General features: G+C 37.6%; 3 protein-coding genes, 2 long non-coding RNA genes and 1 pseudogene across 7 annotated transcripts; 5 read left to right on the forward strand and 1 right to left on the reverse strand.

Moving 5' to 3' along the window:
• Nucleotides 1-8,135: 8,135 nt before the first annotated feature.
• LOC136281209 (uncharacterized) lies at nt 8,136-12,176 on the reverse strand. 2 transcript variants are annotated; one of them, XR_010717600.1, is made up of 4 exons: nt 12,158-12,176; nt 10,986-11,040; nt 9,196-9,324; nt 8,136-8,615 (listed from the first exon to the last, which is right to left on the reverse strand). It is a non-coding gene; the product is annotated as an uncharacterized lncRNA (long non-coding RNA). The 2 variants fall into 2 exon arrangements; XR_010717599.1 differs by lacking the exon at nt 12,158-12,176 and adding an exon at nt 11,213-11,270.
• A 5,476-nt stretch (nt 12,177-17,652) lies between these two features.
• On the forward strand, nt 17,653-21,911 carry LOC131796268 (uncharacterized). The gene is made up of 4 exons (XR_009341113.2): nt 17,653-17,708; nt 19,179-19,316; nt 20,588-20,739; nt 21,680-21,911. It is a non-coding gene; the product is annotated as an uncharacterized lncRNA (long non-coding RNA).
• A 1,014-nt stretch (nt 21,912-22,925) lies between these two features.
• LOC131796274 (uncharacterized) lies at nt 22,926-32,880 on the forward strand. The gene is given in 14 exon segments (XM_066166352.1): nt 22,926-22,998; nt 25,693-26,048; nt 26,301-26,465; nt 27,032-27,142; nt 27,452-27,577; nt 28,005-28,101; nt 28,706-28,924; nt 29,604-29,980; nt 30,543-30,710; nt 31,201-31,311; nt 31,535-31,651; nt 31,882-31,972; nt 32,449-32,569; nt 32,571-32,880. Coding segments are annotated over 14 exon segments (2,442 nt in total).
• A 99-nt stretch (nt 32,881-32,979) lies between these two features.
• LOC131788960 (uncharacterized) lies at nt 32,980-35,114 on the forward strand. The gene is made up of 3 exons (XM_066166353.1): nt 32,980-33,016; nt 33,543-33,665; nt 34,074-35,114. The coding sequence occupies exons 1-3, from the start codon at nt 32,980-32,982 to the stop codon at nt 34,970-34,972; spliced, it is 1,059 nt and encodes a 352-aa protein (XP_066022450.1). The 3' UTR covers nt 34,973-35,114.
• Nucleotides 35,115-40,234: 5,120 nt separating this feature from the next.
• On the forward strand, nt 40,235-41,626 carry LOC136280700 (uncharacterized; annotated as a pseudogene).
• Nucleotides 41,627-45,917: 4,291 nt separating this feature from the next.
• LOC131788974 (pancreatic secretory granule membrane major glycoprotein GP2) lies at nt 45,918-57,636 on the forward strand. Of its 2 annotated transcripts, XM_059106062.2 has the most exons (4): nt 45,918-46,056; nt 55,810-55,911; nt 56,555-56,907; nt 57,136-57,636. In XM_059106062.2, the coding sequence occupies exons 3-4, from the start codon at nt 56,571-56,573 to the stop codon at nt 57,498-57,500; spliced, it is 702 nt and encodes a 233-aa protein (XP_058962045.2). In that variant the 5' UTR covers nt 45,918-46,056; nt 55,810-55,911; nt 56,555-56,570; the 3' UTR covers nt 57,501-57,636. The 2 variants fall into 2 exon arrangements, with proteins under 2 accessions (XP_058962045.2, XP_058962046.2); XM_059106063.2 differs by lacking the exon at nt 55,810-55,911.
• The last annotated feature ends 8,728 nt before the right edge of the window (nt 57,637-66,364 follow it).

The following is a 66,364-nucleotide window of genomic DNA, read 5'->3' on the forward strand; positions in this document are numbered from 1 at the left end:
GTGATTACGAACCACCTGGTAGTTCATAACAAATATCTAAAGTTATCTGAAAAGGTGTGGGTTATTAGATCTTGAAAAATTTGAATTCAACTCAAATGTAAATATTTGAGATAGACTAATAAGATATGTATTTTATTTGGGAATAGGAAGTACAAAACAGTTTATAATCTTATGTCTTATTTACACCAGCAAAACATATTTCGATAAACTGGGTTTAACTGAATAAAAATCGGAAACAGAGGACTAAAATTCTGAACTGAACTTGTATTTTCAACGTGCTTAATAAGAAGTCGACAAACATCGGTTTAAGCAGCTTCTATGAAGAAACCTAATTCAAACCGCGTTCAGCAAAGCAGCGTAACAGATAAAACATGTTGTAAGCTTTGATATGAATGGTACATTACTTGGAAAAGATTATTTATTCGAGACTTTTCTAATTGATTGAGGAGTAGAGCATCGCAAAGACTAACATTAAGAAACGAATATCCAAACAAATGCTTCCCTGGGTACCCTGTAAATCCCTTAAATATACAAAAAAAATGGGAATTTTCATATTCACAGATTATCCACTTTATGATTCGAGTTCAGGTTCTGTGCCGCAGATCTAGTATAATAGATGCACTAAGGACGCAAGGGATTTCTTTGCTATGAGCATGTAGTGTACTAGTGTATGAATGCAGTCTGCTTAATGGAATGTTAGGGATTTGAAAACAAATTAGCTGTAAATAAGGGGTTCAGTGCAACGTATGCATGTTATATCTAAAAGTATTTGAAGATAAAATAACTTTGATTTCAAAGGAAGTAATTCAATTCCACACTGTAGGCTCTTTGTATCAATTGTTATAGAGTTTAACTTAATTTGAATAAACTATGGCAGCCTTCTCTTGTTAGCAGTTATTCCAACATACACGACTACTTCGATGTTATCTTTTTAAAAGAAAATTCATCTCCTTCCTCTCATCATTTCTCATTTCATAATCTTTATCCTTTCTTCAGGAAAAGGGTGATGCGGGCAAACAAACATGACAAGTAAAGGAAATACATTTTATATGACACTATATTTCCGCAATAGTTCAGAAAAATAACTGGAGCAGCTAGTTTGGACAAAATAAATCATTAGAACTTGCGAGTTAACCTTTAACTTCCGTAAGTGACCAAGACAGAATTTCTCCCCACAATATCGATACAATATCAAGCAGAAAAGTGATGAGAATGAAGAAAAATATCAATTATGGGATTACTAATTGATCCAGTACAAATTCTCCAAAGTAAAGTTATGAGAATCGTTTGGCAAACAGTAAGGAGAATTACTAATGAGATCTTGGGAGTGAAAGGGTTAAAAGAACTGGCAAAGGTTGAACTGAATGTACTTCTCCACAGCGACTCTGGTCGTCTAGGATAACAAACACGTGACCTTACCAAGAATATCATAACCGTAATTATGACAACACAAAGTCTACCCACGATAGCCATTTCTTACTTGACGTTTTTTATAGAGGTGGACGAGTCACTCGAGAACAGAACCCATCTTTTCTTGTGCCCTGCTTGGTTAATAGTAATTTCAGTTGCTCTTAACAAAGTTCGGTCTAAATTATGTAATTACATGATAAAGGACAAAGGTGTCGCCGATACAGTGTTCTTCAACAATATTTTCAAGGTTGATGGAACGTAGAATCCTCGCTTAAACTTCACAAGTAACAGAGGATTCATTCTTCTTGCAGACAGTTTAACGAAGAAAAATGCTCTCTCCACAACAACGAGTGATTTGATTCCATCTTTTTACAGAGCAATGACATTTATTTATTGAGCAAAGTTCACCGACGTTGCACTTTATAAGGATGGCCGACAAATAAAGAATGAGGTCTTTTCATTCTGAAGCTCTTCCTTTCATTAATTCGTTTGGTTTTTGAATTGTATCATATCAAAAGTTAATCCTTGCAAATTTCAATCCTCTACTAAGTTATGGTGGAAAGGTCACCTAATTTTTACATTGAATGTTGCGATATGAAACGAACTAAGAAGGAAGAGCAGGTCCTTGCGACAAAAATTTTTAAGGAAATTTGCAGCAGCTATTTTGCGAATATGAAGCATCAGAACTTGTGAAATTTGTCAACTTTTACTCCTCACTGCTAATTAATGTTTTTTGGCCATATTACGTCTATCGGTTAAACCCATTGAGAATCTCAATAATATCAGCGTAATAATGATAAGTTACTAAAGCTATTTAGGCCCAATATCAGAAATTAAGGCAATTCAGTTGAACTTTGCCTGTGCTGATGACTCACTGCAGGTCAGTCTTTTTATTTTTTTTACTGCGTGCGTTTATCTTCCATTAAAATTGCACAGGATTTTTGCAGGGATTAGCAAACGGCTTTTGTTCGAAAAGATCACGTCATTCGGAAGTCTATGATTAAAGCAGAAACACGATAGAGGACAATCATGATGTCAAGGATACAATGTTCCTCAGGAATTTTTACCAAGTCCTTAGGGTATTTGATTCAAGATTGCTAAAACTTCAAAAACTACAAAGCATCTATTATCTGCGTAGACTATTGGATTTAAACAGATTACTTCTCTCACTGGGAGCACAAGTGAGTGTATTGAGCTCATTTACTGAGAGGGCTAAGACTGTTACATTACTTTATGGGACAAAATTCACGAACACCCCACTTTGACGTGGCTGATAGATAAACAACTACTGTTTACTCTTCAATACTTTTAGACATTCAGAATACGATGACGTCATATTTTTCAAAGCCCTTTAATTAATTTTTTTATTTATTTGTTAAGCTATGCAGATTTCAGCATAATATCGGCATTTTCTAAGAATGTTTTATCTATCCAAGTGTCAATTCAGTGCTCAGTTATGGGGCTGAACAATTAAGTTATGGAACCATTTTTGGCTCAATATCAGAAATTGAGTCAATTTTGGTCTGTCAGTTCGTTTCGGTTTTTTAGAGGGTCTGTCTGATACAAGAGGAATGCGAATTGAAGCCATTTGTTTATAATGAAGTCTGGAAAGCCAATCCGTTCTTCAAACTTCCATTGTTCCTATCCATTAAGAAATTTATTTAATGGCATTGAGTAAATCTCTTAAGTCACTGACCGAACAAAACATTCTATAAGCCAGTGCCAAAGGCAATAAGTCATTTGAACTTTGCCTGTGCTGACGACTCCCTGCAGGTAAGAATTTTTCTAAAAGTGACATTTTGAGCGTAGGCCTTCGCCCTGACGAAGGGTAAACGCTCGAAACATCACCTTTAAAAACTCCTTACGGTTGGCAATTTAAATGATCAACTCAAAAGATAAAAATGAATAATTTCAGGGCAACAGCTTTGTTTTAGAATAGAATAGGTTTTATAAGGAAATCTTCCCATGATGAAGCCATTTTGGCCAGATATCAGTTATTAACGCAATTTTGGTTTCAGGCTTCTCTCTGTGACAACAATTTTCTGTCGCAATACAAGAATGCAATTTCTATTTTTGTACAACGTTCATTCGTGATGAAATCATGCTATGGAATCTGTTCTCTTGACCTGAATTGTTCTTATTGTTATTTAAATATCTTAATAATTAACCGAGCTGAGCCATTTATCTCCTAACACCCAAAGTTATCAGTCATTTCAACTTTGCTTGAGCTGACGAATTCCTGCAGGTAAGACTCTATTTTCCACTACGTGATTTCATCGTACAAAAATCATCTCTGATTTCTGCAGATATTAACAAACGGCTTATTTAAAGGTGCACAAAAAAGCATATTGTTAGGATACACAAAGAGCATGAAGATCTTGCATAAGATGGGATTTCATCGGAATTCTTAAATAAATTGAATAACAGGCCCATAAGGATTTAAAATCATCCATTTACGGCGGAATGAACAAAACGAATCAACCAGTCTAAAAACATGCAGGTTCATTGTCGGACGGCTGAAAAACGATAGTGTTTGGATGGCGAAGAGTTAGTCATGTCCTGAAATTTATGAGCAAACCAACAGTAGACCTCTTTAGCCTGTATATTTTGCTTTCATATTGAGGATCCCAAGAGAATTCCATTGTTCATCTTTTGTTAATGATAAGTACATATACATGTGAAAAAGAGGAAATCAAAATAAACAGCCCTCTAGATTATTTTCACATAATCTAACTAAGTAAAATAAAACATAAAAGCTCAAGACTCTATTACTATTATTTCGGAGCTATGAGCATGAATTTTTTCAATGCAAACTCGATTGAGGCAAATTAGAACAATCTCGTGAGTGCTTATTGATCTGAAATCATGATTTCTTAAAAGTTCCTTGAACTCAGCTTTTAAACTCTTCACGGTGGCCAATTTACGTTATCAACTGAGTTGATAAAACTAAATATCCCTGTTATACTCTCCTACCGACGCAGCACCACAGTTTACTCAGAAACTTACCCCCTTTATCGAACTGCAAAATAGTTAAGACGTTGAGACCAATAGAAAGTAATCTTCTCATAGCCAGTCGCCTTCCAAATTAAAATGACTTGTTCAAAAAGATACCTGTCCTCTCTTTCTCTTCAATTAACTTTTGTTAGTGGTGGCTTCGAATATTCCAGCTTGCGTCCCTAGCAACGATTCTAAAAGGAGGGGCAAGTTTATCAATTACAGAATTAATCTAAGACCTGTTGCAAGTAGTCTGTTGTGTTTGTTTTGAATGCAATGAAGTTATTTGTTTTCATTCCTCTTAGACTTCTCACCGAATCTCACCTACGGTACCACTGATATCATGAAGACCCTTTATGTTGTCATACTCGCAGCTTTGGTGGTTGTGGTGATGTCACGCGCTCGTCATCCGAAAATACCCTTATCGCCGCTAATAGGTATCATGCAGTAATAACTGCTGTGACTGACATTCTCCATAAGCAGGATTACAGTGATAATCTAAATTACAATATGAAAACTTAAACTACCTTTTTTGAATTTCCTTGAGGGCGGACATTTCTCCGCAGTGGCGGTTTAGTTAGTTATAATGCTTTGGTCGAATTTTTTTTGCTAGAATTAGCAATTCCCCACATGCGAGGTTCATAATTTTACTTGCTTCCGCTTTAGATATCTTCGCACTGATTTTAAAATCTTTCCTCTAAATCAATTTTTTTCCTGAAGTTTCATTCCCTGGTTCAGCCCATATAGCGTAGTCCTTATACGAATCAGAATCCTTGTTTGCGTATTGACTGTGTTGTAAGCATATTACAACAAAAAATATTCCTTGCAATTTCAAAAACAGTTTCTTGATTTTCATAGTTTTTCTCGCGATTAAAGAATATTTTATGAAGACCAGTATTTTTCATGGTGGAAAAATCTTTGAGAACAATCGATATAAAAAATGTAAAACTTGGGATTTGCAAAATATCTTGTGATTGTCCCTTATCAGTTTCCATACTACTAGGTCCTGTTCTTATTCACAAGTACGTTTAAATGATGATGCTTCGTTCCTCAGATTTTATCCTAGTTATGACTAATTGGTATTTAATGGGTCTTCTTATTTTGTCCATCATTCGACGTGCGGCTACAGATCAACTCGGTTCTTACATTGTTTTCTTACTGTTGACAATTGGAGCGCAGATTTTTAGGAAGAGCTAACGTAAAACACGTAGCTGTAAAATCAAAGAAAAAAGAAACCAACTAATCTATGAGTTAGCTTGAGACACGACCTTTATATCAAGCCCCATTTTCGTAGGATTAAGCTAATCATTATTACAACCTCCTTAACTATAGAAGGCTCTTTCAAGGGCTCATTTATTACAATCCCAATTTGAGTCAACTCTGTTCTGTGACAGTTCTATTAATATATTTTTACTTTACGTGATTGCCGTAAAAAATTGTCCTTAAAATCCCTCGATCGCCAAATTCATTTTATACGTAACTTCCCTTGCTTCCTTTTACAGAAAAGCTGGCCGATCTTGGGATAGAAATGAAAGGCAAAGAGATAAGGGATTTTAAGAGAGACCCCGCTTGCAACGACGTGTGTTATGACAATTGTGAGGAAGAAGTGGAAGCTGGTGAGGCGACAGACTGCAACCATTGCTGTGAATAATATGTACCCAAATATTTTAGGTAATGCTTACTTTTCACTTAATAGTCCATTTTACAGTTGTGTGCTTGGTTGCCAAGCCCTTAAATAGGCCCAAACGCAGATTACTTTGTTATCATGCTAAGTAGATACTGGTCTCTGTCACAACAAGATCACCTTCAGCCTCACTCCAAATTAAAAGCTTTGAAACTTAATTCACACCTGTAAAATGGCCTTTTCCAATTGAGGTAGCTGTCAATATCTATCACATTAGGGGATGGTGGGGAGGAAATGAGAAGGATGAATAGTTTTTAGGGGGAGACATGGAGGATCCTTGGGGGGGTAAGGGGATAACATGGTATTTAGGGAAAAGGAGGGAGGACCAATCATCGCCAACAGAGTTTAAAGGTGAAAGGTGAAAGGTGAACCATAGAACCTGACAGCAAATGAGGGAGATCATGATAATATTACAGAGCCTTATAGGGTGATCATCGCGAAACAGCCACAATCCTCAAAGAGCTAACGCTCGAAACGTCAACTTTTTAACTCTTTAAGATGACCAATTTCCGGTATCAATTTAGTTGACTATACCAAATTACCCCAGTATGTATGTATTCACTCTGAATTCCCCCAGGGGTCATGTGATATTTTCCCCCACGCTAATCGGGCATCCGGCGTAATTGCATTGGCTTGCGAACAATAATGGCGCTCTACAAGGCACTCTAGCTACAATGTAATTCTAGAATAAAAACTGTGAGGACTACTATAGATGCACTATATTCTAAAATTCACCGCTCGCAAGACGATAATTACTCTTAGCCATTGCTAATCATCAGTTTTTGGTATCTTTTCGAGGATTATATTCAATGTAAAACACCTCCCCCTCCCCCTTTCCGCACCCTGAGGTAAAGTGTCAAATGTCCCCAAAAACTATTTTAAGAATTAGACGTAGGCATTCTGTAATCTTATCGGCCAAAGTTTGATAATTTAAGTCTTTTTTAATTGATTGAGAAATACCGGGTACAATAAGAACTACCTTCAGGAAAGTAATCGTGACAAATTCTGAGCAGGTGGCATCGTTAATCACGAGAATGCAAGAAAACATTAAAGTTAATTAGCACATTATTATTCCAAGCTTTGCCGATCTACGCCATCGTCACTGAGTGTAAAGAAAACGTTTTACTATGTGTGATATAAAAGCGACGTAAGTGATACGATTAATTAGAATATATGAGTTGGCCAATTGTGGCGATGTTAACTCAAAACCTGTAAGGAGTGGAATCTATAAGAATAAAATATATTCAAATTGTTCGTGTCAACTACACTGCTTTTATTTCATGCATGGTGAAATATTTTCTTTACATTCCCCAATGATGCCGTGGATCGGCGAAAGCTTCGGAAAAAAAAGAAATACAGCAACTCAAGGCCTCAATTGAATCGTCCATCCAATCAACATGCTACTGAAGGACAACTTCAATCATTTAAAGATGTTTTTTTAGCACTATGGGGAGAGCTTTCCCATGGGCACGCTTAAGGATGCATTAAAATGTTCCTGCATTTTCCCCTTGAGAGTCCCGGTTTCGTTTGGTCACGTGGTCGGAGAAACGAGTAAAACACCCTTAACGGAATTGATAACGAAAAGGTCCGTGGAAGAAAATGGCGTTTCTGCCGCGAGCTGCTGGTGCTTTTTCTTACGCAGATATTCTGTGGTGAAAATCACGTTTCCATCTGAATCTTTCTGTGTGTTGGACAATTTTGACTTAATCGAATGCGCGGGGAGAATGCAATTGCAAGCGTGAATACTTGCTCGAGGACGGTACACATGCCCCGTACAATGGGGCGCCTGATCATTTTCGAACATGAGCAAGTATTCATTTAAATAATATGAAAAGCAGTTGGGGATGAGTGCTCTAAATTCCTTGGCCTCACAACAGAGACGATTCACGTACTGTCGTAAATATATCAATGTATATGGGTCAGCATGCGATTTTACGGCGAAACTATAACAGAGTTTAAGTAAACTTCAAATGGCAAGCAAATGCTCGAGAGTGTGTGGTAACAAAAACTAAACTGCAAAAGAAGCTTGGATTTCGATGAGTCGCAATTACTGGTGGAGTGAAGATTTATTTAAGCAGAAATGCAGAAAACAAATTGCAATGGAACTAAAACTTACATCTGTGACCTTATACCTTAACAGTCCCCTTACACACCTTAAAAATTGTATCAACATCCATGAAGCCATGAATAGTACTAATTAAACTATAAAAATCGTGCAAATTCTAAACGATTCTTCCAAGCTGAGCGAAAAATTAACGTAGTCATCCGCCGGGTCCCAGCGCTAAAGCCAGATCCCGCAAAAACTCGCACAATAGAGTAACGCAATATAGTCATGCACAGCTTCATTAGATCCAGAGTCGGGGTTCATGCTAATTACAGCAATGGCTACAGCTTGATCGCAACTCTTCTCTTTCGTTTTCAGCTTCGCAGTTTTGCCAACATGCATTACGACATCCAGGTTCTCTCTTCAAAAGAAAATTCCTTGCCTCACTCCCTTCCATTCTTATTTTATAATTGGTCATCTGTTCTGTAAATATGAAGTAAGGGAAGAGATACATTTAGAAAAATTATCTTCACGATTTTGAGGTGATATCCAAAAAAGCACTTAAAACCAGGATGAAGACATTGCGACATTTTTTTATACTTTGAGAATAAAATATAGGCGCATGTCAATATGGAATTTGTCTTCATGTGTTTAACTCGACGTCTCACGAGTGAGCTTAGCAAATGAGTGAGATATCGAGTTGAACGCAAGATGAAAGAATTTTATATTTACAAGCAAACATGTGTTATTTTGTTTATCATATGTATACCAAGGGCCTGCCTTAACGGACATGAAAATTTCGATAAAGGACCTCGGATGAAGAATGGTGAACATTCATCAACCCATTTGATTAGAGCGGAAGGCGAGTGACGTGTCAGCAGCTGATTGGCGATATCAAACACACGTGAAAAATTATCGTGATTTTACACATGTGCAGTTGCAGCATTTCTCAGAGCTGGAAATCCTTGCAAAATACTGCAGTTAATATGATAAAATTATTTACGAAGAAATTTGCAGTAGCCAGGCGGGGGTAATTAAAAATCAATGGTTTCACTCCTTATACCTTTCCTCAGTGACTCTGGTAGTTTAGGATAACGAACACGTGACGCCACCACGAAAATCATAGATGCAAGGACGACAACACAAAGGGTCCGCATGATTGCCAACGTATCTCGAAAAGCCGGGATAAGGTCTGAAAGGAAAAATGAGACAATGAATTGCTGCATTGGAATAAATGACCCACAATCTGGTAAGGTGATTCTGCTAATGTAGAAAGAGTTCGGTCTTCTTCATCCAAAGTTACTTGAACGATTTTCTGGAATTGTGCAATTCCAATTTCCCAACGTCTCATAAAAGTTTAAACCTTTGTAGCACCGTATTTAAAATTCTGAACCAAAAGCTCTGCAAAGGAGACAAAGACATGTTGTGTGATGTTTTGTTTTTTAAGCTTGATGCATTTATAAGTGTCTGTGAATATTCTTCGTTGGTTCACTAAATCAATGGATATAATCTTGTTGGCGACGCTTGAGGGCAGAGTATTATTATTCTGTTTAGGGATTGTTTATGGATGATTGAGGCAAAATGCAATAGATGAATTTCTTTCTCTTCGTTTAAGATTAGTTCTTGTTCCTTTAGAAAAAAAAAGCTAGAGTTGGGAAGACTTGTGCAACGATCTGTGTTCATCACTTTATGTATCGAATATTCAAATGTGTGAGCATTTTAGACAGTCATAGCATTGAGTTTTGAAGGAGAATTCAACTTGTGATCACTTTTAAGAGTAAAATGGTCTAAAACAGCGTGCCTTGCTCTTATGATGAGACTGGATGAAGGTGTTATAACAGTAATTTGGGAGTTTAAGAGGACATTACGGCGAATGCCTGAGAAAATGTCCCGCCCTTAAAAAGGAAGTCTCAACTGTTCCGCCATAGAATTTTGCGAATAGCTCAACGGAATTACTACTTCCACCGGCGCCAGGTCTCTCCTTCGGCATAACATGGGAATAGAGCATTGGGTTAAAAGTGGAAACGTGAATATTTTTGGGTTTGGGTTGCCACTATCAAGTTGTACAAAATTTGCTGTTCCAACAGTGCCAGAAAACGTACTGAGCAATTTTTATGTTACAACCTTTTGCTTCTCTTCGTTCTCGTCGCTGACCCTAAGCAATGGAAAGAAGCCTTTTGGCGACAGTTGGACCATAAATTACCTTCCTCCGTTGTAGACTGTTGTGCTTGATTGCTTTGGTTCAATAAATTTTTATAAACTTCTAGAAAATTCGTTGAGAGGTCAGAATTCTAATGCGAATAGTGACAATAAAACTTTTGTCAATTTCGCAAGTCATGTTGCATAACCGTCCTTAAAATAAAAAGATATGACGGAAGAAAAATATGGAGCATCTTATCTTTATCACTGCATTTGGTTTATTTACCACCGACCGCTTCCAACTTGACTGAGGAACATTTCAGAGCTAACTTTTCAAACACAGCCAACTGATCATCATAATTATTGAAACGATACTTTGTGTTGACGAGTTAAGCAACCTGCATATACACAGAAGCAAATACAGATAAAATCTTACGTTCTTCGTTTGAAATAGAAATTTCCATTAAAAGTTAGCTTTGCGGAGAGGCTCATACTTGACTGATAGAATATTAAATCGAATATGAACGACATTTGCTAAGCTACGGATGTGTATAAGCGAGTAAAATTACCAATGATGTCGGTAGTTCTGGGCACGTTAAATACCTAATTTGAAGGGATTTGTCAACCGAAAAGATCCATTTCCGCTGTCTAAGATAAAGAAAGTTGAGGGAGCCAATATTTTGTAAATACCCAATAAACATTGCAAAGACGTACCTCAAGCTTAAATGAACCGGATGGAGAGGTGCTGCGAATAACGCAAGAGGTTGATCTATCAAATACAAAGTTGCATTAATTACTATGATCTTTGAACCATTTGCTGCCGTTTCAAGGCCACTGATTTGATGTTAAGATAACACTAATTAATGGGAATTCTCAAGGGATGCATTGACTTGTTTTCCGACAAAAACACCAACAACAGTTCTTTTCAGAACTACACTCACCCGGACGATCACGCTATACGAACTACTGATATTCCTGGGTTCAAACCATTTATTTTACATTGTTTTTTGGAGAGAGGTTCACCAACGCCCAACCGTTGACATCATGGTATGGCCAATAAAAAACTAAAATGTGCCCTTAGTTACTTTAAACAGACAGAACATGTTGTCTTTATATTTTAGACCCACTTCTTTCATTCATTAGTCTACTGCGAAGATTTTGGCATTTGCATCCTATAGAAAGTTAAATCTCTTCAAATGTCGATTCACCGCTCAGTTATGGTCGAAAAAACACGTAATTTATTTCACTTGCTACTTGAAAGCAAGTAACAGACGGGGGCGAACAACCAAATTATGGAGGCGTTTTGGTCAAACAGAAATTAAGTCAATTTTGGTGTCTGGCTTCTCCTCGTTTCTTTTTTCAGTGGCTTTCTTTCATAACGCAAGAAGAATGCGGTTTTTTTGGCGCCATTTAGTCGGAGTGAAATTGTGATAGCCAATATATTCTCTAAACTCGCATTGTTCCTATTATTACGTAAATTTCTTAGTCATCCACCCAACCAAACAGTTTATAGTTAAAGCGCCAACACCCGACACGAAAGACTCGTTCGTTTAGAAAGGTTTCGATTCATGGTCCAATTAATCATATCTTTAGGAAAACACCAAGAGCGGGAGTATTTAGCAAAAGTCAGGTTTCTTTCGGAGTTTGGAATTTCGGAAGTTGCTCTCTTTACCAACTGAAGTTTTATCAAATAGACGACTGGCAAGTGTCTCAAACTGTTGCACTGTCAAATATTGCAGTGATCACACTTTTAAATTTAAGCAAGCGTATTACTGAGCTTTGAGTGTGTACCAGCAATTAGCTTCTAAGTGCGAATGTGTTAGTTAATTGGTACTTATCTTGCCAACTTGGCTTGCAATTTACCCTGCATGTGTTTAAATACTTACATCCACAAACTTCTTGGCTTCGCTAGACACTGTGGTTGAAGTCAGCAGGACACAGTCAGCCAGAATTTGTTTCAGTTTAAGCCATATTAAGTTTGGATTGGGCATGAATAAGTAAAAATAAACAAGGCTTGTAAACATTGCCAGAAAGAATATGTAGTTCTCAAGCATATTGGAAATTTTGTTCCCCATTCGCAAAATAGATTTGTTTAAATAAGGAAAAAGGAAACAGAACTACCATTAACCTTGCTATTCTCCAGTGTCTTGCTTTACAACTAACAAATCAAATCATTCACGAGCAAAGTCATACATAGAACAAAAATCGTGGACATACTGCAAGCATTAAATGGTATGTCGCTCACAATACGCATCATTGAATCTCCCCTTGGATAAACAATTCATTGCGTAAATTTTGGCATTTGCATCATAACAAAATTAATGGCAATCTCTTCAAATGTCAATTAACTGCTTAATAATGGTCGAATGGAAACATAATTTATTTTTACGTCAAAGTTTGCAACATAGAAACATGCAATAGAAACGGGCGATTGGCAAATTGATGGAGCCAATTTTGTCAGATATTAGAGATTATGTTATTTTTGGAGCTAGACTTTTCTTTGTAATTTTAAAAAGTTTTCTGTCATAAAACAAGACGAAAGCAATTTCTATTTTTGGTCGGCCAGTTAATCGTAACGAACCCTTCATAACCAATACACTTTCTAAATTTGCATTGTTCTTATCGTTAAGTAAACCTCTTGGTCACCCACTGAACCAAGCAATCTGCGGTTCAACTCCCGAACAATAATTCATTTCATCTTTGCGTGTGCTGACGACTCCCTACATATAAGACTTAGACGCTTTCACTTTGTTCCTTTATCTTTCAAAGATCACACCTGATGTCTGTCAATTTTAGAACCAGGCTTCTTTTCGTAATTTTAAGAAGCTCTCTATCGTAACACAAGAAGATTGCAATTTCTATTTTGTGGCGCCATTTAATCGTACCGAAATCGTGATAACCAATACACTTTCAAAATTTGCATTGTTCCTATCATTAAGTAAATCTCTTGGTCACCCACCGAACCAAGTAATCTGCGCGCCAACTCCCAAAACAATAATTCATTTCATCTTTGCGTGTGCTGACGACTCCTTACATGTCAGACTTGAAATTTTTTTAACTCTGTGCTTCTATTTTTCAAAGATCACTACTTATTTCTGTCAATTTTGGAGTCAGACTTCATTTCGTAATTTTTAGAAACTTTCTGTCATAAAACAAGAAGAATACAATTTCTATTTTTAGCGCCATTTAATCGTAACGAAATCGTGATAGCCTAGATTTGCATTGTTCCTATTATTTAGTAAATCTCTAGGCACCCACCGAACCAAGCAATCTGCGCGCCAACTCCCAAAACAACAAGCGTTTTAATCTTTGCGCATGCTGACAACTCCTTACATGCAAGAATTGGAATTTTTTTAATTTGTGCTTTTTCTTTCAAAGATCACACCTGATTTCTGCAAAGATTGTCAAAGAGTTTGTTTGGAAAGAGCAGTGTGATAAAAAAAAAGATTTCGAGTCGTGGGCGTCAAATAAATAAATCAATAGAAAGTTCAGTAATTCACCCCTTCCCTCACATTAACATTTGTTTGTGGTGACCTTGAATGTAGCCTTGCATTGCTAATAGCGTTTCGAAAAGGAGGAGTTAAATCTTACACTGCCAGAATCACTCTGCGGCTTGCTAAGTGTGGTTAGTTTTTTTTGATATTCAATTAAGCGAATTTTGTTTTCTCTCTCTTTAGATATCTCCTCGGATTTCACGTAAAGCTCCTCTGTGAACGTGAAGACCCTTTGCGTTGTCATACTTGCAGCTATGATGGTCATGGTGACGTCACGCGCTCGTTATCCGAAAAAACCGCCTGTTGCCATTGATAAAACCAAAAGTTTTACAAGGTTTCATAAGTCTGCATTACGTTTTCAATGGATTACTATCGTTATATTAATACGAAGTAGTCGCTAGCTAATTTTCAATCGGATTTGTTAGGTGTAAGTCGTTATGCAAAGTCACAGTACGGATAACTTTTTAGCCAGTGGAGAAATTCCGTTTTTTTTTCCCTTGAGGAATACGTTTTGAGTGAGGATGTAGTTAGTGTAGACCGCAATAAAGATTTTAGCTGGTTGTGCAATTCCCAGTTTTTGAGAAATAAACAATCTATTATTATAATTATCATGATCATCATTATTCTAATTAACAATTATAATTATTCACCGAAGAGTAGGTGGCTAGTGATGGATATTATCCGAGTTACAATCTTTCAAGTTTCACCCATCTATCTATCTATCATGGTTATGAAATGAAGACAACAAATCTAAATGCTTCGTTTTGGGGTATAAGGAAAAACTGGGATGGATGCATTAAAACCAAAACAAAGAAACACGCAACAACGGGGCGAACTGAGCGTCCTAATTTATGCCTCTTATATCAGAGTTAGTGGCCTTTCAAATTCCACCTTCCTTGTTTTGTAGTTTAGGAATTCAAAGAAAAATACTGGAATTTAAAGTTGCTGTTGCCCTTTTGATGCCGCCAAAAAAAGAGAACATTTTTCAACATTCATCAAAAGCCATCCGATTTCTCAAGCAGTTATGCATTTCTGAGTGAAGAGGTCGAATCGAAGATGAACCCAAGCAATATATGAATACTTGACGACCCACGAAACGTGAATTAGAATTCACTTAAAAATACTTGTGGTTGATATAAAGCCATAACCCTCATGATACAGAGGCTTGTCGCGGCTTGGGAAGCATGAAAATACATTGAGAGTTACCCCCCATCTAAGCATAGTGTTTCATTTCTTAAGGGAAGCAAAGAAGAGCACCAAATACTTAAAGGGAGTCCGATAGTTTAAGAATACTTTATGAATAAAGGGATAAGCTTCTAAAGAAACTGTCGTGCTGCGTCGATGGGAGAGTATGGCTGGTAATTTAGTGTTAACCACTGAGCTAAAAACGTAAATTGGCCACAGTAAAGAGGTAAAAGGCTAACGTTTCGAGCGTTAGCCCTTCGTTCTAATAGCTCTGACGAAGGGCTAACGCTCGAAACGTCAGCCTTTTAACCCTTTACGGTGGCCAATTTACGTTTTCAACTCAATTGTTAACATTTAAATTACCTGCTAAGAATACCTCAGTTTACTGCCAATTTTTTCAACTTCGAAAAGAGAGGAATTTTATCAAATCGAAAATAGTTGCTAACATGTTTGACTACCACAGCAAAGCAAGGAAAATTTCACACCCGAAAGACAACGGAAACGTTTTAATTTCATTCAACTGGTGAGCAGTCATGCTAATTTTTGTGAACAAAAGATAGTGTTCGAATAAAAGAAGAGTTCAGTTGACTAAGTACACGAACAACAAAAACGATCTTTTGAGGCTAAAGTTCGCTTAGTTATTATTATTAAGTTTATAAGATACTTGTAACAATATTATTCTAATTGGGTAAGCACACCAGAATGAAAAAAAAAATTTATATAGAAGACAGAGCATATTCCAACGATCCGTGAATAATCCTTCATTCATTTTCAAAGGAACCAAACCTTTCAAGAAAACCGTCTCAGCAAGAGACCACTTCACATGTCACCCAGAACGCCAATTTCTTTGAAAATCGTTGATCCAAAAAAGCAATTACTGATACTTGTTTTACCGACAAGGATAGGGTGGTTTACTAATCACTTTCTAAAAGGTCCGACTCAACTTAACGATCATTCATTAAAATTGCTTATTGAAAAATAAACATGTTTACTTTTGACCCTGTCGGAGTGTACTCGACAACAGCGGTAGTGGATTCAATCAAGCAGTTCCTTAAAGTTTTCAAAATAAATGAAACATCAGTTTTCCAAGCGTATTAACATATCAAAACACAGATGAATGGAGGAAATGCTCCCACTGCAAAATTGAGTGGGTGACTTGAGAACATATTTCGCAAGACAGGTCATCGATTACCAACGCCCATCTTTTGTATGAATAGCAAATGAAGAGTTAAAGTCTGCTCTAAAAATAATTTCAAAAACACAGAATATGGCGTCTACATATTTCATTTTACTCTTTCTTTCACCATTTTTCTGGCTGTGCGGCACTAGATGTTTACATCATATTGACAGTTTTTCTCTTGATATGTCGATTCACTTCTCTTTACTGGTCGAAAGAACAATCAATGCCTCTTTGTCATCGACTTAGACAAACATTTGCTTGCCAACTCGCTGAACAATAGTCCATTCTACAGTTGTATGCTTCGTTGCCAAGCCTTTGAACAGGAGTGAGGCTATGGTTGACCCTGTTATGATACAAACCTTGCTGCTTTTCTAATGCAAATTACTTTGTTATCTTGCTAACTAGATACTGGTCTCTATCACAACAAGGTCACCTTCAGCCTCACTCCAAATCAAAGGCTTGGAAACTCAATACACAACAGTAAAATAGCCTATTTGCCTCTAGGATTTTCTACCCCTTCTTTGGTAATGCCTTTATCCATAGTTCTGCACGAATTGTCCAAGCACATTTTGAACTAAAGATGCCCTGAAGCGAAAATATTTCAATTCAAGGGTGTTCAATCTAAAATAGATTCAGTGTTACACATGTACAGCGTGATAATTTTTGCATTAATAAGGTTCTTTTGAAAGACTCTTTCACACTTTGTATACGCTTCAGTGCTTGTTCATCGAGGTATGAAGTGCGCGGGAAATTTTTAGAGCACGAAACGGTGTAAGAGTTTGTCGAGGTGCAGCTAAGAGTAACTCTAGCTTCCCTTGAATCTCTTTGAATCTAGCATCTTGTCTCTAGACTTTATACCAGTCATTAGCTCCATTATATAGATGTATGAACTGGTTCCGTCAATTGGCTGTCTTGCTTCGCTAACCAACAGGTTATTTTAGGCAGCCACACGATAACTTGCAGTGAAGATAGAAAGTGTACGAATTTATCAAGATGCTAAATGTAGTCGTAACGAATATACAGCTTTAAAAGAAATTGGACAATTCCTTCCACTTTTCGCCTTCCCTTCCCCCATCTCCCGCACCCCACCCCTCAAAAAAAATATGCATGGCGTATGAATGCAAAACAGGATCACGCAGAAGGGGCAATACGAAAGAAAACCTCGACAAGCTTTTCTTCTCGATCATCTATGTTGTGTTAAGTAAAAAAGCAATCACATTACTTATATGCCGAGTCAATCCTTCGAAAAAAGAAATCGTGGACAAACCATAATTGATAACAACAATAACAACAACATCTTTTTTTTAAATAGGTGGGTTTTAAAGCCAATATAGCTAATGGGACCGTGTAAAAAATGTTAGTCAGACAAAAAGTTTGCTCAAAACACGCCCAACCCACTTCTCAAATTGGAATCATTGTTCCTCGCAGTAGGTATTATCTTTTCATCAAAATGGTAGGCCAATGAAAGAAAGTAACGTCATCATTTTGTCTTGAGGCATATTTGAATTTAGTATATAAACCCCTCGCCAGTTGATAGAACATCTTTATACGGTTCAGCCAGTAACTTGACAAGAAGAGGTGCGTTTGTCTCTTGTATTGCAATATACCTATCAAACTGGTTCTGTTAATTTCTGTTTGGGGAAGGCATCTCCTGCTGCACTGTTGCATCAATTGAACTTTCAGTGATGAATTACCGGGACACTTAACAGTAGTAATATAATGGCTTCTATCAATAATTCTTCGAGTTTCAAACAACTCGGTTGGAAACAATCTGTGTGGTGAAATGATATAGGTCTTCAAAAAAACGTTTGATAGCAAAATGAACCCAAATAATGATTATCTAGTATTTAAGGGCGTTTGAATATCTTAGACATTTTTTATATGCGTTGTGCAATAGGCTTTGATGGTCTCGTCTGTCTTAGCAAGCTATAACATGAAGTGCGAGAAGTTATGAATTTTAGGGGAACTCTGAGCCAGGAGTCGGAATCTTTCCAATGTACATTGAAACCGAAGTACACTGAATTATGACAGATCGCACAACTTAACCTCTTCTTGAGTACTCTTTGATCATGTCATGGATGAGAAATTACTCCTTCATTTTGGCGCGAAATCTTAGCGTTAATTTAAAACTTATAATTTATAATGAATAATTTATACTTTAAAGCAAAGTCTGACATATGAAAAGCGAAATTTTGAGTGCATCCTGAACTGGTGCTCGTATCATTTTATTCACGAAAAATTATAGGCAATATTTTTTTAAACAGCGAGGAGAGCTTTGTAAAAATTCGATTTATTTCCCTCGCCTAAAGGCTTGTGAAGTTGTAGGACCTTTTCCAAAATGCGCGCGAAATTATTACCTTAGTTCACACGTTACCATTTGATGGCACATACTAATTATTTAGCTCTCGGCTGAGCATTCAACTTTAGAACATAATTTATTATAACATAGTGAGTAAATTTGTCTAATCAAATTCAATCGCGTGAGCGTGCTTTATATTCCTACTATGCACGCTTATGAAGTCAGCAAACAAATCCCTCGAAAAAAAAAATTGAAAATGTTATAAAACAATTGGTTCATACGTCAGCTGTGCGTTCATCGAGATATGGAGCACTTGGGAAGTTTGGAGAGCACTCAAGAAGCTAGAGCATCTTTCGTGCTCTCCAAACTTTTCGCTTGCTTCACATCTCGATGAACGCACGCTGACGTATGAACAAATTGCTAACCAAATGCTGTAAATTCACAATGTCCACAAGGAGGTTCTCCGGATGAATCAACCGTATCAAAACATCAAGCAGAAGGACAAGTCTAAAGAGACAAGCCCCCCCCCGCCCACCATTTTTTCATCACTTTGCCGCAAGGCAAATAGAAACTGAGAGACTATGAAAACAAGGGTTTTAACTCGCAATTTTCAAAGCTCGACCACAAAGAACTGTATTGTTACCAGCTGAGATAAATAGACAGGATCAAAAGCGAAGGCAGTGTCACTATAGTTCAAATTTTAAGTACTGATCCAAGGAATTTTTTTTTCCTTTTTTTTCTCCTTTTAGTTTCCTCTGCGAAACAGGATTCCACGTCGAGCACATTTGTGATCATGAGGACCCTTGGTGTTATCATACTTGCAGCCATGATCGTCTTGGTGACGTCACGTGTTCGTTATTCGGACAAACCGGAATCACCACGAGAAGGTAAATAACCGTCTTACAACTAACATATCCCACCAGCAGACTTGAAGAAAAAAAATATATTAAAAATTTTTTCGGGAGTGGACACTTTTCCTAGTCTTGCCAAAGTTTGTGTTCTTTGTCTGTATATCATGTTTTGCGATCACTTGCCCAGATCAGTTCAATTTAGAGCTATATTTCTTTCGAAAGCCTAAATTTGCCTATGATTTCATTCATGACTCTGCCATCATTAACAACTTCCATCAGAGTAGTCGCAAAATGTTATGTTGTCAACAAATTCAATTGCATATTGCTGTAACAGATGCCTTTTTCTTTGTTGTTCTAATGATGAATGACTGTTCAATTGCCACTGTCTGAGGAAATGTGCAAGAGATTGCAAAACTCTAAAAACGTTTATAAGAGATCCTTGCAGCTAAGAATACTACTGAACTTGTAGTTGATAAATAAAATTTTTTTTTCAGGTCTTATTTCAACTACTCGTTCAGTAGTGTTCTTAGCTGCTAGGATCTCTTATATTCGTTTCTTCACCGCAGTGCAAATATATGAATTTCATATATCTAAAATCATTATTCATCACTTAGATGGTTTATTTGGACCTTACATATTGACCAGCTCCCAGTTGGCCTGCTAGCTCAGTTGGTAGAACGCTGCAGTTGGTAGTATCGCAAAGGCCATGGATTCAAATCCCGTACGGACCTGAAAAAATTTTTTCAGCTCTTATTTCAACCAGTAGTTCAGTAGTGTTTTTAGCTGCGAGGATCTCTTATATTCGTTTCTTCACCGCAGTGCAAATATATGAATCTTATATATCTAAAATTATTACTTTAAAAACGTGTTTCGAAACTGGTGCCCAACCCCACACTGCCAAAAGCTCTTTTGCCAAATCTGCGCATATCTTTAAGAAACCTTTAGTTATAGAGACACACCTGATGGTGGACTCATCTGTAAGTTTATTTTGTTGGTTTTTTTGCAATTCCAAACACACTACTTTTATTTTGTGATAAACAGAATGCTATATCACGATCTGGAAGTCCAAAATGGAACACCCTTGAAACCCTGTAGCTAACAGGCATCTGGAAAGAAAGATGCTGAAATATATGATCGATTTTAAATCAATCCATCAATAGAGAATTTTCCCATAACAAACCATAGTATCTGTCAATTTAGGAAAAAAAACTACAACCCCAAAGCTATTCCAGACCTCAGCTGTGATACTAAAATGTATTGTTAATAAGATTGTATTCTATCCTGACATAAAGTTCGTTCACTTTTAGCAAAATATAGCCCACTTAAAGCATTCTGGGATAAGATCCAGAGGGATGAAGATTCAAAGTGCAACCGATTCTGCCAAATATTGTGCAATAGGTTTGACCCTGGCAACTGTGCCATCTGCGGTTGCGGAGACCAATAAGCCTTTTTAAAATCAGTGAGTAAAACTGGACATTAAACTCTGACATGAAAGTAACTTTGACTGTTTTATATACGAGAAGTTGTTTGTACAAGTCATCATATAATTTTGATTCTAACTTAGAAAAAGTAAGCATAACTTTATTGCTAATAATCAACCTAAAGTCCTTGAAAATTCTAGACTGCTTTTTCTATTTTCACTCTGGGTTCTAAGAGAAGTCATTTTGAAAACGTTTATAATTTCACCACTCTGCGCATAATTTCAATTCTCTCTCTTGTCGGCTTGTTCTATCTACATATCTTTTGTGATTTTTACGACTCCACCTGGCTTATCTTGATAACAAAGTTTGGTACTACATCGACACTTCGGATCGCTTTCTTTGTTGTGATTTTATTGAAACGTTTTTCAAAGCAACTGATAGTCAAGAAGTAAGATAGTGGTTACATATTTTCTTTTCCTTTCCATAAAGACATTATCTGTGACCATCGCATACCTTACGTTAATATAATTAATTTTGCGAACTACCAAGTTAAACCATTCAAACTCAAGATTTGTTTGAACTAATTCTCACTTTTAGTCGCTTGCATGTCCATGTAAATTTTTTTGTAAAATTTGGTGTTCGATCAAAACAACAGCCTCCAAATAACAACCTGCCATTTCAAATTTGGGCACTTTATACAATTTAGTGATCAGTTTGGAAGGCAAACCCATTAGAATTATGAAAAATGACGTTCCCTACCGTTTGAGGAAATCTGAAGAGGTCTTACCTCTCAAGCTCTTATACATGTACAATCTTAACACAGTAAAAATGTCAATTATTTCCCCACATTTACCAGTTGATTTGGAATGTATCTGAGTAGCATATTGTAAAGGAAAAAAAAACTTTAAACCGTTGAACCCCTAAGAGTGACTGGCACCTAATTTCTCCTAAATGGTTAATTTTCGTTTGTTCTCGTAGGTGGCTGGCATTGCATCCCAGGAGTGTGGATTCCGCGGGAAGCAGTTATTCTTTTTTGACGTATCAAAACAAGACTTCTTTCTTGAGGGCATATGCGTTATCATTAATCATCAAAAGTTTTTGCAAAGTTTAGTTGTTTTTTCATCACTTTCCTAATAGTCTAGTACCGTTGTTATCAATGAAAGTAGTCGCAAGCTATTTTGTAATTAATTTAGATCATTCTGATTTTCAATAAAGCTACGATTAAAGAATTTTTTTTAAGTATTTGTGTATGATCTACAGGTTTGCCTGGCACATGGAGAAATTCCGTGTAGATGTAGCGGGTTGGGCATATTTCCAGTGGCCATGCATGAAGTTTGTCCCCTGTAACAGATTCCGATCACAGGGCATCCTAATTTGATCACAAATAGCCTTGAAATTGCTTTTATTGCCAGCTGAGGCCGTTCACATAATTACATATTGCTGAAGCTCGTTACACGTACACTGCATGCCTGAGTCTCATCTAAAATGCCCTAATTTCCAAATATTACTCTATCATACAAAATATTATTAAAAAAGAAATAGTTTGGTTTGGAGAACATACACTGATCTAACGAAGGAAAAGCAAATTTCGCAATGCCACTTCATATCATAACAAACCTCCAAATCTTTTTGCAAGGGCCTGATAGAGAAAATTGAACGAAAAATTGAAAATAAAAGATCGAAAATTGTCAAATTATCATTGATTCCACACTGGATAACCCAAAAAGTTGTGTAGGTAATAGCGCATTCCCCTCTTCTGGACGCTTCAATTCGGAGATTTTCAAGCCTACTTTTCGTTGCTGTGAGCTCCCTGTGTCCTATATGGTCTTATATTGCAACGGGAAGGTAATGCATAAGAACAAACTGGAAAAATAACATAGTGCATGCAAGCCCTATGTAGCTCAGAGAAAAATTTGGTAAAAGTGTCATTAAAAAAGAGAGTCAATAAAGAATGAAACGGATCAACTTTACAAAAAATATGTGATATTATGTTCATTCAGCCACTTTCCATTTTGAGCTTTAACGCAGCCATATACGGACATTTTGCTCAAGCAGACACGTTTTAGCAGTTTGGATGAGCAATGACGTCTATTTCTCCCACATTAAGAGAAATATCTACACGCAATACGGTTTACACCTTCAGCCGATTAGCTGGAACTATAGGGTCTGAAGATATTACAAACCAAACATCTGGGCCATTCGCTTATTCTTTATTCAAGAAGATATGATAACAACTGAGTTGGTTCAACGCCTTGCAGTCGCACTGTTTTGCTTGAGGAGCACGGTGATACTTTGTAGTAAGTGTGAAAGCAGTAATTGTTAATTGATTCGCATCTCGATTAGATCGACTGTTCATTGCGTCTTTACTAGCCGTCGAGCCCAGCTTACTATATCACAGAAATATTGCAACCCTACAAACCATCAAGAAGCTTAAGATCTTCTTCTAAGAGGCTTCTCACAATACCATCAGCAAAACTGAAGAAATATGGCTGAAGATCATTCTCGTTTGCAGCACCTACAATTTGGAACTCCTTGCCAGAGCCCATGCATGATGATATTTCAAAATTTAAAATTTCTATAAAGACTTGCTTATTCAAAGAACACTTTTATTAAAGTTCTGTTAGAAATATTGCGATAAGAATTTTAATTTTTTACTTTTACTTTTAGTTTTAATCTTAATTTTTAAGTACGAATTTTTAATTAGTACTTTTATATATTTAAGTTTTATTATCGGTAAAATTTTTAATCGACAAAATTTTTCGGTCTTGAATATTCAGTTGTGAAGCTTAGAATATTAATCAAAAAGGATGCCGAAAACTCTCGCTGTAATCATAATGTTAACCCTGATTTTTGTTTACCTGTTAATCCAAGAACTTCCTTTCGTATGGCATGTAGCATTAGAATTTCAGGCAATCCTCTCGCTTCCCTTTAGGATTTTCAAATTAATTTAGTTCATTTTTTTGTTATAGAATGTGTCTGATCCTTTTTCAAGGAGCAGATTCTATGGAAAAATCCAAGAGGAAAATTAATAATAAACGTGATCTGGCGTATTGTGAACCGGAAAAAAAAAATTATTCGACAGAAAAACCGGAAAACTATCGCAAAGATAATTATATTCAACTTGATTTTCAGCCGTTTCCAATACTGTTCTGTTAACTTTCGCCAATTTTAATCAGGCAACAAATTCCGGTAAACCTTGTCGGCGTTTCTGATGTAGATTCTCGTCTAACGGCAGTTTTCGCAAGAATCACTGGTTTTTAAAATAAGATATAATATCATAGGCTATATCTTATTCCGTGTCAAGAAACCCCTTCATTTAGATTTGCGTGCGTAGGATTTTAATTTCGCTTTTACCTTTAACCTTCTGTTAGCTTACATGTATGGAAAATTACATCTGCTCCAAAATAGTCTGGATTGAAACTTTGAAAACGAAAAATTGTTTCAGTATTGGCAGAGCACGTGCTCATTATAACTCCTATCGGGAAGACGGACCTTCGACCACAAGTCCGTCGATCAAACCATTGGAGTTTAGTTTTTCAACTCAATCAATCAATCAAATAAATCCTTTATTTGAAATGATAGTTGTTAAAGCTGTAAGCTTCAACTGGATTCATTTGTTGCTTTTCTCGACAGTTCATTTTTTGTGTTCTTCAAGAAAACTCTTGGACTCTGTCAATTGCTGATTGAACCGCACATTTAATCTAGGAAAAAACTTTTGGATCAGAAATCCAATTCTTTTAGAGTAACGATAATATTTTCTTTTTACATGCACATGGAAAGATAAATCATAGGTCGTGTACAACTTTCTTGAATACTTTTCGAGAATGATACCACAATTCTTGCTAAGGCAATTAAGTTAACCCCGCTTTTTGGTTACATACAGAAAGCTTTCATAGTTGGTGTTAACAACAGATATAATTTTTAAGAGTTCCATTTTAATCAACCGAAGTAAAAAAGTGGTTTTTAAGGAACAGCGTCACTGTGTGCTGCGATACATCGAAAAGTTTAAAAAAGTTGGGTAACTGTTTCCCCTTTGCGTCACCGGAACTGGTTGTGAATATCTATTGTTCTCTATCTTTGCCATCAGCGGATGATTCTTTCAAAACACGTTATTTCCTTAAATCAGAATTTTCAAGGAAGATTTCAAGGAAAAAAAAAACATGAAATATGCAAGGACTAAGTTCACATGAATAGGAGTGCGATCCTTTTAGTTTTAAAATTTACCACTTCACTCCTTTAACGAGGAGAGGAGTTACTGGATAAAATCCAACGTGGACAGAAATTGAAGATGTTATCTTTATTGTTTACTACAGGACTTTCGAGTATAGAACTTCGGAAAACCTTCTCCGAGACTGAACTGTGTCCACCTCGATTTCCCGCTGTCTTCAACAATGTTTTTAAATCAGTTATTCATAAGCCGAAAATTATACAGCAATTTTTCAGGTTCACCGCGCTAATGCATTGATGCACATTTAAGAACGTCTTGCGATAGGGATCTTAATCATTCATATTGCTATCGCTACACAGGTAATGTTGTGCGTTACCTCATAAAGCGTTATCCTCGGCTGTGACTGGCGGGTTTTCATTAGCAAATTCAGAATAACATCACCCCGAAGCATGTCCATAACACTAGACAAATCCCACTCTGAAAGGAAGCGAAGTGTCAGAACCCGTGACCTTTTTTGTTATAAACGTAGGTTAGAAGACTCCATTTTTGAAAGACATCAACAAGGGAAGATATAGGGAAATTCCAGACCTTACCATAGCAGGCTGTTGGATAAACACTTTATAGAAAAGCGCTAATCACAGCTGGTGAAAGCTGGCTAATCACAAGCTGGCTTGACTTTTTCCTCTTGAGGTGACGCTTGAATATTCACTTTTCGAAAATTATGATAGGGATGTCGCATCAACAATTTATGCATCTTACAGCCGTTACGAAATTTGGATGAAGCAAATAGCAAAAAAATATCATGCCATCTTTCTTTTGACAGCACCGATCATAAAGGCAGGGAAAGACAATGTAACGATTTTGACACCGGGCCTGTTTGGCTGTAAGGAAATTTCCTTCCAACGTCCTTTCTCTGATGGGCAGCAAGTCAAGGTATTCGCTTCATTTGGACATACTGTAAAAAGTCCAACATATCGGTTTGGTGCAGCAGTCTGGGTGGAGTCTGTTTCTACTGGTGGGTTCACAGTTTGTGTGTTGGAGTATGGGGAAGGTTCAAAAGGTTCTGCTGAAGTGAACTGGATTGCTTTGCAATCTACACCTCTTGGATCTCAGCTAGGAATTGTGGCGTTGGATCCATGGACTACCGGAACCGAGTGTATTACTATCAACTTTGAAAAGGTTCGATTCAAGAGAGTTTTTATTTACTTTTGTTTCAAGCGTCTGACAAAGGGAAAAACATAATTTCCGATAGAAGTTAAGCCAAAAAGCGTGTAGAATTATTGCTTGTAGTTCCGATGCTAACACTGACATGGCATTATCAGTAGACCATTTAACTGTCCTCGATAGAGTTTTTATCTGTCAATTTTGCTTCAAACTTACTTCGTAAACTATTCAATTTCTTTCCTCTTTTTTCGTTTGTGTTTCTTTTAGCGCTTTAAGACTTCACCGACTGTTTTAGTATCTGCCTGCCATGAGATTCTGAAGAGACCACAAGATGCTATGGCTATTTGGGTAAAAGACTTGAATAAGGACAATTTTAAAGTTTGTTTCAGGGAGACAAAGATTCTTGATGGATTACACAAAGATATCCGAATGGTAAGGGAATTATTTCAACCTCAGTATTCGATAATTTATTTATGTGCTCTTACCATTCTAATAAGCTACCTTTTGTCATTATCCAGTCATCATATCAGTTTATTCTCTGAAAGAATGATTGGCTGTAACACTCATGATTAATCGAAATAACCTTCTAGCCGTCCAATTAACGGACCGACAGTCTGATTGACTTATTGAATGACTGATCAACTGATTAATTAGGTGACTGAAAAACTTTTGATTGACAGATAGGCCGACTGAGTGACTGGCTGACTGTTTGTTCAACTCACTGACTTATTGACTGACAGAAGGATTGACTGACCTACTGACTGGCTGACCAATTCAATTGAGTGATTGAATAACATAACTCACTCGCTGACTGGCTTACTGACTAGCTCCTTAATGAGTGATTAGCAATTCGTATCACTAACTGACTGAATAACAGACGGACGGAGTTAATGAGTTAATGACTAACTGACCGATGAGCAATAAATCAATGAATAAATTGATGCATTTTTTAAATTTTTTCAACCTATTTATCAATTATTAGCCATTTCATTTTACAGAACTGGATGGCATTTACAACTCTAAAGGTTGGAAACTTCACTTTAACCAAAACTATAATGCTGAACAATGCAAGCTCAAAATCCCATCACAGTAAACATGCGTACTGTCAGGTCAGGTTTAAACTTATGATATGGGTAACTTAGTCATTTAATTGATATCAACCGTTTTTTTTTTTTAATTCGATACAGATTCCAAATAAAAAAGGGGATAGATTAGTAAGTGTAAAACGACCTTTATCGAAGAAAGTAATTCTGTGACGAATTTTAAATGAGATAAAGTAATATTAAATGGGCTAAGGTAATGTGGTTCCCACGGTTGTTGTGCAAGGGGATGGCGGTGGTGGTAACGTAATACTATTCTTGCGAATTCAAAGAGTATTTTTCAGCAACTTATGTCATTCGTTTTTCTTCATATTTCAGAGTATAAACTTCACCGATCCGTTTTATGCTCCCCCTGTTGTGGTAGTGACACCAAAGCAGGGGTACATCAATAACCTCTCGGACGCTCTTCCCCCTCAATGCAGTGCCATTACAGCTTGGGTGGAGGTAAGATTCCAGTGTTATAGCTGTTTTAGAACATTTTAAAGGATTGTCCTCGGTAGACAGTATGTGTAATGGGTGTGAATTGGAACGAACAAGATATTTCTATCGGCTCTTTGGCGGAGTTAGTAAAGTGCTAGTTGATATCTCTTAATTTCTATATCAATTAACAATTTTTGAACGCAAACAATGTGCACCATGGCATCGCAATTGACCTCTTTTCAAAAAGCGCATTTTGTCTTTATAATTTCAGAATATGAAACATTTAAAATCGGAATGCAGTGTTTTCATTTTTTAACAAATCGATGAGGATCAAACGTTTGCTCTTGACGTCTTCCAGCTTCTTGTTCTTTCCATTATTGTTATTTACGTTTATTTTTGGCCGTTAAAGTAATTAACTTGACGGCAAAATATATTTTCCTCTTGACTACAGTTCACCTCAAGGAAAGATACGAAGGTTTGTGTAAGAAAATACCAGGGCAAAGAGGAAAGTAAAAGCGCCACTTCAGTTGATTATGTTGTCGTAGGAGGTGAGTGCCATGATGCATTTTATTTTCGGCGACACATTCATTTTGCGATTTTGAGGTACTGACTAGCTCCTTAATGAATTTGAATTTGCCCAATTTTGTGGATTAAATTTTGAAAGTAGTTTGGTTTTTTGAATGAGACAAGTAATTTTTTTCTCGGAAATTGATGTTATTAAACGATTCCAGGAGAAGATACAATAGCTTCGATATAAGCAGGACTCGAGTCGAAACTAACATCAAATAATTGATTTGTCATCTTAAACATAGTCAGAATTTGTCCATTTTTTTCCCCTCTGGACCTTCTTGTTATTGGAAATAAATAATTTACCCTTTTCTGTTTCGTGTTGGTAGCTATTTGTTGTTTAATTGTATTTTTTTTCGTCGTTTCACTTTCGCAAAAAGGCGTAGCTACTCTAAATTTTGGAAAAAGTTTCATACTTTCGTATATTTGGAAATTTTTTTGGAATATTCTTAAATTATTTGAAGATCGTTTTTAGTAAAAAAAACTCTTTTTTTTTCGACGACGTTTAAATATGTCTTGTCGAATATAGTACATTACTAAAAAAAATGTACCTGAGAAATAATTGTATTCTATTTTATTTTGAAGACTTGGATCCGTGCCTGCACGTTACCTGCTTATTCTATGGCCTGTGTAAGGCCTTTGGACCGCATGACGCTCGCTGTGTGTGCTTAGACCTCTGTCCGTCGCTCCTCGAGCCCGTGTGTTCGTCAAATGGCACAACGTACGGCAACGAGTGCTCGTTCAAACGAGAGACGTGTCTTTTGAGGCGTAATTTTACCGTGCAGCATCCAGGTCGTTGTCAGGGTAGGGGTTTCCAACGGTTTAGCTCTTTTATTGGGCTGAAAATGTTTGAAATATATATGTAAAGTATATGTTATGATGGTCGGGCTACAAAACATGGACATCTGACTAAAACACTGACAGACTGACTGTTTTGACTTGGCTTGGCTTGACCCAGTTTAGTATGGCCAACTGACTAACTGACTAACCGACTGACTGACAGGCTGACGGACCAACGGACTGATCATGACGGACTGGTGGACTGACGGACCGACCGACCAGATTGTGCTCGTAAAAAATCATGGAAAAATTTTTCACTTGACTGCTAAAAAAGTTGCTAAAAATCCAAAGTTGCTGAAAATCCAAAAAGTTGTTACCTGCTCGTAAATATATCAGCGAAATTTAGGAATACTCTTGAGTTGAACGGAACAAAAGACATGGTTCATTTGAAGCGTTGCCGAACGATATGTGGCAACTTGAGCGAAAATAGCACTATTGCATGATTGCATTCTCAGAGTCTAAAATACCATATATTTCTTGAAGTTTTCAATGAAACTGTTGAATTTGTCGTGCTTCATATGTGATCTAAACCTATATTTTGCTTAAAAATGCTTATTAAGTGACATCGCATTAAAGCAAAGAGAATCAAGAAGCAATACGGCGCTCTCTCTCTCTTTCTCTCTCTCTCCCTTTTTTCTTTCAGTTTTTCCATTCCAGCGCGGTCGCCAACACATGCCTCACATTCCAACACTGGGATATTCTCACTGTGTAGTGATCCATCTAAAACCTTACGTGTTCTATCCTGACAAACCCATTGAAGTTCAGATCACTGTCAATCACATTGACACCAGTGACAAGTCGTATGTACACGATGCAGCAGTGTCATGGGTTGAGAACACCAATTACGATAGATTCACCGCTTGTGTCATGGCAGCAGGTTTCAATGAGCGAGAATCGAGCGCAAACGTCACGATTGATTGGGTGGTGTATCAGGGAGCTCCGGTCGGTGGGCTGGCAGGCGAAAAACGGATATCACAATGGTGGACTGGAACGACTTGTGTAACCGTGAACTTTCCATCAGTAAGTAGCTAGCCTTTGTCCTTTTTTCTTTTTCATCTCCCATCTTTTAACATAATTTTTTTACTCGTTCGTTCCTTTCCTGTATGAGTTATTGCATACATGCACGAATGTGCGTGTATGCAACTCAGTGTCGTTAATTGTCTTTGAGAAGACTTCAAATGGATCCCTTCCTAACTTGATGGTGAAGTTTCACCCATATCGGTGGGAAATAATTGTCAGAGTGGTAAACCCCAAACAAAACTGAAATTTCTTTCTGTGTAGGATGCTCAAGTACCAGGATAAGATCGAGTCCCAGGAGCTTGATTGGCCATTAATGACGGAGCGTTTGGCGGTCTCTATCGCGTAAAAAGCTCCTCTTTGTCCATAACAGTCCCTTACTTTTTATGCATATTCCTCAATTTCTAAAATGCCACTGCTGCTAGTGCGCAGGTCCTCATTAGTATTAATTGGGTCAGAGGTACTGTAAGAATAAGCTTTCTTTGAAAAAGAACATTACACGGTAACTAGGGCGGGGTTGAACCTGGATATTTCTAACCCCTGGACATTTTTCTCTTATTGGAAGAAGAAATTTCCGAGTGCACCCTCAGTATTTGTAACTGCCAAGCACCATCATTCAGGACTGAAGCGTGACGCAGCTAGTATATGGATTGAGGATGTCACGCAGTCCTCTTGCAAAGTTTGCCTGAGGGAGCTCCAGAACTACGCAGGATCCCACAAGGATATTTCTGTTGTGAGTATGTAGTTCACAGGCCTATCGTCGTATTATAATTAGAATCTTTTTTCTTCCTTTGATTTGGTATTTATTTTCATTCATTTTTGACGCAATAATCTCGGCTGTTATGATTAATCGCGTGTATGCATGCCGTTAAGCGCTCCGTCTTCAGCATGCCCAAAGCTATTCACATATGGCGTCAAGGTTAAAGTACTGTTTAAACAGATCCCTGACACCAAATGCTGACAACAATGTGTTAAAGAACGTACAATTCTCGTAACTAAGTTCGATCTTGGCACGATACTACCAGATGTAACGAAACACAGCTGGAAATGTTGTTAAACTGGAATTTTGGGTGAACATTGTAAGGGAAAAAGTGCTCAAAGATAAACAAAGATCCAAACATACGGAACTATAAAAACATTTGTGTGAACTTCTCGTCCTATTTCGACTTAGCCATCACGCTTAACAATATCTTGAAATTTTCATGTGTTCGTATTTTTATCAGAACTGGTTGGCGTTCATGAATCTTCACAAGCCCCCCTTCTCAGAACACAACGTGATTCACTTTATCAACAATAGAGCTCCCCCAGACGATCAAAATAATGCCTTCTGCAAGGTCAGTTGTCATTGCAGGTTTAGCTATTTTATTGACTATTTCAAGCGTTTGTGTGTGTTATTTGATTTGATAAAGGCCTATTAGTGACTGACCAATGATCATTGCTCCTTGGCGTACATACTAGACATTTTCCGTTCTACCTTACCACTAATTCGAAGCCAGGCGCGTGTTCGAGGATAGGTACTGATTCACGTGTTTACGCTCTCTATTCTTCCTCTTTCAGGATGTTAACTTCTTCCACGCCTACCTTACAGTCCCAAACGTAATTGTCTCTGCTAATCACTCAACGAAACAAGGGAACTTGAGTCCTGTTCACAATGGCATAACCCCTTGGGTAGAGGTAAGTTAGATTCTAGACAATATTTTCTGTCTGAAAAAGCCTAATGAAATATGTTATATCTGTTTATCATACTGATTCAAGCTTATTTTCAAGGCGCCATCAAGAAGTTTAGTGTCGTGGCAAATAATTCCATTTATGATGTGAAGCGCCCGGCATTGTCTAGTACTAGTTATTTTCCCGTCTGACCCTCTCCATTCAGTAAATAAATAAAACTTTTTCCTTTTCTTCAGTATATCAACAGGAGTGGCTTTCGCGTTTGTTTTAAAGAATTGTACGAAACAAAATATGATCCTCTTTCAATTATCTACACGGTCATCTCAGGTAAATACTTAGGTTGCTTAACACCGTCACAAAGTAATGTACTGTTGAATCAGGACCAAACATCATTCTCCTCAAAATCAAAGTCTTCTCTTACCCCTCTCGCCTAAAATATCCTTATAATGACTTTTTGGAAGTTCACAAATGTTTTAATAGAAGAAAAATAGACAACAGAGGGAAGCAGTCATTCATTGGCTGGGATATGCTAATTTACCTCATTTCTCATGGCTTTACATGGAAATTACAGTCTATTATACCCCAGACATACGCATTCCCTGTCTCACTGTCCTCCGTCAAGAAACAGTAGCTTTAATCTCTATGTGTACCCCTACGGAAGTAGACTATGAAGAGTGACTGATGCAGAAAATCGGTTAAGTTATCGTATGTTGACACAACACACGAATGTTAATCTCCTTTGACTGTACTTTTCTTCGTATGTGTTAACATCGCTCTAGATAAATTATTCATTTCTCATGTAGATCTATGCCAGCCTGGATGGGATTATTTCAATGGTTATTGTTATTTCATAAGCTCCACTTGCACTACTTGGTCAAATGCTGAAACAAAATGTTCTAAAATGCACTCACATCTTGTGACAGTCAGAGGAGAACGTCCACCTTCAAAATTAGCATAATGGAGAGGGATCCTGGATTGGGCTCAATTATCGAAGCTTAGAAGGATCATTCGTGTGGGCAAAGAAAGGCATAAGTAGCTTTAGATTCTGGGCGGCAAACCAACCAAAAAATAACACAGATCAGGACTGTGTACACACTCTTGGCTCAAACAATGGATACACTTGGAGTGTCGTTTCATGTGATGACTGTTTCAAATTCACTTGTTTTAAAGGTAAAAAATTAGCACTCGATTTGACTTCACCCAGCTATTTTAGTACCCTAAAATCTGGGCACTAGGTGGGGGAGAGAATAATCGTAAAAAATACCCAGTGAGGACTGTCATTTTAATGAATCCTGTGATATTTATGCCGCATACTAGATTTTCTTAACTGGAATATGTTTGCCTTTAAAGATATAAACGAGACTCATTGGTGTAATGTCAATGCTTTATGCCAAAATACTTAAGGATCTCACAAAGGCGTTTGTTAGGGCGGATTTAATGGAGACGGGGAAAATTATCTAGTTTAAGTAAATTTTATGATCATCTTTTAAAAGCACTGCACTGTCGTTAAATGCATTTTGTAGCTTTAAAAATGAATTGAAGCCCTTGAGCAATCCGTAGGAAATCCGTCGGCAATCGGTGAGCATTTCCCGGTCAATTAATCAGCATATAATCCGAAGATACGACGTAGGCAATCCAAAGAGACTCCGTGGGCACTCCGTGGGCACTCCGTGGCAATCCGAGGGAAATCTATGGGTAGTCTGTGGGCAATCCGTGGGCTATCCATAGGCAATCTTATGGATCGTTGAGATTACCTTTTCCAGACCCGCTTAGCCACGTGTAATCAGGGTGCGTATTTTGTCGCCCACAAGTTATCGCCACTTAATGACAAGGTGTAACGATAAACAAAGTCAGTGTGGAGTATAATTTTTTAGCGGAATATCATTTGCTTTCTAAGATATAAACGAGTGCACAGTCAAGTCCCACCGGTGTGATGTCAATGCTGCTTGTCAAAATACTGAGGGATCTCACGAGTGCATTTGTAAGACTGGATTTGAAGGAGACGGGGAAAAATGCTCTCGTAAGAAAATCATATTATCATTTTAAACGATGCCATCTTCAATTAACTGAAACGTTAAGTTGATTGGAAAACACATTGTAGCTATTTCTGTGACTTTCAGGAATAACGTAAAGACAAGCTTTTTTCCCTCGCGTTTTAAAAATGGATAATTATTCAGGTTGTTCATAATGACCCGCAATAAAACGTTGCTCTGGTTAGAAACAAGGACATATAAAGCAAAAATGTTTAGTAAGATTTTACTCTTCCTCTTAGCGTACAACTTTAACGTAAAAATGTTTCTCTTTCAACAACTGGAAGATTTAGCTTATTTTCCTACAATAGTAAAGAAGGTAAAAATACTCTTTACTGCTGGATCAGATTTGAAAGGATCCTAGGGTTATAAATGACACATGCGTGTTTTCATTATAGTTTTTTGGGAGTTTACAATAAGTGGACGAAGTGGAAGGTATGGCGTTATTCAGACCTTCACTGTTCCGCGTACGACCCTTTACCAAATAAAGGCCTGGGGAGCTCGTGGTGGGACGCATTCATACAATTATGGATATAGACCTGGAATATACTATGGTGGTAGGGGAGCATCCATAGAAGGAAAGTTCAGATTGAATAAAGGAACAGTGCTGAATATTGTGGTTGGACAGCGTGGTGGAAATTCAGTGGAGGTTAAGGGTGGTCGATCCACATCCTTAACAGCAGCTCAGCTGGGACTGTCTGTAGAGGACAATGCTGGAACCGGAGGAGGGGGTGGTAGTTTTGTCTATACCACAAGTAATACCCTGTTATTAGCTGCCGGAGGAGGAGGTGGTGCGTCGGGTGGTTACAACGGAACGAATGGTCAGACGAGAACAAGTGGAACCAGTAGTGTGGGAAAAGAACCATCACGGGTTAGGAAGGGAGGCACTGGAGGGCAGCCAGGTGAATGTAACAGAGCAGGTGGTGCCTTTCATGGGGGTGTAGGTGCTGGTTGGCATGGCGCTGGTTGTACTCGATCAAGCACTCACCACGGAGAACGAGGTGGGTCACGTGCTGAAGGCTGGACTGGTGGTCAAGCCGGTGGCATGAACAGTGGAAATAACGGCGGACCAGCACCAGGAGCAGTAGGAGGTTTTGGTGGTGGAGGTGGAGGATCAGAGGATAATGGTGCATCAGGAGGAGGTGGCGGGTACTCTGGGGGAGGTAGCGGTACTCGCTCTAACCAGGCTGGAGGGGGAGGGGGTTCGTTTTGCCGTGGTCAGAGTTGTCGGGGTGTAACTGGCGGTAACCCCAATGATAACGGACTCGTCAAAATTATTGAGTTATCTTCACAATAACTAGCGACCAAAAGGATTTAAAGTTGAAGTTATCTGACAGATAATTGAGTCAAGCTTTTTTCTCTATCGAAGTGATAAGAAAACATGGTTATAAGCAGCAGTTTTAAGCAATACTTTCACTCCAAATATTTTTACTTAATAAAATCACAGGGAAAGAACAAAAATAACTTTAAGGAGGATCTCATTGGGATTAACCGTTCGTCGTAAAACGGTGAAAAGTTTTAGCTGTTAGGCGTAAAATTTAACAAATTTTATTAGATAGTCATAAAAAATGTGAAATCTAAATTTTTTCCTCTTAACCGTAACGGAAAGAAGTTAACCGTTAGTTATAAGTCATCCAAAGTTTTAACCATTCGCCGTAAAGGCCATCACTCCGGCCATTGAAACTCTACTGACTTTAAAAGCAACGGGTCAGCAGTACTCAATTAGCTCCTAATATTGCTGTGCCGTAGTCACATGGCGGGTACTGACGAGCATGCAGGAAGATTTCTGTAAGCCATTTACTGAACTTCTGCATCACTTTGTCGACTCTCGAAAGTTTAATTTTTTCGCTAGCCGCAGCAGCTTTTGTAGATGAAGCGTATGATGCTGTAATAGTCTTTAGTGTTTCTCTTCTTTCTCATAAAACAAACCGCCGCTTCCATGTCAAACGAATGTCTTGTAACAAAGTATTCAATTACAGAAGTAATACCCTAATAAGGGGTTAACCCTTTAACTCCCAAGATCTGATTGTTAATTCACATTTCCTTGTAAATTAGTCACGAGAACTTGGTGCTAGATCAAGATAGCAGCTTCTCCCTGATAAGTTTTAATATTCTCATTACCTTTTTGCTGAATAATGTATGGATAAATTATTAGGAGAAGTTTCATTTTAATCACTACCGGGAGTTTAAGGGTTAAATCAGGTTTCATTCACTTTAAGATTATTTCCTGATCATTTCAGGGCCCAAAATCAAGTTACAATTTCTATTCAACAAATAATATTCCGTGCAGTTTACCCCGGTGGCTTTCATCTCTGATAATTAGGGCCATCTGGATTTCCACGACTTTCGCGGGGATTGGTCACGCAGTACTTCTAACGAATCTTTAACGGTATCCTGCAATGTAAAAGGCGTCAAATGTCGCCAAATGTTTTCGAAATTTTGCGGCCATAGTGTTGTTCCCAGGTGTTAAGATGCACTCTCTCTATCGCGGTCCGGTGAATTTTAGTTCGAAAATCGATTTCTCTCAAACTTTCCTCATGAATCCCTCTAAGTCTAAAATTAATCGAAACCACCTTAGTTCATCCACAGTTTTAAAAATAATTTGTTGGCAGAGCGGAATTCGCTTCAGTTCTCAAAGGCCCATATTTACGACGCATGCCCTCTTAAAGTGATCCGATGCATTTCGGTTCAAAAAATCGGTTTCTTTCAAACTTTGTCCACAAATCTGTAGTAGGTTAAATTTATGATATAACATAAAAATACTTAATTACTAAAAAATCATAAGTTCCGCTTCATTTGGAATTCAGGGACATCTACGGGTCCTTTCCCAAAGCAAAGATTCATTTGGGATCAAGAAAAGAGAAACATTTAGTGCCAATATATTTTACGGGAAACCTTAAAGTTTGTAACACTTCATCCACCCTGTGGATATCGTGGGCAGAGCCCAAGCGAGGGTAAAAATATGGGAACGAACTCAGGCATAGGGTCTAAAAGGTATTTTATTGAAGGCTTTATTTCACAGTTAACATGATTTTCCTATCGACAACTTCGCAACCTGGTACAATGTTTTAAACTCTGTGCCACTTTCATGCTGAAGTTTATCATACTGTAAAAGACATGTTTGATGATCATGTTTGAGCAAGGTTATCAAGCAGTTTGAATAGCATATCACTACAATGAACTAAAACTATTGAATGAGCTGCAAGGGCACTGGTCTCTTATACCTTGGATCGACAGTCAGCTCGTTCGCAAAGAAACCCGATGTAATTTAAAAATAAATTGGAAACCATCGGTTCTTTCGCTTGTAAAGAAGAGGAAAAAAAGCACACACTTGTGACTTACCCGCCTTTGTAAGCATAGTAAGCAGACCAAATGCTTCCAATATTTTTAAGCACGATAGAATCCCGGTAGAAGTCTTTTACATCTTCAGTTTAAGACCTTTCCGTTGGTTTTACTTTGAACTGGAAATAGCAGTCTCCAGTCTCCAGTCTGTTCTTCAGATCCTCTACATGCCCGTCTACAAATGAGTGAAAACCCTCAAAGCTTTTCTACGACCATCTTCATCGTAGCCATCTTTCCAAGCAGAATGTCTGGAATACCGGTGAAGTCCTGAGTCCAAACTTACCCGAAAGTGGATGAGGAAGTAATTTTCCTCCTGGAAATGTTATCTTGGAATTAATCAACTCGTCGCGTTAAACTGTTTTACAAAGCTCTAGAAGTTCTGCCTTTTTCCGCCCTCTTACCGTTTAAAAAATTTTAAATATCTCTTCCCTTTGAAAACTTCTGTAGCTCTGGAACTTGCAGGTTTACGCATCATAATCTGTGATGTTGAGACGACTCCCATTCCTCCCAGCCTCGACTTGGTGCTAAAAACTAGTCACCAGACTTTCTTTCACAAACAATTCGAAACTAGCTTATTAACAGGTGTCAAATCTGAGAGACGAAAGTCGTTTAATTGCGACACAGAAGCGAGATGATAAGGTTATGATTTCTCCTGAATGAAATCCAGTCTAAAATTTAATGGTAGTAATTTTTTGCGGGAGTTAAGTTAATGTGCAAATTATCCTTGACCCTCATAAATATCTTGTTTGAATATTTTCGAAAGTTGCTTGTCATTCTCAGTCATACAATAGTGTAATTTGATCGTCCGGGTGAGCGTAGTCCTGAGAAGGACTGCTGTCGGTAGTGGTGACTGACGTTTCGACAACCTGAGCGGAAGTCATCTTCGGAGTCAAGTGAATAGTTGCTGTCAGTCGAATAGTGGAAGGTTTACATTTATTGTATTCGCCTTCTCTCATTTTGTTTATTTTTGTGCGAACATATCATAGGATCCCCCTCCATTGCACGCTATATCATCTTGCGCAGGGTGGTCATAACAATAAATGTTGCAATCACGCCAACCCCTTAATGACCAGAACCATTTTATTAGTTTGAAAATATCAGACAACACTATTATCACCAAATACTCCTAATAAGTATCGTCTTTGGGAAAAAAAAATTATTTAAACTTCGGTACAACGCGATAAAGGATATCTCGCTGGTAAAATATCCATCTCCGGAACTCTTCCTTTGTAACAATTGATGAGTTCACTGGAGTATTTCATCGAACAACGATGGATAAATGTTACAAGATTATAATGACCACCGTGAAATTAAAATATAAATAGATTCTTCAAAACTTTGAAAAATATATCGAACATCGTGGATTTTATCTTTAAATAGTTTTGTGATATCCTGATGAACTAATTTATTCATGAAGCTGGGACTGAGTTCGTTTATTCAAAATTGCAGTTGTTAAAATGCACGAGAATTTCTTGTGTAAAATGGCAAATTTTTTTTAAAATTCTATCACCTCAGATGTTTTCTGAAATTAAAGTTACTCTTGTAGCAAAACCGACAGAAAGAAATGAAATTGGACCCATTTCAAAAAGTTTTCAATCCATTCGTCTAAAATAGCATTGAAATGATAAAACATTAATGAGATTTATTCGAGAGATTTTCAACACAAAATTCGCCGACCCTGCCGTTGCAATTAGAATGACTTTCAGTTTGAAAACATCTTTTGTCCTCCAGAAGGCGCTAAGCACGCGAGTATCAAATAGAACGACAAACTTACAACATAAGCTACATCGGTCTGTAAGTGTCACCATATCAACACACCCAGAGTTAAGATAGTCTCAATTGCGATAGCTCTCGCCTCGTATTCGTATTACAGTCTTTATTTTGGATGTACTCCTTGTGACTTAAATATTTACGTTTCTACTGAAAACAGTCCTTGTTAGATCGATGCTACTTGACAAAGAAAGAAATATTGAATTGGACACCCGAATATCGGAAAATAAAGATTAATCTCTGAGGTGTTTGTGTTCAAATTGTTCTAAAAATACCGCGGAAGCTTAACGTTACTAAATGATTCATAAAGACATCAATTCAGCTCCTGTTGGCCATTAAACACAACAGCGCCCAGTGGGAGAAAAACTTAACTGAACACCATAGCATCCCACTGATCCAACAAAGATGCACCACCGTAAGGAATTAAGGATAGTGGCTAATTATCTGCAAGAGTTTGTTCGTGGCGTAATATAATTCCTCCCTGAACATCATTTTAGCTCCAATTGGCCGTAAAACATTGCAAAGTCTAGTTTGAGAAGAATAATAACAGTTTTCAATAGTATCCCACTGATCCAACAAAGATGTACCAATTTAAGGAGGACAATGGCTCATAATCTGCTACGAGGTCGTCTGTGGTGTGATATTATTCCCCCTAAACAACCTTTCAGGTTCAGTTGACCGTTGGCAACCTGATCTGTGCCTCACACCTCAAGAGAAGACCAATGGGACTTTCTTTTATTAACAACGAGTAGTTTTAACCAGGTATGTGTAATGCCGCAGTTTATTGTACAATCTCTTTTACAAATTAAAATTGAAGTATGTCTGAAAAAGTTAAGTGAAAATCCGTTCCCGCTCAATTGTAGCTCTCTTTTTCCTGAAAAAAGTTTAATAGGCACTAAAAGTAAAGGAAACTACAGATACTAAAGTTATAACCGGACGTTACAATAAATAATTATTATCGATCTTAACTTATGTGCGAAGCCCAATTTCCTACAAAGGTAGCATTTTCTCGTCACCGAATTTTTAGATGATTAATTTTTGAATGGATGACGAAACAGCTGAGACTCCCGATTTCAAGAAATGTAAATTTTCAAGACTACAAATTGCGCTCGACTCACGGGTTTGAGCGATTTTTGTTTCTGTGCTTATTTACACCAAATTACACTCGAAATCATGTCATTGCCTATACTTAAAGTCTTTTATTAGCTGTCAAAAATAGCTGACGTTTTCATGCACGCAGTTTCTCATTTTTCCCGCGAATTGATCAGTAAAGATTAAGATTACAAAAGGAGTGGGAGGGAAGGTTGATTTTAAAGCAACAAAATTTCGTTTTTTTTCAATGACCTAGTAAGGAATTTTTTTCCCCAAAAATTTCCTTAAATCAAACATTACCGATAAATAATGTTCATCTTGTCTTCGTAGGTTTCAAAAATCTGATATGCTTCTCATGGCTGGTCGACATGCTTCGTTTTTTTATCGTGCTATTTTTCACTTCTCAACTGTTCCGTGACAATGCCAGTCAGCAGTGTGGAGCTGGCGGCGACCTATACTCCATTTACAAAATGATGCTCAAGGGCCACACCTACAAGACGTTCAAGACTGCACGAGGTACTCTGGAATGCAGAGAGGCTTGTCTTGCTGATGTCAGATGTCAAAGCTACAACGTCGTTATGTTCACTGCAATATGCGAGTTAAACAACCAAACTAAAGAGGCCAGACCAGAGGAATTTGTCAAGAACAAGGACAGATATTACATGGCGAAAGGTCCAAACCGAGGTGATGGAAAATGCAAAGATTAAAAAGCAGCATTACAGAAAAGGGGAGGGGAGGGAGGGGGGCGACATTCAACTGATAGCTCGATCTGCGAGCGTAACTTTAAATTTACCCAATATGACGTTCGGCTTTGTCTGACTCATATTTTTACAGATGTTTCAAAAGACTGTTAACATTACAGTAAATCATATAAACATTCCCCACAAAGTATATCTTAAAGGTGATGAAACAAACAATATGAGTAAACAGACTTTGTGTCAGCAATGAATCTTTTTTACTCTCGTTCTGCTAAAATTAATCATTTTAACTGCAACTCCCCTCGGATCAATTCGTGAATTTTCTGTGGAGTAGTGCAAGATCAAGGCAAGTGAAGGAGGAAAGAAAGTCAGCGGTAATAATTATTGGATGGATTCAACCCGATCTGGTAACTCTATTTTAGCTCGCTGTGACATGAAGACTGGAGGTTTATACAAGACATGGTTCTTAGCATTTTGTTGCCGTGAGAAGACTTTTCTTAATCGATTTTTTTTCTCTCTTATTTTTCAAATGATTCAGAAGCCTTGTACTTAGTTTTAATAATGTCAGAGGAACTTATGAAGCTCTTAAAACCCTTAACCCTATGAGACTCTTGCGATTAAGTTACAATTTTAGCGTTAATAATTCAAATTTCCTTTTACATTTCTTTGACTTCGTAGCCCCACACCGTGACTGCAATAATTACAAGAACCTAAGAGATGCCAATAGAAAGAGCAGTTACAAAAACCGAGCTAAGTTGTGTGACGACAAACTCCATGTGGGATGGTATCGTTTTGTGGGTGCTGCAGGAACAAAAATGCCAACAAGTCTTGTGCCATCATACAGATGTGGTACAGTATACTCCGGTTGGTTGAAAGGTTCTCATCCTTCAGTGGAAGATGATGAAGTTGACAGGAAGGTATGCTTTAGTGATTATAGGAACCATTGCAGGGGCACAACAAAAATTGGCGTGAGAAACTGTGGATCTTACTACATCTACAAACTTCGTCAGCCGTCACTTTGTGCTATGCGCTACTGTGGTACAGACTGACTTTGAAGCAAATGCACTTCACGTAAAAGCAAGATTCAAAAAATAAATCCTAAGTTCATGTTCATAAGGGCTTTTAGAAGTATGTTCTACATTTCTTTATCATAATCATTTGAAATACAGTTGATGTGTTTTAATGCTAGTCACGAACCACCAAAATATGTTATCTAGAAGTATTCTCACTCGTAATGTTAACGAAGACCACTCGCATAGAAAATCAAGAATGAAAATACACTTGGTAAATCCTAAACTAGAAGGTAAATAGTTTAACTGCAATGCCTCTGCATTCATTTATGAGAGATGCGTAGAGGATGATTTCAAGTAATTGGAAATGATGCAAGGCAGAAAACGCGATATTATATAGACGTTATCAATTACTTGAGAATCGTAGTATTGAAATGATCTCGTGTTTGTCGAAAAGGGAATTTCCTCTCTCGAAAATACTACGCAGTATATGTTCTTTTTGAATTTAAATTTGAGTGATATTTTTGGTAGCTCTCTCAGCGAGCATAGAACGTCATACCATAGTCTGACGCCGATTTTCAATAAAGTACTTTTTTGTACAACAATGTTTGAGGGTTTCTAGAAAAATATTATTAGAATTACAAAAACGTACGTTGTAGAATGGGCTTGTGATGTTTCCGGAAATCAACTACGTATGTTTATTGAATTTGAGACAATATTAAGGTGCCTATGACACCAATTTTTTGTTTTGGCATTTTCTGGTTGGTAGCTGTTTTTAAAATTAGAAATAATCCACCTAAGCGCCCAGTGAGTTCTCCTGACCATTTTTGCGTGCATTGAAGGTACGATTTGACGGCGAAAAAGTGTTCCTATTAAGCGCACGGCCAAAACGATCATGTTATATAGCTGTGACGTAGGAAACTGTGACGACACGTCGGCAACCATGGCAGAGAAAGGATTTGACGGCCAAAAAGTGTTCCTATTAAGCGCGCGGCCAAACGATCATGTTTTATAGCTGTGGGCGTAGAAAACTGTGACGACACGTCGGCAACTATGGCGGAGAAAGGAAAAAATTCTAAGAACGGACGAACGTATTGCTTGGCCGGAGCGCCAACTGACGTTAGCTACAAGAATAATACACATATACCGGTATTTCTATGCACTACTGTCCAAAGGAAGTAGCTGTATGGCCAAAAAGGACGCGTTTCGATCGTCGACATCGAGGAAATTTTACTCTTCAATGTCGTCGGCCTAATTATGCCCCGTAGCGGCTTCGAAGACACTTCTTACGAACACATATCACAAGTCAAATCAGGGATAGATAACCAATAGGTTCAGCTGAAAAGAATGCTGATTAAGGAGTCTGTTCCCACACCGAATATGATTTTTCAAAATTCTTTTCGGCTGACATTTCGCAAGCGAAGAATGGTGAGCTCCTCATTGTTATTTCACGTGCGTGAGATGTACTCATACTCCTTGTCTTTCCACATGACTACATTTCCGCTTTTCTCATCGTATGAAAATCCTACCAATTGTAGTTTCCATCGTATTTCAATAACAGAAATACAGCATTTGTGAGAAAGTTCAAGCCCTTTCCTGAGCTGACCGATATCCTGTTGTATGAACAGTACGAAACCTCAGGCGGATACTAGCATAAACACAAGCTCGAAGGGCTTGGCACGAGCCATCAATTCCCTCCTGTCCTCGAGAAACTAAAAGTAGTAACAGTAGCAATGTCATTGTGATGACAGATCTGCAGCGAGATAAAGAAACACAAATATTTTTTGATTATGGTAACGAATCCAAGTGCAGTGTGAAAGTTGATGCGTACGAAATATTCATTTATAATATTGATGTCAGTTATTTCCTTTGAGCGTAATGAGTCATACGGAAATGCTGCACTTAAACTTAAGAAGTTTTTCTCTATTAAAATCACTGTTTAAGATTAACTTGAATCAGATGAATCACTCGTTTTCCATTCGGTTTGACCCGATAATTTCGTGGTGAAAAATTATTGTGCCCTGTGATACAGCTGATTCTTTCTTCCAAAGTTAGCTTTTGGTTTACTAGGGTAATTTGTCTACAGCAACGAAACTCTAGAGTACTGACCGCGGGAAACCTTCGCCGCACATAGTGCGAAGGAATAAAATGTTATGGCAACAGAAACTAACACAGCTACCCATTCTTAATATATTTCGCCAAAGAAAACAGGAGACAAACGCTGCAAACTAAATATTCAGTAACCCTTATATCCTTACGATCCCTTTATGATCTGTCGGAATAAAAGATAAAAAGCAGGATGACAATAGTGGCAACAAGCATGCGCCATATGATCCAGGAAATACAAACACAACATTGCTTGGGTTTGATTTCAGTTTTGAACTTTCAGGTACTTATTAACATCTTTTGTAATAGCACATCATATTACAAGACATTCCCTTCTGTTTCACGGCAATACAACGTCACACAATGTGAAGCTAAGGTATGTCAATGAACCGGAAAGGTGCATTTGAGACGGCTGGAAGCGTATTTATACGGGTATAGCACGATTTGCACATGCGTAACAAGTGAGCATGGTAGTATTACGCCATGTCCCCTAATCTTTGACAAGCACTATCTATATCAAAACATTTCATTCTTGTTCATGTTAACATCAAGTTTTCCTTAAAAGTTGTAATACCCCAGAGTACATATATATCTTATATATCTTTACAGAAACGAGGAGTCGCTTTGCAAACGCAGTAAAGTAAACATCTGGGACCAGGCAATACATACGAAATGTTTTTTTTAATTATTTTTTTAAGTTCATCGAATAGCAAAAAAAACAAAAAGCCAAAACTAAACCTAAACAAAACCAAACAACAACAGCGCAGGCATAGGCAAAGACAACAAAAACAAAATTGAGGGAATTATCAAACCTCGAGCGACTTGGCTGGCTAATCAGCAACGAACTCGGTTGCAAAATGCAAAGATCCAACTTCGAAAGTGTAGTACCGTTGCTATTTAAAAGAAGATGAATAGGAAAATTAATAAATCAGACTAAAAAGGTACACATTTACAATTAAGCCCCTCCCCTGAGGTAGTTAAAACTCAATGGTCTAAAAATAATTACAACAGATACGTCAGTTATGTTCCAGAGACTCATTCCTGACCTCAGGAGCCTACCTTACCAGACGACCAGCTCTAGATGATTAGCAACAGGTATCGGCTTTGAAGGAAGAAATTACCTGACATCGGCATATTCGGTTCAAATGCAGTCGAGAAATCATGAAAAGTTATGATCTGATTCCATCTTTCGTGGTTTCTTTGTGTTCTCCCTCTACGAGAACTTTTGCATTTGATGGTGAGCGCGAATCTGGTTTATAAATTCGCATCTCATGATTATGAGCTACCGGAGCGAGGAGAGCGCGAAAAAACCAATACTTTTTTCTTTTTTGCGGAGCTCAAAACTTTAGCAATGCTGACAGTTGGGCCTTTTTCTTTTTTAAATTGAAATAATTGAGCCTTCTGGGTTTTTAAAAGATGAAATACGACAATATAAGATGGTGCGTATCACAACATCTCACCTACTACCATCCCCCTTTTTTTTGCCACTGAATGATGCCTGTTTCATAACTGTTTCCTTTCTATGCTAAATTATCAAATATCGCTTGTTCTAGGCTTAAATTTTAATATCTGGCGTAACGTGAAAGTTTGGATGCATACACCACAAAAACATTTGCAAAGAGATTTGTAAACGAAATGTTGCCTAGTCAGCATTTGCGAAGGCCGGCGCTCATACTGGTCTAACGAAGGAATAGGGAATTTTGAAATGCCTCTTCATGTCATAACCAACTTCCAAATCTTCTTGCAAGAGCCAGATAGAGAAGAAAGAGCGAAAATTGTCAAATCACCAAAAAGTTTTGTAGGTAATGGCGCATTCTCCTCTTCTGGACGCTTCAATAGGAGATTTTCATATCTACTTTTCGTTTCTGTTGGCTCTCTGTGTCCTATATGGTCTTTCATTGCTACGGGAAGTTAATGCATGAGAACGAACTGAAAAAATTATACATTGCATGCAAGTGATATGTAGCTCAGGAGAAAATTTGGTAAAAGCGGCATTAAAAAAGAGGCTAAATAAAGAATGAAACGGATCATCTTTACAAAAAATATGTGATAATATGTTTATTCAACCACTCTCCATTTTGAGCTTTAACGCAGCCATATACGGACATTTTGCTTAAGCAGACACGTTGTAGCAGTTTGGCTGAGCGATGACGTCTATTTCTCACACATTAATGGAAATATCTACACGTAATGCGATTTACACCTTGAGCTGATTAGCTGGAGCTATAGGGTATGAAGATATTACAAACCAAAAATCTGGGCCATTCGCTTATTCTTTATTCAAGAAGATATGATAACAACTGAGTTGGTTCAACGCCTTGCAGTCGCACTGTTTTGCTTGAGGAACACGTTGATACTTTGTGGTAAGTACGAAAGCAGTAATTGCAAATTTATTCGCATTTCGACTAGGTCGACTGTTCATTGCGTCTTTTTTAACCGTCGAGCCGAGCTTTCATTGTAAGGGACGGACATTCCAAAGAAAATTGAAGAAATAATCGTTCACGATTGGGACTAATCACGAGGTAACCTGAAAAGAGTATGGTCATATCTTGGTTTTTAGAATGTTAACCAAAAAGAATGCCGAAAACTCTCGCTGTGATCATAATGTCAATCCTGACTTTCGTTTACTTGTTTATCCAAGAATTTCCTTTCTATGGCATTAAGCATTGGAATTTCAGGCAATCCTTTCGCTTCCTTTTAGGATTTTCAAATTAATTTAGTTTATTTATTTGTCATAGGGTGCGCCTGATCCATTTTCAAGGAGTAGGCTCTTTGGATAAAATCCAAGAAGAAAATTAATAACAAACGCGATCTGGCCTATTTTGGACCATAAAAAAAATTATTCGACAGAAAACCGGAAAACTATCGCTGAGATAATCATATTCAACCTGATTTTCAGCCGTTTCCAAAAATTTTTATCGACGTTTCTGATGTACATTATCGTCTAACAGCAGTTTTCGCAAGAATTACTTGTTTTTAGAATAAGATATAACATCATAGGCTATTTCTAATTTCGCGTCAAGAAACCCCTTCACTTAGATCTTCTTGCGTAAGCTTTTCATTTAGATTTTAGCTTTAACCTTCTGTTAACTTACATGTATGGAAAATTACATCTGCTCCAAAATAATCTGGATGAAAATTTGGAAACGAAAAAAGTCCTTCAGTATTAGCAGAGCACGTGCTCATTAATTCCTATCGAGAAGACTGACACTTCGACGACAAGTCCGTCGATCAAACCATTGGAGTTTAGTTTTTCAACTCAATCAATCAATCAAATCCTCTATTTTAAAACGATATTAGTTAAAGCTGTAAAGCTTCAACTGGATTCCTTTGTTGCTTTTCTCGTCAATTCATTTTTTTTATCTTCAAGAACACTCTTGGATTCTATCAATTGCTTATTGAACCGCATATTTGCTCTGGAGAAAAACTTTTGGATTGGAAATCCAATTCTTATAGAGTTACGAAAACATTGTCTTAATACTGCATATGGAAAGGAAATTATTAGCCGTGCATAAATTTCTTGGTTCCTTGAATACTTTTCGAGAATGATGCCAAGATTCTTGCTAAGGCAACTGAGTTAACACTTAATTTTTGGTTACATACAGAAAGCTTTCTTATTTGGTGTTAACAACAGATATAGTTTCAAGAGTCGCATTTTAATCGACCAAAGTAAGAAAGTGGTTTTAAATTAAAGGAACAGCGTCGCTGTGCGCTGTGACACGTCTAAAAGTTTAAAACAATTGAGGAACTGTTTCACATTTGAAATTCGTCGTTGGAACTGGTTGTGGATTTCTATTGTTCTCTATCTTTGGCATCAGCGGGTGGTTCTTTTTAAAACACGATTTTTTCTTATATCAAAATCTACACTGTGTTTTTGCCTTCACTTTCTTCGGTAATAATTTGCCGGCTGAGGCTGCGTTTAGAGTTTTGTCCTTTCGTTCATTTGTGTTGTCCATGGTTAAATTGCCGCCATTGCGGACGAAGGCAAGTATGAATATTGGAAATCCTCTATAGCTACCCTTCATGAAGAGGTCAGCTTTAAAAATCGCATAACAACACTAGGCAGTCTTTGAAGGCTGAAGATAAAGACGAAGATGGCGATACGGTTTACTATGATTTCCAATTCAATCATTCTTCGCTCACTCGAAAGATGAGAGCAGTCTAACGCGCTCTTCTTCTGGATTGTATCTTTTTTTTCCAATTCTAAGTTGTATCTTTCTCGGTAAAATGTGTGCGGTGTATGATTTATGAAGAGGAAGGTTTGTGAGAATTGTGTAGAGGGAACTACACACAGAACACAACAGTACACAACAAACAACCGCCATCTTGGATAAAGAGAGTTCTGTTACAATATGCTGAATTTTTTTAACTGAAGGTATCTGAACGGTTTTTGGGATTACCGTTCCTAGTATGAGTGAAGATAATTCCTACTGATGAAATTAAAATGTCCAACACACATAAAAAAATTATGATTTTTTTTTGATTGAGTAATTTGTGGTGGACTACAAGACGTTCATTTACCATACCATTTAAATCCTCTTTGCAATATCTTCCTGCTCGATTCTTGCGCAGGTTGCTGCAAAAAAAATCACATACAAACAATCAAACTACATCAAAAATATAGTATTCAACCATTTCCTACAAAGACAACACTCCAAGTGGTCTCTTAAGAGCCATTAAACCACTCGTACATGTATAGATATGATGATACTTATATATTATTCACAATTTTAAAAACAATGAAATGTAGCAGATAATTCTCAAACCAATAACGATGGCTTTTATTTATTATGGTGACCTGAAAGAAATCTTTGAGTTTTAGACTTTTACACTGTCACATTGCTATTATCGGAGCCATTACAGTAATATGATGGAATTTAATTCAATTTTACAGCCCTTGGGGATCAAATATAGTAAGAAACAGTGTGAACAAAACGCACTCAAAAACTGCTCAGATTTAAATGATCTTCGTAGCATTTTTCTACTAAACTGTTATGAAGTGGATGATTAAAAATAATGAAATGTAGCAGATAATTCTCAAACCAATAACGATGGCTTTTATTTATTTGTTACGGTGACCTGAAATAAATCTTTGAGTTTTAACCTTTTACACTGTCACATTGCTTCTAACGGAGCCATTACAGTATTATGATGAAATTTAATTCAATTTTCAGCCCTTGGGGATCAAATATAATAAGAAACAGTGTGAGCAAAACGCACTCAAAAACTGCTCAGATTTAAATGATCTTCGTTTTTCTACTAAACTGTTATGAAGTGGATGATTCCTACATTTGTTTCATCGAGAGTTTCTCCATTGCCGAGTAAAAAATCAATGTCAGAGTCAGGTGAAGAAGACCAATGCATGTATGGTCGATTTTACTCTACTACTCTGAGTGGTGAGGGGCGGCAAGAAGGACATGGCATGTTTGAATTCTCTCTCTCTCTCTTATTATTTTCGTCTATTAGGATATCATTAATTGACATTAACGACACCTGTCGGCCTATTTCAATCTCCAAAAGATGTATCTGTATGAAAAGACCCTAAAATGTTGTGAAGGAATGAGATAAATCAAAATTATTCTCTAGGAATGCATATCACATCTCTCTTATTTACCATAAAAGAGTAGGGCCAAATCATTGAGCATAGTTCTTTACACGCTACTTGTTTTCATGCTAGGAAAATAGCTGTGATTTAACATGATGTCAAAGATACACACGTCGAATTTACGAACAACTTCTATCGTCATTTTAATGATTAAATTCTATTGCTCTACGGATTATCTCTTGTAATCAAAAATTACATCTATTCGTCTTGATATCAAACTTGTTTTATGTCGATAGAAAAAGCAAAGGGTTAATTCTCTCTGATTCATCGTATTGTATTGAAAAAACAGATTGGAAAAGTTTTATCTGACTAAGTTTGGTTAGATTACGTGGGACTTCAATCAGTTTAGCTGGAGAACTTCTTCTTCGAGTTCAACTAGATCTGGAGTTGGGAACATCCGCAGCACTTGAATCATATCGTTACATCTTAATGTAAACATCTCAGCTGCATGAGCAAGGTACAGCTCTGTTTGTCTTTTTTAATTCAGCCACAATTTGACTCAGCTAGTATCTAATGCATTTGTATTGATTAGGCTACATCACTCTGACTGGCTTTTCCACTTCATGGCTATGATAGATCGTTTTTCATTTTATTTTGCCAAAACGTTGGATTTAAACTCCATACGCTTCATTCTCAATGAGAGATCGTTGGTTGTGGCCTCCATCCGGAAAAATTGTTATTACCACTCTGGGCACAAGACCAGTCTGACAAAAACGATTACTGCATTTTGAGGTGGCGCATACAACCCTCACACAACAGGTTTCATAATGTTTGATTCCCCGTCGTCGACGTCGAACTGAATAGGTTCCCACGGAAAAATCAAGGGGGCAGTAATAAATCAACCTTTTTGATTTTCCTGATCGATCTTGAACTTTTCCTTTCAGAATGCCTGCCTGAAGCTTAGCCTTGAATATATCAAAGACCAGCGGTAAAGAAATGTCGGAATAAAATAAGGAAATGTCATCAACATCTGTACGGTCGAAATGCTTGTCGTAAATATGCTCCTCGTGTATTTTCAGTCGATTGAAACTCTCCATGCACGAGTCACATTGGGAGAGATTCATGGCGAAAGTAAAAAGAGGTATTAAAGCGGTTATGTGCCTGGTTGCTAAGCCTTTGAACAGGGTGAGGCCAAGGGTGACCTGGTTTTGATACAAGCCTTTCTGTTTTTCAAATGTTTACTACTTTGTTATCATGCTAAGTAGATACTGGTCTCTACCACTACATGGTCAACTTCAGCCTCACTTCAAATCAAAGGCTTGGCAACTGAGTACACAACTGTTAAATGACCATTTCAACTGCTGGTTTGGTGTGGGGATCTGCTAATCCCACAAGGCATTCTGATTTTGTGCCGGACTTGTACTTTGAAATAGCTCATTAATTAGAATTGGAATTTCTTACAGTTCCCCCTACAAAAGCGTTGACGGGTTTCAAACACGTGGTTTTGGTCAAGCAAGAGCTGCAGGCCGAATTTATCGCTAAAATAAGTATTGACGGTATTTCTGGACGTATTTACTGAAACAAGTGCGCGCACGATGTCCTTTGAGCAAACGTTGAGGCATACCTGTTCGAGTGGTTGCGTCCTTCGAAACCGTTAGCGCTATAGCGATCAATTGACGTTCGGGACTTTGCTCGTATGTGTCTCAATGAACTGGAAAAGCAGGCGAACTCATGAATGTACTCGCCTTTTGCTGATTTTTGGGACTTTACAGTCACCACCACCTGACGGAAATCATTACATTATTTGAAAAGTATTTAAAACTCATTTAAGGATAGCCTGTTTAAACTGCGCGACGTCAGAATTAAGCAACAGTTGTACCCGGCATGTTCTGTCCGTGATCTACGCATTTATTGGTTTGTGACACAAAGAGCTAGCGAAACTCTTCGCGGGATTTCCAACTTTGGCCGTCTAATAGCGATATATATTTAATATTTTGAAACCTTTCGCTGAGAAACTAAAATTCTGGGCTTGCAATGAGGGAAAGAAAGTCAACTTCCAAAATGGACCTGTAAAAAAATCTGCCGATACCACTTGTGCCTCTTGCTGATAAACTATTTATAGTTTGAACTGCTTTTTTGTAATCTTCTCCCTTCACTTACTAAGGAGAACTCTCCAGTAGGCTTCTAATTTATCAAAAAAATAAATAAAAGTAAATTAATTATGCAAGGAAATCTTTCAGCTTTATCTTCCTACATTGACCACTTCAAACTGTTGTTTTGGTTCGGAAAACAAAGGATTTTTTTTGGAATTAGTCCACAGCAGACAACATTGGTTAACAAACAAAGAGTTGTGATACCACGGTCGCTTACACTGCTGTCGTATTACAATGCATCTGTGCGAACTGTCATATCTCTCTTGATTGAAAAACACAATAAGCAAATCAAATGTATCCTCCACTAACCTGCAATCAGGCAATAAAGACTATTTTGCATCTTGTAAGTGTAAAAATAATTTTAACATAGATGGCGCATGAGTTCCATTGTGAGAGGTTCTTAAAGGCTTTCTCAGTCGTGAATAATCATAAAGCGTCTGTTCAATTTCGCTTCTCAAGCACTATTTCCAAAATAAGAAAAACAAAAGCCAAAAAATATTCCTCTTACTGCGGAGTGAGAATTTTTATTACTATCAGTGCTTCAAAGGTAAACTCGATTGCAGTATGATGATTGGCTGGAGCGCTGCCATGATAGGCCAAATTTATCGCTAAAATAAGTATTGACGGTACTACTGGACGTATTTACTGAAACAAGCTTGCGTACGATGTCCTTTGAGCAAACGTTGAGGCATACCTGTTCGAGTGGTTGCGTCCTTCCAAACTGTTAGCGTGATGGTGTTCAATTGACGTTCGGGACTTTGCTCGTATGTGTCTCAATGAACTGGAAAAGCAGGCGAATTAATAAATGTATTAGCCTTTTGCTGATTTTTGGGACTTTACAGTCACCACCACCTGACGGAAATCATTACATTATTTGAAAAATATCTAAAACTCATTTAAGGATAGCCTGTTTAAACTGCGCGACGTGAGAATCAAGCAACAGTTATTGTACCCGGCGTGTTCTGTCCGTGATCTATCCATATATATTGGATTTCCAACTTTGGCCGTCATATTAGTCATGTTGGCCGTGATATTAAACATTTTGAAATCTTTCGCCGAGAAACTAAAGTACTGAAATTGCAATGAGGGAAAGAAAGTCAACTTCCAAAATGGACCTGTAAAAAAATCTGCCTATACCACTTGTGCCTCTTGCTGATAAACTATTTACAGTTTGTGCTGCTTTTTGTAACCTTCTACCTTCACTTACTAAGGAGAACTCTCCAGTAGGCTTCGAATTTATCAACAACAAAAAAAAGTAAATTAATTATGTAAGGAAATCTTTCAGCTTTATCTTTCCTGCATTGACCACTTCAAACTGTTGTTTTGGTTCGGAAAACAAAGGATTTTTTTTTGGAATTAGTCCACAGCAGACAACATTGGTTAACAAACAAAGAGTTGTGATACCACGGTCACTTACACTGCTGTCGTATTACAATGCATCTGTGTGAACTGTCATATCTCTCTTGATTGAAAAACACAATAAGCAAATCAAATGTGTCCTCCACTAACCTGTAATCAGGCAGTAAAGACTATTTTACATCTTGTAAGTGTAAAAATAATTTTAACATAGATGGCGCTTGAGTTCAGTCCATTGTGAGAGGTTCTTAAAGGCTTTCTCAGTCGTGAATAATCATAAAGCGTCTGTTCAATTTCGCTACTCAAGCACTATATAAGAAATATATAAGCAAAATAAGAAAAACAAAAGCCAAAAAATATTCCTCTTACTGCGGAGTAAGAATTTTTTTTTACTATCGGTGCTTCAAAGGTAAACTCGATTGCAGTATGGCTATTGGCTAGAGCTCTGCCATGATAATCTAACATGTCTTAAAATAAGATCGCAACCTACCGATAACAAAATAGGCATTTTTGATAAAATTTTCGCGGGATCACATACAAAATTCGCAACCATTTAGAATCAACTTAACTTCGTCCAAAAGATAACCAGACAAACAAACCAGGCTAAAACTACCGGGATAGAACTGAACTGTCTTAAAATGATGATATTTGAACCTCGATGCAACCGTAGGTTAGTAATCTGTAATAATCATTTTGGTAAATGTGATAGGACTAAGTGGAGTCCAATGAGGTCTGTAATCATACGAAAGAGTAGTCAAGTTGTGAAAGAAAGAGAAAATTTGCATTAAAAGACTGACATAGGAGGCGTGAAGTGTTCAACTGCTTGATTAATTGGTTGATTTAAACTATAACTTTGAATGTGATAGGCTTATTGAACTGTCAACTAACAGTGCTCTGACGAAGAGCTACCGCACGAAACGTCAGCTTTCAAACCCCTTAGGGTGGCCAATTTACGTTATCAACTCAGTTGATATTAATCAATAACCCTGTCCGATGACAAACTGTCCGATAGCAACTTGACACGTGGATCAGTGAAAATATAATTTTTTTAAAACCAATCACAATCGAGGAAATTGTACCTTTAAGATTAATTCTGTTATTGGCTTGTTTAACGGCTTCTTGAGAGGCGAAGGTCGTTTTAATTTAATTAATTAATCAATTTAATTAGTAGAAAACAGCTTGGAAATCGCTCGAGATTATGCACTTAGCGAGTCCAGAGTGCGACGCTAGAGAAGAGACCAGGCGACTATTCTTGCGGCAAAACGTGCAAAAATGGGCCGTTTCACTCCCAGGTGTCCCGAACTAGAAGAGCAAACGATGGAGTGGTTTTCACAGCAGAGAGACCTAGTATTCATTTGTAATGTGAAATGAGAAGGGTTTTTGCCGAGTTGAGTGAGATCGTCTTTCAATGCGCAGGAAGCAAAGAATCTGATTGGTGTTCAGAAATACGTTGTTGTCATGACAATTTTAAAGCATGTCACGTAAAGAGCGCTGCAGTCACGGAATCTACGGTCATTTCGCATTAACATTAAATTTGTATTTGTTTTTTAATCCCAAACCTTCGGCTATAAGCCAAACCCCTTCTCTTGTAAAAATATCTCCCAAACTTGTGTGTCAAATACTGAAAAAATCGCTCGGCTTATAGGTGAAGAAATACGGTATCTTGCAATCACGCCAACCCCTTAATGACTAGAACCATTTTATTAGTTTGAAAATTTCAGAAAACACTCCACCCCTTCCGTTATCACTAAATACTCCTAATGAGCATCTATTTTAAGAAAAATTGTGTCCACTTCAGTACAAGGCGATAAAGGATTTATCATTGGTAAAATAACCATCTCCGGAACTCTTCCTTTTGCAACAATTGATGAGTTAACTGGATTTCATCGAACAACGATGGATAAATGTCACAAGATTGACCACCATAAAATTAAAATATAAATAAATTCTTCAAAGCTTTAAAAAATATATCGAATATCGTGGATTTTATCCTTAAACAGTTTTGTGATATCCTAGTGAAACTAATTCATTCATGAGGCTAGGGACTGAGTTCCTTTATTCAAAATTGCAGGTGTTAAAATGCCCGCGATTTTCTTATGTAAAATAGCAAATTTTTTAAAAAAATTCTATCACCTCAGATGTTTTCTGAAATTAAAGTTACTCTTGTAGCAAAACCGACAGAAAGAAATGAAATTGGACCCATTTCAAAAAGTTTCTAATCCAGTCGTCTAAAATAGCATTGAAATGATAAAACATTAATGAGATTTATTCGAGAGATTTCCAACACAACATTCGCCTACCCTGCCGTTGCAATTAGAATGACCTTCAGTTTGAAAACATCTTTTGTCCTCCAGAAGGCGTTAAGCACGCGAGTATGAAATAGAACGACAAAATTACAACGAAAGCTACATCGGTCTCTGAGTGTCACCATAATAATACACCCAAACTCAAGATAGTCTCAATTGCGATAGCTCTCGCCTCGTTTTTATACCACAGCATTTATTTTGGATGTACTCCTTGTGACTTTAATAGTTACGTTTCTACTGAAAATACTCCTTGATGGATTGATGCTACTTGACAAAGAAAGAAATATTGAATTGGCCACCTGAACATCGAAAAATAAAGATTAATCTCTGAGATGTTTGTGTTCAAAATGTTCTAAAAATACTGCGGAAGCTCAACGTTACTAAATGATTCATAAAGATATCAATTCAGCTCCTGTTGGCCATTAAACACAGCAGAACCCAGAGGGAGAAAAACTTAACTGAATACCATAGCATCCCACTGATCCAACAAAGATGCACCACCGTAAGGAATTAAGGATAGTGGCTAATTATCTGCAAGAGTTTGTTCGTGGCGTAATATAATTCCTCCCTAAACATCATTTCAGCTCCAATTGGCCGTAAAACATAACAAAGTCTAGTTTGAGAAGAATAATAATGGTTTCCAATAGAATCCCGCTGATACAACGAAGATGTACCAATTTGTGGAAGGACAATGGCTCATAATCTGCTACGAGGTCGTCTGTGGTGTAATATTATTCCCCCTAATCAACCTTTTAGGTTCAGTTGGCCGTTGGCAACCTGCTCTGAACAAAAGTGCTTCACACCTCAAGAGAAAACCAATGGGACTTTCTTTTAGAAACAACGAGTAGTTTTAACCAGGTATGTGTAATGCCGCAGTTTATTGTACAATCTCTTTTACAAATTAAAACTGAAGTCTGAAAAAGTTAAGTGAAAACCCGTTCCCCATTAATTGTAGTTCTCTTTTTCCTGAAAAAAAATTAATAGGCACTAAAGTACAGATACTAAAGTTCTAACCGGACGTTACAATATACAATTATTATCGATCTTTAGTAATGTGTGAAGCCCGATTTCCTATAAAAGTAGAATTTTCTCGTCACCGAATTTTTAAAAGGTGATTAGTTTTTGAATGGATGACGAAACAGGTGAGACTACCGATTTCAAGAAATGTAAATTTTCAAGACTACAAATTGCACTCACCTCACGAGCTTGAGCAATTTTTGATGTCATAGAAAACTTTATCCTCCACTAAATCACAATCGAAATTGTTTTATTTCCTATACTTAAAATCTTTTACAAGCCGTCAAAGTAACTGACGTTTCCAAGCAGTTTCTCATTTTCCCCGCAAACTGATCAGTAAAAATTAAAACTACAAAAGGAGAGGGAGGGAAGGCGGATTTTAAAGCGACAAAATTTCGTTTTTCTTCAATAACCTTTTAAGGGATTTTTTTTCCCAAAAAGGTCCTTAAATCAAACATTACAAATGTTCATCTTGTCTTCACAGGAGTCATAAATCTGATATGCTTCTCATAGCTGGTCGCCAAGCTTCATTTTTTACCGTGCTATATTTCATTTCTCAACTGTTCCGTGACAATGCCAGTCAGAATTGTGGAGCTGGCGGCGACTTATACTCGATTTACCAAATGATGCTCAAGGGCCACACTTACAAGACGTTCAAGACTGCACCAGGTACTCTGGAATGCAGAGACGCTTGTCTTGCTGATGTCAGATGTCAAAGCTACAACGTCGTTATGTTCATTGCAATATGCGAGTTAAACAACCGAACTAAAGAGGCCAGACCAGAGGACTTTGTCAAGAACAAGGACAGATATTACATGGCGAAAGATCCAAAACGAGGTGATAGAACATGCAAAGAATATAAAATCAGTGTTACAGAAAAGGGAGGGGTGGAGGTTTACTCCTGATAATTTTTCAAAGATTCAGAAGCCTCGCACCCTGTTATATTAATGTCAGAGGAACTTATGAAGCTTTTAAAACCCTTAACCTTATGAGACTCTTGCAATTAAGTTAAAATTTTAGCGTCAATAATTCAAATAAATAATTTATATTTCTTTGACTTTGTAGCCGAACACTGCAATAATTACAAGAACTTAAGTGATGCCAATAGAAAGAGCAGTTACACAAGATCAGCTAGTTTGTGTGACGACAAACTCCATGTGGGATGGTATCGTTTTGTGAGAGCTGCAGGAACAAAAATGCCAACTAATCTTGTGCCATTACGCAGATGTGGTACAGTAAACCCAGGCTGGTTGAATGGTTCTCATCCTTCAGTGGAAGATGGTGAAGTTGACAGGACGGTATGCTTTCGTGCTTATAACAACCGCTGCCAGGACCCAACAGTTATTGGTGTGAAAAACTGTGGATCTTACTACATCTACAAACTTCATCAGCTATCACGTTGTGCTATGCGCTACTGTGGTGCAGACTGAATTTGAAGCAAATCCACTTCTCGTAATAGGAGGATTCATAAATAAACCCTTAAATCCATGTTCATAAGAGCTTAAGTATGTTCCACTGAAGAAATGTAAAATGGTTTCCGTGTTCACATAGCCTGATGTAAACACGCGGGAGGTTGGGAGAACACTCGATAAGCGTAGGAAACCACGACGCGAGGCGGAGTGGTTTCCAGCTTATCGAGTGTTCTCCCAACCTTCCGCGTGTTTACATCAGGCTATGTAAACACGGAAACCATTTTACATTTCTTTTATAAAATAACTAATGAAAGAGCCTCTTCTTACAACGAAGGAAAGCGACGTGCTTGTTGTTGTTGTTCATTTGGCTTTTCGGCCGTGTCTTGAATACTGGGAAAATTAAACTCCGAAGAAAAATTAGGAAAATCTTCTTCTTCCATTACTGTACTCAAAACAAACTTAAAGAAACTGAGTTACTGCTAAATAAATAGCAGGGAGAACTCCGCGAGAAGATTCAGCGTGAAAACCGTGTTTACATACGCTCATGTAAAATGGTTTTATGGCCAATCAGAGCGCGCGTATAAATTTCTTTATCATAATCATTTGAAATACAATTGATGTGTTTTAATGTTAGTCACGAACCACCAAACTATGTTATCTAGAAGTATTCTCACTCGTAGTGTTAGCGAGGATCACTCGCTTAGAAAATCAAGAATGAAAATACAGATGATAAATCCTAAACTCGAAGGTAAATAGTTCATGTGCAGTGCCTCTGCATTCATTTATGAGAGGTACTTAGAGGATGATCTCAAGTAATTGGAAATGATGCACGGCAGAAATCGCGATATTTAGCTCATGGTCGTCTAGTATTTTATAGATGTTATTGATGACTCGAAAATCGCACTTTTGCGATGATCTTGTGTGCGTAGAAAAGGCAATTTTCTCTTTCGAAAATACTAGGCAGTATATTTTTTTTAAATTTAAATTTGAGTGATTTTTTTAGTACGTAGCTCCCTCAGAGAGCATGCAACATCATTTCATAGTCTGACGCAGATTCTTAAGAAAGGACTTTTTTGTACAAAAATGTTTGAGGGTTTTTAGAAAAATATTATTAGAAGTAGAAAAACGTGCGTTGTAGAATGAGTTTATGATTTTTCCGCAAACTACGTATGTTTATTGAATCTGAGGCAATGTTAACATCGTGCATCAATTCAGATAAATTTTTACTATACAAAATGGGTTTAGGTAGAAGTTTAACTGTATTAAACAGAGGTATGGTGTTTTCATTTATCTTTGCAAAATATATGAGACGATGTGTCATTTTTGGAACTGTCTAAATTTTACGCTGAAAAGGGTCTTGTCCTGCGGCTAATGCGGTTAGACGGTATGTATAACCCTACCAGGGCCGCAGCCAGACTTCAGAAAACGACGAGGCAAGTTTCGAGCACCGTAGGCGCGAGCCGCTAGAGGTTCTGGGACACGCCCCCCTGAAAATTTTGAAATCTAGAGGCTCAGAAATGCTCTTTTAGCCAATCCGATTTTTTTCTGGGGATTATTTTCTCAATTAAACGTTCCTTCGGGAAAAAAAAAAAGGCCAAAATCACGACGAGGCAATTGCCTCGTCTTGCCTCAAGCTAGCTACGGCCCTGACCACTATAACGAAAACAAAGACATTTAATTTGGCTAAGGTCCTACGGAATCATATTTATTTGGCAGAAAGGTTCTTCTTTTTGCACGTGGGATAAGGATGACAGGTGACCTGTGTGTTTCATGATCTCTAGTTTTTTCATGCAGAATTTGGGGAATGGCTGAGCTTATAATACCTTCATACTAAGCTTGGACGGAGAGGCCAATCGGAATATACAAGGCGGTAATGACAATAATTGAAATCGGTGAAGAACGCCGCTCTATTCAGCGCTCAAGAGAAATCGGATCGATTTTCTTAGCCTTAACGATCACGCGAAAAAGTACGAGCGAGTGTTATTTTACCTGAAACTCTACCACCAAATGAAAATCAGCAAGAAAAAAGAACATTGCACCGGATCAACCCAACAGCAACTCCATTAGGAATTACCCTTATTGCTTTCCTCTAAAGCTACAGTGAATGCTCTAAAGCTTAAGTGAATGCGTTTCAGAACAATGGCTATTAATTATAGACTTTTAAACATAATTTTAACTTTAAAAATAATTTTAATAACCGGTTCGGAAAGACATTTGAAAACCGTTCGCTGCAAAATGGCCAACATTTTAACCGTTAGCCGTAAAAGCTATCTTCTCACTGTGACCTTCGCAGTCGTGATCTCGAAGGGTCTAGCCTGATCTGTTTTATTTCAGCCTATCTTTGGGCAATTTAGGCAGGTTCATAGTTGTTTCACTAGAGGATTCATTTTTCTGCCAATTTTTAAAAGCGTCATTTGAGAATTTGTTCATGCCTGGCGTACGTATATCGAGTTATGGATGCACGCGGGAAGTTTGGAGAGCACGCAAAATGCGTAAGAGTATCTCGAGGCGCAGCCGAGAGCGACTCCAGCCTTATGAGTGCTCTCCAAACTTCCCAAGTGCATCCATAACTCGATATACGTACAGCTAAAAGCATGAGCAAATTCTTTTATAACAGAGCGACAACAAGGATCCGCGCGAAGAAGTCTTTTGTTGTGATAGAGTGCAAAATTCTCACAATGCACAAAAGAAAGTAAACAAACGTCCCTATTGGCTGGTAAAAAACACGCCACATTTTATACTTTGGTTTGAGCGAGATCATTTGATCCAGTGAACCGATAACTGTGAATGAAAAGCTCAAAATTTACGGAGAAAATGGAGCAAATCAAAGCCAAATGAACTCGTGTCAATTTGCGACACGTGCAACTTCCGAGTTTTTTTCGGGTTTGAGTTTGATGCTTGTTGGATCAGGACTTAAAAGGTCAATGCTCATAGAAAAATTGGGCAGTTCTTCGCTGGTCTCTTCCATATTTCAAAGAGAAGGAAAGCTGCACTGCAGCTTCACAGGACGGAAACTCTTAAGCCAGGTAAAAAAAATGCTCACGTCATCTTATTTACGCACGGGCGTGCGTAAATAAATATTTTTTCATAGCGGCTCAGTAGGACTTATATTGGGCAAGCACGCGCGCAATGTTATAAACAGTAATTAATTCTGGAAAAGTTAAGAAAACGAACGCCTCCATAGTAATAGTTTATCGTCCTTCATTTCCCGTAAATTACGGAATAAGCCTTCCATTCTTCATATGACTTTTCCAATAATCCACCCATTACATCAACTACTAGCGTCAACTATCATCTAATCTTGCGACGATAAGCCTTAAGCTTAGCTCATCGACTCTCAGCACTGTGGGATGCATATTTTTAGAGGTACCTTAATAGAATATTGATCATACACTTAATCTCTAGAAATCTTCACAATTTTTGTTAAGATGACACAAATAAATGATATCGTAACCTGACGTTTGTGGATTTTACGCTGCTTTTTTTTAAACCAATAACTATTTCAATTGCAGTTTTATAATAAATGGAATGCAATATCAATTTTCAAAATCAAAAATTTCAATTCATTTCATTTCTTTTTTCCAGGAATATAGACGCATATCGTCAGGGTTTTCGGCTCGTAAAATACTTTTGTTGTTCTAGAATACTTGTGCAAGACTAAACATCACATGCTGGTCACTGGCTTTATATTAAGATAAAACTATGAGTCATGAACAAATGATTCTTGGCCTTTAACAATGGGAAAGTTTTCTTACTAGCGATCAAAAATCTTTCTGTATTTCCAATGCGGATAATTTCCTGAAAATTCTCAAAGTGATTTAATCGTTGATTATGTTTCATGCAAACCCCAAAACTTATCTTGAAAATGCAGCAGAACTGGTTATACATGCTCATAGTAGTGAGAACCTGAAGATGTTTATTGAAAAATTGCCCATTTATTAAACGGAGTTTAGAGAAATCAAACTTGTGTGAAACGATCTTCGCGAACAACATATCCTCCTCCATGTACATCTTTCCTGAGAGCATGCATCTATTTAAGTCAAACTCAAATAGTCATCCATAGGAATGAATGAACTTACGAAGCATTTTATTTGTTACAGCTTTAAACATTATCCAATTGAAGAGATTCACTTCAATTGGATAATGGATACGCGGAATATTTTAAACAAACTTTTGTTTTAATCATGAAAAAAATATTTGTAAAAATTATTTATATTAGAAAATAAGTAAAGAATACCTTAATACCCCGAGGATATAACCAACGTGGGGAGGATAATTTAATATAGCAGACTTCAAGATATGTCCAGAATTAAGCGAACGTCAGATAGAGCTTTAGAAATGGCCTTTTACCTGATAAGTTTGAGTGTCATCATTTCCTGTTTGCTGGATAATGTCTAAATGTTACAGGGAGAAGTTGCATGTTAATCACTTTTGGGAGTTAAAGGGTTAAAAGTAACTGGTCAGAAGACTATGGTTTGCTTGGCTATCCATAATAACAACACAGAAGGCTTTCCTTTACTATTAACTCTGGCAAAAAGATCTCTTACCGCCGCCGTCTGTTTAGCCTCCAAGCAGCGAGCAGGCTCTCGTGTTTGGCCTTCGCTTTACGAACCTTTTTCAAGCACAGTCGCCTACTAGAACATCGGCAGCCGCTTTAGAAACAAGCTCCTCAATCAGGTCTCTTATCATAACAGATAGTAGAAGCAACCGTTTGGAAATCAGTATGTTGCGTTACGCCCAAAGATAGGATTTCGACTTAAGTGAGCAAAGGTCAATCAACAAGCGAGGGCATGACTTAAAAATCACAATCATGGGTAGTTTATGAAAAAAATTTACTCAATTTTGGCATAAAAAATTGGTCCTCCGAGAATTTTTCCAATAATACTTCAGTTAACTAATATTTAATGCATATTTTCCGTAACAATGGCTTTTCAGCAAATGGTCAATCGCTTTGTAGTCAGTTTCTTAGCCATAAAGCAACTCTGAGTGATTAAATAAGTTTGCCAAAATTATGTCATAAAAAGCCCAAACAATCAAAATACGTTTCGACAGAGAAAAAGAAATTTTAATAAAATTTTAATAATTAACAGACTGATGAATGCTCTTCAAATGGAATAGCTTTAAGTTCGATTTGGCGAGAAATTTTCGAAGAATAAGGTCGAGTGAACGATTTCCTTCCTCTAGAAGCTCGAAAAGTCGAGTCGACATTCTTGTTTTGCTGTCTTTTGTACTTAAGTCAGCTTAGCTTTTAGCCAACGTTGAACTTCAATAGCATGCCGGAATAATTGTATGATCTGAACAATTTTAGATCTTTAATTATTTGTTTGTGTCTCCAGCGCCTACAGCATGTGCCTCAACCAGCACTGCTACAACTCCAATTGTGACACCTCCAACGAGAGAACACTCCTCAGCAAAGAGAGCGGCTAGAAGTGATCCTGGCCCGATGAGGAACAGGCAGAGCATAGGGGTAAGTGGCCTTGGTTAAACGGTACGGCGATCACGGTGGGATATTAACAGTTTGTTTAAGGGGCAAAGTATCCTGTCTGGTTTACTTTTCCTAGAGAAGCGGCAGTCTGAACAGAGTCAAATGCTCCCACACACCTCATATTAGACAGGTGATTACGGTGAAAGATTCACTGATTGTTTAAGAGATAAACTACTAGTAAGCTGTTTTTTTCCTGTCATAGAGAAACCGCAGACAAAACAGAGTCAAGTTCTGGAAAACACTTCATAAATATCGCTCAGTCTATGTCTTTGCAATGCACACATACACAATTAACTGACCCCCGCTAACTTTAGAGATCGTTTTAAGGTTGAAAATAAAGGTTTATCTCGTTTGAGGGTTGCCGACTAATTTGGCTGGTCAAAGGCTGGATCAATGTCAAATAGTGTTTAGGATGGCAATCTTAGTTGTATTCAATCGGAAGAGCGACACAAATCTAAAACCACATTTGAAAACATACATTTTAGTTCGTCCACGATAAATACCTTTTAACGCTCTTGAATTTTACCTTCAACCAAAACCCATTGGCAAAACTACAAGTTACAACATCATTGTTATTAATTTTTACATTCGATTTTATTGTATGATGATACTTCTTGGATAAAGGCCCGATTTGAAAAAGCCGAAGATCCAGCGCGTCTTTCTACGAACAGAAGCGTTTGTTCAAGTGCCGGGTGACTCGCTTTATTTTTTCTTAATTTTTTTTTCTTTTTTTTGTGGCCAAAAATTCAGCGAAAGGTGTAAGAATAATGCACGTTTTTTTTTCCTTTTCATCTAACTGTACATACAACCAAATGTTTTCCGGGAAAAATTTGCTCCCAAATTAACCCCTTACAACCAATTCTTGGAATTCTTACTAACTAGAAAGCTCAGTTCTGCGTTTATCTTCAAAACTTGAGATCACGAGTTAAAAAAAAAGCAGACACGATATTTTATTTTCTTAGAATGTGGAGATCTTAAAGTTTTCTACAAAACAAAAGGAGAATTGTTTAAAATAAAAGAGGAAATTGAAAGTTTTGTGGTGCTAACCGTTCGCGGTTTTGCTGCCTGTAAATTCTTCAGCGTTATCGTTGTGAAAATACAATTGGATTTGCGTTGCAGCTTATTTCAGTTTCGAAAGCTGAATGAAGACGTCGTATGAACGGTCAATCTTTTAAATTTTTCCGGATCGTGTGGGTTTGTTTGATTTCATAGGGAAAGAAAAATAGCGGATAAAACTGTAATTGCACAAAGCAAGTACGTAACAATACAAAACTATTTTACAAAAATACACGTTTGGACAGAGAAAAAGAAATTAAAAAAAATAACGAGCACGGGTTCACCGTTTTCGCTTTCGATTATCAACCATTCTGCAAATGTGAAGCAGTTTTACCAGACCGATCAAAGTCGAGCACGTGAAGTTCCTGATATCCACATTCGGTGTTCCCCCGCGCACGTAGAAATGGTGGTTTGTTTATCAGCCAAGTTCTGGGAAATATTCCACGTTACTATTCCCAAATCCTACAACAAACACCTTAGCCGGATATTTAGAGATAGCAACACCATTAATTACCACGCGTCTCAATCTGTTGACTTCCTTATAAGTCAACAGATTGTAAATTTGAAAGAATATTGTTTAGATTGCAACTATTGAGGATAGAAGTCCTAAAACCGACTCCCTAAAACTCGAAACAACGCCGCGGCTTACTCGAAGAAAAACCCTCGATTTTTTTGTTCGTCGTTTACTACAATTTTAATTTACCCTCGATAATTCGGACCCTGTTTGTCAATACCCAATAAAGCAAGTCATAACAGGAATAAGAAAAAAATTGCGTCTTTTTTTTTATTTTCTTCCTCTTGTTTTCCACTCCAAATAACTTAATATTTTTTCCTTGAAGGTTCGAGTCATCAGGGAGCTACTGGATTTTGTTTAACAGTAACAGAAGGCAATTTTTCCGGTATCACGGGTCAATGAACATGTAGTTTAAATGTCCACTAGCGCGATTAGGTAACTTCCGGAGAACAATCAGACGTCACCGAGACATGGATATCCCGAAAGACACTGCCACACTGAAGATTCACGTCTACAATAATAAACTTAGTGACCGAGATAGTCTCCTCTCTCGTTCCCGAAATCAAAGGCTGATCGTATTTTACGAAACAGAATTTTATATTCAGCAATCTGATGGGAAGTGCTTTCAGTTTCCTGACAAGTTACGTCCAAAGTCGGACAAACGAGTCAGAGCCAAACGAGTCAGAGCCAAACGTAAACGCTTTTAGCAACGACGAAAACGTAAATACGCAACAAAATGACAGTGAGAACTTCATCCTTACTCAAGATGGCGTTCGTTGCAGCGATTTAGAGCTCAACAGCGCTGATCAAAACCGAGAGAAAGCCGCGATCGAGTCTGTTAACGGCGCAACGTACAACCTACAAATACAGTTTCGCGATTCCACCGGTAATGTTTTGATCGGCGATAACAATAACATTGATTTCCAGCCATCAGGAAAAGATATGGGGAGCATTACAGAGGTCGATGCTCCTCCAATGGATATGACGAACCGAACAACGGCACCAGTGGACGTGAAAACCCAGATCTCTACGACAGCTCCAGTTGCGTACATTGATATCACAGCTAACAATGTAATCATCGGGGATAGAAATGAAATTAAAGTGCCGTCTAGAAGCGATCGAGTGTCCACATACGACTCCCTCATGTGTCATCGAAGACCGAACGATACAATTGACTTTAGTCAAATGAACGGCAAAACAGAGTGCTATAGGCGTTTATATTCGACGCCATATCGGTTGCCATCGCCGGGAGTTGCACCTCAACTTAAAGAAGTGTTTGAGCAAATGGCAAATATAGTCGATACGCTTTATCCTTTGCGGGACAAAGGGGAATGGAATGAATTTGACAAAAAGTTGAATCTGCTCCAGTCAGAATATGAAAGCCAACCAGAGATTAAGTGTTTTCTCATGCTCGAGAGATGTGTAAGGCTAACATACCAAAAACGATTAGAGGAAGCAAGAAAAATTGCGGATGATGTTTTACAAATTGTAAAAAACGAACTCTATGGGCTGTCACGTGAAATATTGGGTTTGTTTACAAATATTGCTTTAGCGAGCATATTTCGGCGTGAAGGGGAGGAAGGGAAGAAGCTAGGAAGCGCGAGTGATTGCCTCGAAAACGCAAAGCAAAGCGGCGAAAGCTTGAGAGGAATCAATTTAACGATTCCCAAATTTGCTCTAGCTCTACTTAATTACGAACAAGGGCGCCTTTGGTCAGAATTTGCCAAGATGACACTTAACCCTAAGAGTGCCAAAGCAGAGGCACGCAAGTTTCTGGGCTTTTCTATCGACCGCTGTAGAGAACTTTCGGATGAGAATCGTTTATAT

The sequence above is a fragment of the Pocillopora verrucosa genome, chromosome 5 (assembly GCF_036669915.1).
Source record: "Pocillopora verrucosa isolate sample1 chromosome 5, ASM3666991v2, whole genome shotgun sequence".
NCBI lineage: Eukaryota > Metazoa > Cnidaria > Anthozoa > Scleractinia > Pocilloporidae > Pocillopora > Pocillopora verrucosa.

Excerpts from the sequence above, each read along its gene's own strand:
- LOC131788960 (XM_066166353.1), top strand. The coding sequence starts at position 32,980 with ATGTTTGCCTTTAAAGATATAAACGAGACTCATTGGT. Across the intron at positions 33,017-33,542 it reads TATAAACGAGACTCATTGGT|ATATAAACGAGTGCACAGTC; the intron begins GTAATGTCAATG and ends TTGCTTTCTAAG. Across the intron at positions 33,666-34,073 it reads AGACGGGGAAAAATGCTCTC|TTTTTTGGGAGTTTACAATA; the intron begins GTAAGAAAATCA and ends TTTTCATTATAG.
- LOC131788974 (XM_059106062.2), top strand. The coding sequence starts at position 56,571 with ATGCTTCTCATAGCTGGTCGCCAAGCTTCATTTTTTACCGTGCTATAT. Across the intron at positions 56,908-57,135 it reads GGCGAAAGATCCAAAACGAG|CCGAACACTGCAATAATTAC; the intron begins GTGATAGAACAT and ends TTGACTTTGTAG.